This window comes from Odontesthes bonariensis, chromosome 12, assembly GCF_027942865.1.
Source record: "Odontesthes bonariensis isolate fOdoBon6 chromosome 12, fOdoBon6.hap1, whole genome shotgun sequence".
NCBI classification, from domain to species: domain Eukaryota; kingdom Metazoa; phylum Chordata; class Actinopteri; order Atheriniformes; family Atherinopsidae; genus Odontesthes; species Odontesthes bonariensis.
In genome coordinates, this window is record NC_134517.1 from 4016914 (window position 1) to 4089002 (window position 72089).

The 72089-nt window shown below is 42.2% G+C and overlaps 2 protein-coding genes across 2 annotated transcripts; both read right to left on the reverse strand.

The window, feature by feature from the left end:
* Window positions 1–13391: 13391 nt before the first annotated feature.
* On the reverse strand, window positions 13392–36882 carry efnb2a (ephrin-B2a). Its single transcript, XM_075478935.1, has 5 exons — window positions 36009–36882; window positions 27259–27542; window positions 20735–20827; window positions 19092–19202; window positions 13392–17279 (listed from the first exon to the last, which is right to left on the reverse strand). The coding sequence occupies exons 1-5, from the start codon at window positions 36119–36121 to the stop codon at window positions 16873–16875; spliced, it is 1008 nt and encodes a 335-aa protein (XP_075335050.1). The 5' UTR covers window positions 36122–36882; the 3' UTR covers window positions 13392–16872.
* A 2584-nt stretch (window positions 36883–39466) lies between these two features.
* Window positions 39467–47752, reverse strand: LOC142396335 (arginine and glutamate-rich protein 1-A-like). Its single transcript, XM_075478936.1, has 4 exons — window positions 47206–47752; window positions 44555–44780; window positions 41521–41604; window positions 39467–40956 (listed from the first exon to the last, which is right to left on the reverse strand). Exons 1-4 carry the CDS (start codon window positions 47535–47537, stop codon window positions 40792–40794), a joined length of 807 nt encoding a protein of 268 aa, XP_075335051.1. The 5' UTR covers window positions 47538–47752; the 3' UTR covers window positions 39467–40791.
* Window positions 47753–72089: the final 24337 nt, after the last annotated feature.

Sequence of the window (72089 nt, forward strand, 5' to 3'; positions counted from 1 at the left end):
ATTGTGGGCCATCACACCCGCTAACATTAAAAGACAGAAGCCAAACTGACGACACTGATCAGTGTACAATGGGCTTATCGCCTCCACCTATGTAAACCTCAAAATGTTGTGGGGCCCAAATTAGAGTCAAAGCATCTTTTTACAAAATGTCATTCTGAAAGAGTCCAAAGCCTCAGAATCTCTAAAATCATATAGTCTGTACCCTGGTCAGCAAACTGATCAAAATCAAATAGAACTGGTTTAGAGACGACTGAAACGGAAGAGAGCTTGGTGTGAAATTGCACTCCAGCAATAACCTCAGCTCTAGCGGTGCAAGATTAGACCGCTAGAGCAACAGCCAGAGCAGAATGATTCCCTTAATTAAGTTTACTCTTCACTTCAAACACAGGACATTCACTTTCTTTTCTCCTTTGCTTTTACTATATCTAGGTTTAGAGGATAGGTTGCCTCAGTTACCGATCCCCTATAGCAGCTAGAAATACCTTCTTTTTGTCTCTAAGTAATCAAATCTTTTGAGAGTCAGCTCAAACTCATCTGCCAAACTTTTACCTTGTGCTCATTCACACAGGTACCTATTTGTTCTGGAAGAGTAGACAGAAGCAAAAGAAGCTCTCATAGTTGTGAGAATGTCTGTACTCCAGAGGCAACCTATCATCGATAAACACAGTTGCTAGCTCACGAGCAAACTCAACTTCAGTTTGACTTAAGTTTGATCCTGTTTCCTGAATTTTCTAAGCTTTTGCTGATACGCCTCTGGCACCAGTTCATAAGTTTTTTTCAGACAGCAGCTTTTTCCCCCCCCGTTTCCTGTTTTCCCTGTCCAGTCAAAACAAATTGTAAAAAAAAAAGTTTGTTCAGAGTCAGGCATTGTCTCATTTTAGCCAGTCACACAAAGAACAGAACAAATTTCTCTGGATGCCCAGAGCCATCCACAACCGTCCACAACCGTCAAAAGAAGAGGCCATCTTGGCTTTTTGTTCATGGGAAGCTGGGTCTACAAAGGCCGTGCTGTCATGGGTACCTTCTTTAAGTAGCAACACTAGGGCTCTCGAGACACACGGATTTCAACAAGTTCACACGCTCTCACGCCACACATGGCATTTCTCACGCTGAGAAATGATTAACTTTGTTGCACAGAAATTCTAATGGCCTACACCAGTGGTCTCCAACCTTTTTAAGCCCAAGATCCCTGACCTCCACCTTGGTGAGAGGCAAGATCTATCTATTGAAGCCTTCAGAGAAAAAGACAGCCCAGATTGTACTTCCAACTTGACGCCTTTTATTCAGGCTAATTGTATTTGAATTACGTGAAATGCTGTGGTTCAACGTTCACGTTAATGCAACAAAGAAAACCAGGGCTCTCAAGTTTTCAAGTTTGCTTGGAGTGAGATTCGGGCGGGGCAGGGGCCGGGCCATGTGCGTGGGGGGGTTTCTTTCAGTTTTTTTTGGGGGGGGGTCCCTTGCAGTATCCCATCGCCATAAACTAGCTACTTAAAGAACAAAGAAATTGTTTTATTTATACCAAAATCACAAATATTCACTTTTACACTAAATTCTGCTATATTTTAAAATAAATTGTTTTAGGTATGCAAAGTCTTAACAAACAAAAAAACAGACAAATTAAATTAAGAAAAACAAACATAACCCCAAATGGGCCCCTTGAGCAGTCCCTCTCTGTGTGTGTTTGTTTATGAGTGTTGTAAGTGTCTGTGGCAGATTTTGATGCTTGATGACTGATATTGGGGGCTCCCATTTAAAGCACTGTGGCTCAATGTCAGCCATTTTCACAGTCATGATGGATGACAGAGTTCCATTCAGAAACAAAGTGTTCCTGGTCTTGGTTTTATTGAGCCCCACCATGGAAAAAACCCTCTCTGCATCAGCATTTCAGTGTGGCAGAACTAATACCAGTTTGGCAATTGTAGATAGCCTTATTGGGAATCTGCTCATACCAGTCACCTTTGAAAAAAATGAACCACGGAAGCCTAATTACACTCCTACATATTTTTCATTTTTCATTAAGTTGCTCATGTCAAAGGGTGTGTGCTGAATATTTAGGTCTACTACTCCAACGAACACTTTAATCAGCAGGTATTGGTCTTTTACAAGGAGTAGGAAAACTATAGTAACTAATAAAAGATTCAAATAAATGAAGATATGACCTGCTGATGATCCTGACGGTTCTCTTCCACCTCCAGCTCGTCTACAACTTCTGCACGCATTCAGAGCATAATAGGCTATGTCCGCTGTGCATTCATGGGACGCGTGCTTGCAGCTGAAAGCTATTTCACACCCGGCAACAAGAAATTCTGTTTTCTGATTGGCTGAGAAATTCTATTTTGTGATTTGCCGATGGGTTGCTAAATCAAGACAGCTGTACCAGAGCTATAGTTCTGAGCTGTACGAGCGCACAGTAACCTGCCATTGACTCGTTTATAGAATAGGCCATTAGAATTTCTGTGCGACGAAGTTGATCATTTCTCAGCGTGAGAAATGGCATGTGTGGCGTGTGAGCGTGTGAACTTGTTGAAATGCGTGTGTCTCACGCTCATTGCGTGAGACTTGAGAGCCCTGAGAAAACACCGTAACTAGCATATCAAACTGGCCTTAGCTTCACATCAACACATCAACTTCAATTCTAAGTTACTCAATTTCATTTCAACACAAAAAGAAAAGGATAGTATTTTGTTTATGGTAGACAAGCAGGTCAGATCAAGTGTTATGCTTATCCACTGAAGCTTCATTCACGTCACATTAATGTCAGCATTTTAGAAAATAGAACTGTAATGCTAACAAAATTCTCAATGCCATTAGGCCAAGTACAGCTTTATGTCCAACACAAAAAAATAAAGGTGTGGCCTATTTCCTTTTGTATGAGGTAATTAATTTGTTCATAGAAGGCACACACACACCTCCTTCAATAAATCGCCATCTGTAAAAGGCTTCTTGTGTTTAGCCCAAAGGTGTCTGATACGGAATGAAGCTTCAGTCGCAGCCTTATTTTGAGCAGGTTTTGTGAAAAGCGAGTGCTGGGCCTTCAACCCTGTTTTCAGCTCAATAACTGAACAGTGTTTGTCAATGTTTGTCGCTCCTTTTTGTGTAATAAATTATCTGAATATCATTAATTTGCTATTGGAGTGCATTTTGAAAATGACCACGGACTCATGACAATGTCAGGATCTGACGGTATCCGACACACCTACATGACAGCTGTTACACGCACACACCAGATTTATAGTGAAATAGTAACAACACAGCCCTTATGGATGGATCCTGAGTGCCATCATCTTTTAATTTTATTTTTAAAATCCGAAATTAGCCCACATTCACCCGATCCTCCCCTCTGACTGTAGATTTGACCCTTTAATTATCATTCAGTATTAATTTAATATCATTCAACATCACAACCTTTGAAGAATAACAGGCAGAGAGAGGGGAGAGGCTTTAATTACGCTTTTAAAGACTGTATCACATCTGTCTTACATGTACATGTAAAATGCATGAACAGAAATAAGGGACTCACCTGTTGAGTAACGCACATTCCTGATATGGAAAGCCTTGTCGGAATGGTGGGACGTTTGCATGTTGGAATAGCGGGATGTCAGAATGGCGGCTGCTGCCCGCTCTAACTGCGCACATAAAAAACAAACTTCAAAAAACATGTCCAGTTCTGCCCAGACCACATTTCATAAGCCTATTGAGAAAGATGGTCCCATCAAATCTGTTTATAGCTGTGGAGCTCACCAGCTCAAAAACAAGCTGCCAGAGCTGAACAAAACATGTGGACAAGCAAAACCTCTCACTTGGCAAACTTAATTTCTGTGGGATCTCCTCATTACTGGTGCTTTAGTGTTTCCCATAAACGTACCACTTCACAAGAGCTGAGATTTACTTACCAATGAAAAACAAACCATTAAACAGAAAAACACCAGCCGTAAGCTAAAAAGGATTCTGGTGTTTGAATCCTGGACGACTCCTTTTTTGTTACCAGGTCATTTTAGTTACAAGAAAGACCCCGATCTGAGTCAGAGTGGTGTTTTGTTATTGGACTTCTGTGCTCGTCACGGACTGTCCATAACGAACACCATGTTCAGGCATAAGGGGGTCCATATGTGCACTTGGCACCAGGACACCCTAGGCCGCAGCTCGATGATCGACTTTGTGGTTGTATCGTCGGACTTGCGGCCGTATGTCCTGGACACTCGGGTGAAGAGAGGGGCGGAGCTGTCAACTGATCACCACCTGGTGGTGAGTTGGCTCTGCTGGTGGGGGAGGAAGCCGGTCAGACCTGGCAGGCCCAAACGTAGTGTGAGGGTCTGTTGAGAACGCCTGGCGGAATCCCCTGTAAGGAGGAGTTTGAACTCCCACCTCCGGCAGAGCTTCAGCCATGTCCCGGGGGAGGTGGGGGACATTGAGCCCGAATGGGCTTCATGCCTCCGTGCCTCCATTGTTGAGGCGGCCGACCGGAGCTGTGGCCGTAAGGTGGTCGGTGCCTGTCGTGGCGGCAAACCCCGAACCCGCTGGTGGACAGCGGTGGTGAGGGAAGCCGTCAAGCTGAAGAAGGAGTCCTATCGGGCCTTTTTGGCCAGTGGGACTCTGGAAGCAGCTGATGGGTACCGACAGGCCAAGCGGAACGCGGCCTTGGCGGTTGCTGAGGCAAAAATTCGGGCTTGGGAGGAGTTCGGGGAGGCCATGGAGAACGACTTCCGGACGGCCTCGAAGAGATTCTGGTCCACCATCCGGCGGCTCAGGGGGGGAAGCAGTGCACCGTCAACACCGTGTATGCTGAGGGCGGGGCTCTGCTGACCTCAACTAGGGACGTCGTGAGTCGGTGGGGGGAATACTTCGAGGGCCTCCTCAATCCTACCGACACGCCTTCCGATGAGGAAGCAGAGTTGGGGAGCTCGGACGTGGGGCCTCCCATTTCTGGGGCTGAGGTTGCCGAGGTGGTTAAAAAACTCCTCGGTGGCAAGGCCCCGGGGGTGGATGAGGTCCGTCCTGAGTTCCTCAAGGCTCTGGATGTTGTAGGGCTGTCTTGGTTGACACGCCTCTGCAGCATCGCGTGGACATCGGGGGCAGTGCCTCTGGACTGGCAGATCGGGGTGGTGGTCCCCCTCTTTAAAAAGGGGGACCGGAGGGTGCGTTCCAACTATAGGGGGATCACACTCCTCAACCTCCCTGGTAAGGTCTATTCGGGGGTACTGGAGAGGAGGATCCGCCGGATAGTCGAATCTCGGATTCAGGAGGTGCAGTGTGGTTTTCGTCCTGGCCGTGGAACAGTGGACCAGCTCTATACCCTCGGCAGGATCCTGGAGGGTGCATGGGAGTTCGCCCAACCAGTCTATATGTGTTTTGTGGACTTGGAGAAGGCGTTCGACCGTGTCCCTCGGGGACTCTTGTGGGGGGTGCTCCGGGAGTATGGAGTGCCGGACTCCTTGATATGGGCTGTTCGGTCCCTGTATGACCGGTGTCAGAGTTTGGTCCGCATTGCCGGCAGTAAGTCGGACATGTTTCCTGTGAGGGTTGGACTCCGTCAGGGCTGCCCTTTGTCACCGATTCTGTTCATAATTTTTATGGACAGAATTTCTAGGCGCAGCCAGGGCGTTGAGGGGGTCTGTTTTGGCGACCTCAGAATCGGGTTTCTGCTTTTTGCGGACAATGCGGTTCTGTTGGCGTCGTCGGGCCGTGACCTTCAGCTCTCACTGGAGCGGTTCGCAGCCGAGTGTGAAGCGGCTGGGATGAGAATCAGCACCTCCAAATCTGAGACCATGGTCCTCGGCCGGAAAAGGGTGGAATGCTCTCTCCGGGTCGGGAATGAGATCCTTCCCCAAGTGGAGGAGTTCAAGTATCTCGGGGTCTTGTTCACGAGTGAGGGACGAAGGGAGCAGGAGAGTGACAGGCGGATCGGTGCGGCGTCTGCAGTGATGCGGGCTCTGCACCGGCCCGTCGTGGTGAAGAAGGAGCTGAGCCAGAAGGCGAAGCTCTTGATTTACCGGTCAATCTATGTTCCTATCCTCACCTATGGACACGAGCTGTGGGTAGTGACCGAAAGAACAAGATCGCGAATACAAGCAACTTTGAGTTTCCTCCGCAGGGTGTCTGGGCTCTCCCTTAGAGATAGGGTGAGAAGCTCGGTCATCCGGGAGGGGCTCGGAGTAGAACCGCTGCTCCTCCGCATCGAGAGGAGTCAGATGAGGTGGCTCGGGCATCTGGTGAGAATGCCTCCTGGACGTCTCCCTGGTGAGGTGTTCCGGGCCCGTCCCACTGGGAAGAGGCCCCGGGGAAGACCCAGGACACGTTGGAGAGACTATGTTTCTCGGCTGGCCTGGGAACGCCTCGGGGTCCCCCCAGAAAAGCTGGAAGAAGTGGCCGGGGACAGGGACGTCTGGGCTTCTCTGCTTAGGCTGCTGCCCCCGCGACCCGATCCCCGGAAAAGCGGAAGATAATGGATGGATGGATGGATGGGCATTCGTGAAATGATGATAGTGGACTTCTGTCTGTGCTCGTCCTGTTGGATTTCAGTGCAGCATTTTATAGCTCAATCAAATATCAATGAAAACATTTTGTTACACAGGCTTCAGCCGACATGCTGAAGTGTCCTTGTGTGAAACAACGCCCTATAGGAACCCTGCTTTGCTACAGATGCTGTATTGGGTTTAGAGGAACCACATTAGCTTGATTTTAGTCACATTTATCTGATAGACTCCAGCTTGTTCATTTAAATGAGGAGTCTTCCTTACAAATCAAACTAGTTATGAAAATCAGCATGGCTCTGTGCTTGGACCCATTATTTTTTTCTTCGTACATGCTTCCATTATGTAATGTTGTTGGACAGCATGGCATAAAATTCAATATCTATGCAGATGATGCTCGGCTATACTCGTTTTTTTTTTCCTCTCATACTTTTATTGTTTGGAACTTTGGTTAGCTGTTGTGTTTTTTTTTAAATGTTTTAGAAATTAAATGATATGGTAAGGTATTCATGAAACCAGATTAAACCAGTTTTAAATTAAGTTTGTTAGACAGCAAGGCCATCCATGCATCCATTTTCTATACCCATTTAATCCAATCTACGGTCAGCAATACCGGTGAGACCCGGATGCTGTGCGTCTCAGAACTCTGAGGTGTGTGAACAACAGGAAGGCTGCTGGCCCTGATGGCATCCCTGGGCTTGTACAAACTTGAGTTTGAATGAGTTCGTCAGTGCCCTGGTCTTTTGGCTGCCTGTGGTGATGGATGTGAATGAAAAAATCAGGACATGTGAACGGTAAGTCAAGAAGGCAACAAGCTGAAAGTAGAGATCCCAGTGAATGTAAAGACTGGTTTACAGCTGGCCTGGTGTTATGTTGCTTATCAACCCCTCTGTTCTTTCCTCTTACAGTTGAGGCAGATAGCCGCCCTGCCTTGGTCTGGTTCTGCTGGACGTTTTTTTCTTTATAGATAGATATATATATATATCACTGGGCTCCTGCTTCTAAATTCAAACTGGCCAATTTGGTCAAACTTCTAGTAAATTAATGGACAAAATCATAGGCAAATACATTACATTAAAATATTTAAAATATTTACACTGTCTCCTTAGCTGACACGTGCTCATACATTAACAATTCAGATGAAATTCAAAACTAACCAACTTCTCAGCATTTCTCTTAACAAATACATTTCAGATTGATAGTTGGATTGCAGTTAATTCTTAAATCATTTTCCCAAATGGAGGAGCCACTGCAGCCTTAAAATTGAAAAGAAAAGTTTGTTGTCTAGTTGTACAACATATATGATTTACATTAATTTGCTAGAAGACCTGAAACTTCACCAAAGATGATGCTTTAATGTAAAATTGTGCTACCCAATTTAAATGACAGGGAGTGTTGGAAACACAGAAAATAATAGCAGTGTTCATGTGAGAGCATTATTAAAATACTAATTCTAATCCCCTGCTCGGGCAATAGTGTTTTTGAAATTGAATGATACCACAGAGTTGAAGAAAAATTGGTTTGAAGCATAGAGAATTTGAGTTTTTCCCCATCACCCTGCATGGAAAAAAAGGAATTTTATTCAAGGAGCAGCCTGACTACTCAGCTCTCACTTACCTGCTTTCATTGGCCTCTTCTTCCCCTCATCTCTAAAGATGGATTGACCTTCGTATTTCAGATACTATACCAGAGTTAACCCCATTCTTCCATCAAAACCGAAAAACTCATTTCTTCAGGAAGTACCTATTGTATACCCTTTCCACACATAATCATATCCCTTCAGATACATCTTCTTCCTCTATTACTGTTAACAGAAGTGTGATTTAAGAAAGATTGTCAGCCCTTACGTCTTTCATTAATACTACATCCAATTCTTTTCTTATTACCTGTCTGAAAGCCTGGCGACTTTCCTTTACTTTTAAATCTTTATTCCTATGTATTGCTTTGTATACTTTTCTAAATTAAACTTACTATGATGTTGCACTCACTCACACAGTAATTTTAATCACCTCACTGTCTTCCTGCTATCAGATATGTTATCATCCTAATGAAAAGGCAGTTTCTCCACTGATAACTGGATCACATCTCTACTTGTATGCCTAGTCTTCAGGGTATATCTGCAGTCGGGGCCATGACCCAACCAAATCAGTTTGACATAAATCTGCTAGTATAGCAGAGACTTTATTGGCTGAACTGCTGACTCTTGCCTCAGTACTGGAGTAACCTCATGTTTCCTGCATAAACCTTTCAATGCAATTGTCCTCAGCACGAGAACCAAAATCAGGTCTATCTAGATCATGCAGATGCATACACCTCGAGAGATCATTTTCATCGGGGTTCTCCTCCCAGTACTATAATGGACATCTGAATATTAAGGTCAAAACTGGAAAAGGCTGCCAGCCAATGATGCCCTGCTGCTTTGAATTTTTGCAGATGTCAACACATAGGTAAGGGGAGTGCTGTCTGTCACCACTTTGAATTTCACCACATGAAAATAGTCAAAAAACCTCCTCTGTAATGGCCTGAGTAAAAGGCAGAAATTCAGATAGTGTATTGGGTATATCTGCTCAGAGGAGAAGAATCCCCTACTCACGTAGATAATGACTATTTCTTCATACTCATGGCTGGGTCTTTCTTTACCCCATTCACTGAAATAACATGACCAAAACGTCCGAGCATCGGAAGAATTAAAATTTCCCAGGCAAAAGCCAAACTTCTTCAGATTATGGAGACATACCATAGGTTTCACAAAGTCTGTTTTTACGCTTGTCTTCTTCCTTCACGTCCACCTGATAATAGTCAGATTTCAGACCCAAAACAGAGAAACGCTTGCATCATGGAAAAGGCTGAGAAGCTTTCTACCAATGTGTGTAAAGTATGTGCGTCTTTTACGGTTTGACTGTTCGACTGTTTTTCGATAGTCAGCAATAGACATCGGTAGGGAGCTTGGTGTTCAGTGTCTTGCCCAAGAACACTTGAACATGTGCTTCAGGGAAGCCTGGATCAAACCAGGACCGATTGGCTTCTCTTCCTCCTGAGCTACAACCGCATACTGTATTAATGGGAGTGAAAAATGAATGATTTGGCTTTAGGAGCAGGACTATGCCAGAGCACAGAAGCAGGTATGAGAGGCGCTCTAAGCAGGAGATTAAACAAACGTGCACATGTGGTCAGGCTACTCTCTAATTAGCTGAAGGTGTTGGCTGTATTCACACATCTCTGAGGCATGTCCGCTATGGCAACAACCAAAGGTTAACGTGTTGGAACTGTGTGTTTGTTTCTTGGCTTAGCACATTAGTCTGACACTGAAATTATTTTATAACTAAACTTCATAGTGATCCATATAGTGCATATAGAAAGTATTAAAAGCCTTACGGTTTTCCAGATTTTAGTTCATGTTTTTCATCAGTCCACACACAATACTTCCTGACAGTAAAGAAGTTTTTAGAGTGTTTACATAAATATATTAAAAATGAAAGACTGTAATATTTATTTTGTAGAAATATTTATAAACCTCACACCTCTGGCAGCTGATGGTCCTCTCTGTTTGCAAAAATGGTCAAGCTCAAAAGGCGGGATCAGGACTTTCTCTCTTGGATTCAAGTTGGAATCTGGCTGTGTCGCTCCATCAACTGAATAGTTTTCTCAAAGCCCCACTTGTCTCTATTGCTGGTATGCTTTAGGTAATTGTTTTCTTGAAATATAAATTTAGCCCCAGACTGAGAACTGTGCAGAAAATGTTTTCTCTTAGTGCTTGATGATGATTCTATATTTGTCTCTACTCATCTTCTGATGAAAATAAGCAGAACAGATCATTTTCCTACAATTTTAACTCCTCCTGTTTGGCTCCCTGTTAAATCCAGAATAAAATGTATAATTTTTATCTCCACTTGTAAAGACCTTAATTACCAAGCTCCATCATATTTCAAAGATCTCATAGTTTAGTATTCTCCCAAAAGTAGGGCATTAAACTCTTATACTGCAGGGTGAATTGTAGCTCCGAGAGTTTCTAAAGGTAAAAGTATGAGAGAATGGGAGGTACAGCCTTTAGTTATCAGGTTGTGGAAGTAGCTGCCTTTATGGGTCCAGGAGGCAGACACCTTCTCTACTTTTAAAGTTGGGTTAAAAGTTTTATTTTTGATAAAGCTTATAGTAAAATATACTTCAGGAGAGCCTGGACTTCTGAGTCCCTTTTTGTCTTTTTCAGCAGGTATCCCTGGCTCTGTGTTTTCTTCTCCATTGTAAATACGGATGATTGAATCAAAGAGAAGATTCATTGTGATCTGCTGGTTTAATTGGATTACAATAAATCGGATGCAGTTGGATTGCAATTGGATTGAACTGGATTTATCATTCAACCTTGAGCTTCTAAATACAATGTAAATGTTTCAAAGAAATTCAAGGCCGGGTGCAGTCTGAGGGCTGATCCCCATTGCAAACGGGCTCTTGGGATGTTGGCGGTAATCTTGCTGGCGGGGAAAGATCCTGAGCTGGTGTGAGAGCAGTACCAACTAGCGGCAGTAGCTGTGGTCAGTAGCTGTGCTGGTAACCGGAGGACCTGCTGGTGGAGGCCAGTGGTGAGGAAAGCCGTGGAGCTTAAGAACACTGATGAAACATAATTGGCCAAAGAAAACAGACCAACAGCTGTGTGACAAAATCAGGTTTGAGAGCACATCATCAGATAAAGTGATAGTTGTTGAAGGGCAAGACACAGGTGAGGAAAGGTACTGCAGTGGCTGTCTGTGACAAGGCCAAAACAAAAGTTCAACTAGCTTAGAAGATTCTCTTCTCTGGCTTTCTGCCGTGCAAATGAATCTGTTACATCCTTTACTGAGCTGCGGACCTCATTCGTTTTGTCAGGAGAGAGAGCTACGCTTACTTTACATTTGTCACTTACAATCTGTTTCCAGTTAATAATTTCCAAAACATGGAAATGCAGCTCGTGGATGAGCTTATTTGAAAGCATTCATGCCTAACTGTTGAGTTGTAAATTTTATGATAGTTACCCCATATATACTCTGTTTTTCTTATATTGATTAAGAGTTCTGAGCAAAGTTGTGCCTTGCTTATTTGTGTGAAGGTCGTAAATTCCACTGTTAGGAATGTGGTCTGGTCCGGCCTGAAACTGAATCCCCCTTCCCTTCTTTTGAGAGCTTTTTGTACACACCCGTTTCCGAATAAAATGGAGGAGGCGTGATGGAGAAGCTTCAGAGTGGTTAGGAGATTGTAAGAAGCTGTCTCCTCACTAGCTCTCCTCATGAGTAAAAATCCTTTACGTCTCTCTCTCTCTTCTTTATGAATTTCTAGGTATTTGAACCTGACACTAACACTGTTATTAAATATTAATCATGCCAAACACCTTACCTCATGATGCTTTTCAGATATGTAGAATACATCTAAATGTAAGACATAAAGATATCAAATAAGATTAGAAAGCAACATATTTTACTTAAAACTGTAGTGGCTTACAGTAGTTCCACAGTGCTGCTTTACATAAATCCTGTGTGTTGATGGTTGATAGTCCGCATTTATATCACATCATTTTAAGTGCTTTACGTGTTTCTCATTTACCCATTTACACATTCACACACTGATGATATTGGAGGTAATATGGGTAAGTAAGTAAGTACACTTACACACATCGAGTCATTAGGGATCAAACAGCATACCTTACACTTGAGCCAAAGCCACCCCAGGTTTAAACCAAAGAAATTAAACTTCCTTTCCACAAAAATAGTTTTTGATTTTTTTTTAACATCTCCAAGCATGTTGCAGGGTTTCATTCTTAAATCCATTACCTCTTCAACCTTTATAAGCAAATGTAGAGTCTTTGATCAAGTGTTTATATTAACATAAAGCCAAGAATCTGAGCATCCTAATCTACCAGACTTGACAAAGAAATGCTGGCTAGTTGGATGCTTGGCTGTCAGAGCTATAATCTTGCCTGTAGCTAGACAACCTGGTTTATAGACGCTTGGGCTGAACAGAAAGTTTTATAATTAGCACACGGGCTATATGAGCTGTTTTGCTGGCTGTTCATAGCTAGCCTGCAGTTGTGGAAGGGATACCTGTTTGTTCTGTTGTGTCACACCCTGGCTATGTTTTCACATGTTGTCCTCCTGACTAACAGGCAGCGTAGCTGTTTTATGCTGGCTGGGAATAGATATAGTGGCTAAAAAAAGAAAACAAAAAAACTTCATCGGCTTAGTGATCATTTGTCACAATATGTGCTGAATTCATCTCACCCAGGACGTATTTCTTTCATTAAAACTTGCCACCAATTTTAGATGACTTATATGAAGAGACTGTGAACACTTAGGGGACAAGGAGACTTGTGACGTCAGATTTGTACATTTATTATTGACTCGAGCTGATTTTGTTTTTATTTGGGGGAAAAATATTTCACAGCACAAAGGATTAATGTATATACAATATATGTTTGTTTGTTTTTTTTCCATAATTTGTTTGTCCTGTACACAACCACAATTTCAGCCCCATCCAGCACCTTAGGGGTGAACCGGAGCACCAAATATGAGCCAGGTTTTAATAGTGCTGGACCTCACTAATAGCTGTTGTGGCCACATGGGAGCCAGTACCTGTGATACATAATATTTTAAAGGACAAAAAATTTAATCTTCAGCAAATTACTGCAGTTATTTTTCCCAACTTGTGAATGTGTGTTAAAATACCTATTTAAATCTAAAACCTATATACTATACGACTATACTATGACTATACGATCAAAGTCAGATGTAAACTGTCCCCAAGAGTGATTCTGTGATTATACGGAGATTTTGAATAAGTATTAAAAATGGTAATAAACTCACTGTGATGCTGTATGAAACTGTAAAAAAAGTGACCTTATTTATTTGTGCAATAAGACAGCAGAAACATAAAGGTGCACTGACAGACAGAAAGTCCATAGGAAAAACATTTTATTGAAAAACATTTTCAGTTCGTAACAGACTGGTGGAATGTGTGTCGTTTAACTTAATTTAAATCTTTGAATTTTGAAACCTTTTTTCACACCCTGGCCATTTCATACTGCAAGGAATTGGGAAAAGAGGGCTACAGCTGCCCAGTAAAGATGACATGACTAAAGAAAACCAGGGGATGACATCTAACAATGTAAATATAATACTGTTACTTACAAACTGGACTGAAATAAAATCATTAACAGACCATAAAAGAAAGAAAAAACTAATTAAATAAATATTCATGGTACACACTTATGGCACAAATATGCAGCAGTTGGTTTGGCAACTTTTTTTAAACCAAATTACCATGGAAACAGTGCAAAACGGGATGGAATGGGGAGGATGTGGACTTCCCATTGAGCGCTAGCTAAAATACATAGCAAAAAAATTCAAATTTTATACAAAACATCTTACTTTAAGAATTTATAAAAAAAATGTTTTTATTGGGTTCCGGGCCATATTTACATAATCTATTTTCCAAAAAAGTAGTATGCTCTGCTTTACTGAAGTGTGTTCCATTTTATATGCAAGTATTTTTCTTTTCATTTCTATTTTTCTTTTCTTTTTTTTTTTTAGTTTGGTCTTTTTTTTCATTTACTTTCCTACAAAGATGAATAAGGCTATTGTGACAACCCAGGATCCATATACAATACAAACATGAATGTATTTACAGTTTCTTACCTACAGAAATACGGTGCAAAATTACTGAGGGCTGACCATATGAGCAAGGCATTTTACAGTAGCCTGAGGTGCTTCTCCTAGCCTGTGTGCTAAGACTCTCACATCATCGCTACAACATTTCCGAACAGGTGGAGCAAACCTGGTAAATGTTGGGAGAGCTTTAGTTGAGCAGCAGCTAAGAAAAGGACGCCAGATTAAAAAAAACTAAGATTGTCATATTCTGCCGCAGTTAGACAGCAACTACATAGCCATGTGTCTGTTGTATCTTTTATCACTTTAAATACCTGTAAATTTGTGTTACATATGCTTTTTAGTGTTTTTCACAGTTTACCTTTTTACTACGGCACATCGTCAAAAGAAAAAAGGTTCAAATACAGATAATGCAGGAAAAAGCTAACAGCAGACTGTGTGATATACTAGTTGTGTGTTGTTTGTTGTTACATCTTTCAGTGGTTAAGAACACTTTCCAGAGGTGTTTTTTTTTCTTTTTTCTCGCAATTGATTAAAAAAATAAATAAGAATTGCATATTTGCAGATTTTGTTGCCTCTCAGAGGCACAAACCTCAGATCAGACAAGGCTTGGCTTTTCGGTGAAAATTGATGAATGAATCTATGATTACGTCAACGGTGATGTCAACAATGGGCTAATATATGCTTCTGGTGAGGCATAAGTCACAAATAAGATCCGAAGCCAATGGTGTCAATGTAAGTGTAGTCACTTAAATGCTCACAGAAAAACATGCACAAAAACACAGTTCCACAGAGAACATGAAGGGTGTGTATGAGGAGAATTAGTGCACTGGGTTTTCATGTGAATTTTCCTTTGGGAGATGCTGTGCTGAGTGAGTGTGGGAGACACAACTAGTCTACCCTTGTTGACACTAATGCAAACTATCTTGAGTCAGAGAACTCTACTCCAGCCATAGCTGAAGCTCAATCTGGTCCTCCTTCCTGGGACTAAGCTCTGCAATGGTAAGTGAGCGCTCGTGAAAATACCAGACTCAGAGGGTTGAAAATATCAAATAATCAGAAACATATATTGCATAATGTGCAATTATACCATCATATATTAATATTACATATTCTTCTTCTCCATACCGCCTGACAACACCTGTACTCTACGTGTCTATTATAAATAGATTTAGCTTGTCATCTCATTTTTTATCTTTTTTTTATAGTTAAAGTCTTTTTAAAATGTGTATCTACAAATAAAGCAAAGAAGGAAATGCTAATGGAGAATCGGAAACCATGATAATATAACCAGACAAAAACAACAACAACAAAAAAAAGAATAGGAGAGCACCGACCACGCTGATTTTGGGCCCTTAGGGTACCCTCAATCATCACTGGACCCCCAAGGATAAACATTACAGTACCTAGAGCAGTTATAGCCAGTTACACTGGCCTCAAACCAGATCGTGGCCCTCTTATACAACAGGTGTGTATAAAACAGCAATAAGTTGAACTAGATTTATTACGGTCCCTAATGCTTTCCTATGTGAAAAACCCAGGTCCCAGAGTCAAGCCTTTGCTACTCTGAAGGGATGGAGCTGCTCTCCTATCTATGGATATCACTGTGGTGGAGGTACCAAATGAACAATGGGGATTAAAAGTGTCGCGCTATGTACTGTAAGATAGAGGTCCTCCACTCTCTAAAACTCACCTCCATCTTGTATGCACCCTAATGCTAAGGGGGTAGGGTTTTCACTCATCCTGCCACTTCTAGCCACAATGAGTGTCACTTGTGTCTGGATGAAACATTTAACTATTACACTACAGGAAAAGAAAACCTCAACTCCCACATGACCTATACCAGAATATAAATTAAAAAAAAAAAGATATGCTCAAAAACCTGACCAGGAGATGCTAAACAAAAAGGGAAATCAACTGTTTTCTTAGAACCTTTTGAGTCAAGTGATTTGAGAATGTGTAGATCTGGAAATGTGGAAAAATGGTGTGATCAACTTTTAAACCCAACCACTTTGTCCCGTAAGACTGTTTCTGTGTGTATGTGTGAATGTGTGTATGTGTGATGGTTAGCATATGGGTGGCAATGTTAATGGTGATCTCTGTCAGTCACTCAGGAAAAGTCCCAGAGAGGATCCATGTAAGAGTTCCGCTGCCTCTTCCGCCTTTAGCTGGTAAATCCACAAAGTCTCTCTGCATTAGTGGAGGGCTGCCATTTTGTGAGTTCATGTTTAGCCCATATCCTGCTTTGATTTGCCTCATCAACTCCTTTTGTGTCTCTGTTCATTCTCATTTTCAAGCAGTAGTCTCTCTTCAGGTGATGCCGACAATAATCTTTGCTCCTCTTGCCCCCTTAAAAGCAATCGCATCCGTATATCTGTCTGTCCATTCCAAAGAAAAAAAAATCCCACCGTGCATCTGTCCCATTAACACCATTATCCTAGAATGCTGGCTGCAGTGCACAAAATGAATCAGGGAGCAACACTTGGGAGAGAAGAGACATCCTCTCGACTTCCCAGAGCAGCAGTGACAGCCTTCTACCCGGCCCTGTGCTCGTCCCATCTGCATGGACTGTGACAGGACTGTATCAGCAAAACTTTGAAAACGGGTAAAAAAAAATAGTGACAAAACATCAGAGGAAAGGAGGAGTTAACAGAGCAAGACGGAGTGAAAAAGCAAGAGAGTTCCTTTGTGGGCGTACGGGGGGCACCTGCCCAAACAAAGCTCTCCTCTGCCCCTGGATTGATCCAGTTCCGGCATTTTATAATTCCATCTCAAACTTTGTAATAGATGTTGGCTGGGCTCTGGGGTGGCATCTCCTGAACTATATAGACAGGGTGTCCGTAGTCACCGCTGACCTTCTCATAATGCGGGCAGAAGACGCTGTCAGCAGTCCTGAGCGGGATGATGATGTCGCTGGGCTCTGAGCCATTATTGTTGCCACCACCTCCGCTCCGTTTGGGCGTTGCCAGGGTACTTAGAGACAATGTGGTTGCATGCTGCGGCGAGTGCTTGCGATGCCGCCTTCGATACTTTAGCAGCAGCAGAACCAGCATGATGATGATGATGATGAAGATAACGCTGCCTGAGGCAATGCCGACAAAGATAGCCACCTCAGAGCCAATGACACTGGAGGACTTTCCACCATTTCCGTTGTTTTCGTTGCTTTCTCTAGAAGCATCTTGGGGAACAGAGACATAGAAAAGTGAGTAAAGACAGAGCTGAAGCCTTTCACTTCAAGCACATATCAAACACAAGCTTGGGGGTCATTTTCCAAAGCTGTAACAATGAGGGGCAAAACAGTTTGCTAAAATGCATTCAGTCTTTTCTGAATGACATTTATTGTGGTTGCTGTCACATCTGCAGGTACCACAGCAATCATTTCGAAGAGAGGGCCTTATGATCAGCTTATCAGAAATAATTGGATTCAAACCAATTATTCTGATTTGATATAGTTGTCTTTGGTTTTTACTGATTACAAGCATAGAAAACAGTAGTAGCCTCAGATTGGTAACTTTTGTACTAACATTGCATTGACACTATTTAAGCTAATAAAAGGAAGGAAATACGATATTTAAAACGAAGCTCCTCGTCTCAGCCTTTGCCTGCATTTGTCTTTGAAGTTCTTTTTGTTGTTACTTATCAAAATCATGGAAAACAAGCCAGGACAGTAGGACAGTATCTTAAGAGTGAAACCTGCCCACAGAATGTCTTGGTAATAACAATGCATTTGATCCGTGGCTGTTATTTCAAACTCAGCCAGTGAGCATTACAGACTGGAAACCAGGGCAAGCACTGCCTGATAGAAGATACAGTGGCTTAGAGAGATGGAGGCAAACAGCACTTAGATAAATTACATTTTGAAGACATTAAAAGTAACTTCATTTTCCTGCAGCCCCACCAAAAAAAGAGAAGAGAAAAAAATTTATGTCATCATGATGCATCAATTATGGAAGCCAAGCTGTGCTCTGATGAAAACTGGTTTAAGTCCAACACTTAAGGGTGGGTGTGTTCTTCTCTTCCTATGACAACAATATATTCCCTGAGCAGGCAGGATTACTGTGTCCCGCTCTCTGTCGCTGCTTCCTTGAGGGTCGAAAAGTGCTCTCACTGTGGTAGAATGAGGGGTGGATATAGAATGGCAGGCTGCCCAAAGCAAGGACTCTTCCATTGTTTTACAAGGGGATTATGCTGCCTCAGGTGCTCTGCCCATAGCACCTTGAAGTCCATATGTTCTGTTAGCAGTCGGTATGAGACATAAAAAAGCATGACATTATATCTGGGCTCTATGTTGGACAAATTTAGAAGTGAAAACAAAAGTACAAGGCAAGGTCATGGCCTTGATGAACCAGGATACATAGAAAAGGTTGGAGGGCTGTTTATGTACCAGCTTGTTTTGGTTGTTGGGCTCTTCTCATCTATAATAATATAATTTCCTGTTGGGATAAATAAAGCATTTCTTTTATTTAACATAACGCTCTGTGGAAATAATTTGTCTTGATTTTGTTTCGTAAAGAATTTTTAACTGCAAAATATTAGCAGCAATAAAGGCAGAACAAAGTATCTGCATATCTGTTTAAGTTGGGATTTGGCAAAGAAATAGGTGTGTTTCTGTATTGGGAACTGGTCGCTCAAAGGATGGCAGTCAGCGATCGGATCACGTTCTAGAAAATATCACTAAAGTGGCAGGTTAAGGCTGAAATGGGACCAGCCTGCAGATACCACAGAAGTGCTCGAGGAGCCAGAGATGCCAATCTGTTTTATGGGCAACATTCAATTACTGGCTGAGGATTCACAAGCCTGTCTTTCTTTTACACACAAAACATGCAGATGCACACACACACACACACACACACACACATACATACACATACACCTTGGTGCCTTTCACTAACACGCACTGCTTAACATTGTCTCCTACTATCTGCCCAAATGCTAAAATGTTTCAATAAATCTACCATTTTCCCAGGATTCTGTAAAAAGTTGATCTCACCTGATTTTTCCAGTACTTCATTAGGGTTGTAAGAGTCTTTGCCATCTGAGTGCTTGGGAGGGTAAGGTACTCTGGTGGGGTAGTTTTTGGGTGAACTAGGGTCAGAGGGACCTGAAATGCACAGAAAAGATGTACAGGGGTCAACAAAGAATGCTTTTTTTCCTTGTGCTCATGTTAAAGGATAATTACAGACTTTTTCAAATCAACCATGTCGGCATCTTCCCGGTTATTATGAGAAGCTTAAATGTGTCTGTGTTTTGTTCGATTGTTTGTTTCAGTCAACAAACACATGACGTCTTGACCCCTACAGTGAGGGGACCTGGTGGTTCTATTATTCTGTTGGTATAGTTTAGGTTCATTGATCTCTTAGAGAGAGGGCTCAAATCTGTTTATAAGTAAACAAGAAATAAAAAAAAGTTCTGCAGATTCATCGCGCTGAACCTCTGATTAAACATTTCTGTGTTTGGTGAGTATAAATATGATGTGAATAATATTCTATCAAATCTTTTTCCAATTGAACAAAAATGTTCTTTTTTTCTCCCACGATCATCAAAACGCCACATGAAAGAACATCTTTGGAAGAATTTTCTTTACTCCTTGACAGTTAGAGTGGCTTCAGCAAAGCCTTTGCATGAATAAAATAAGTGCAATGGATTCTATCCACAATCAGTGTAGTCACTTTGTTTAAAAAAATATATAAATTTAAAAATTTAAATTGTGCAATACACCTAGCTACCAATATGTAGGAAAATGTTCCTTAAATTTGATTCTATGGGTTCTTTATAAAAGCAGAAACAGGCTTTAGAGAGAAACTAGACAAGCTGAAGCAGATACGACTGTAATCGTTCACGAGAATTGTGTGTTTGGTTGTTAAACAGATTAATATGGTTTTAAATGATGTGTTTGTGTGAGGGTTGTAGTTTTAAATGCAGACCAGAGTAAAAAAAAAAAAGATCAATCAATTTGCTGAGCATCTGCTGTTATAAGTGCTCTATTATCATGTTAAACAGAATATACTTAAAAGTAGATCTCTTTTAATAAATCAAATTTGTGAGCCGCTATCATGACACAGGAGAACCAATTTCCAGGCAAGTTCAGCTTCTGTTCACTTCTTCCTCGGAGAGCACAAGCTTCCATTTTTATTCAGCTGACTTTCTGTGATTCTAAGTACAGCCGAGGCTGCTGTTGACAAGTGGAACGACCCTAAGAAAATTACGACAGATAGGTGCCAGGCAACTGTCATAAAAAAATTACAGCAGCAATTAAAATTAGGATCCAGCAGGGTTTATGGGGCTGGGTGTGCATTCATCACAGGCAGAAACAAAATGCTCACATAGGCGTTGCACACGTTGGGTCATGGATCATGAAAATCATTCCTTCAAATTAGATTCGCATACGTATAAAGCAATCAAGCTGAAGAGTGTATGACAGCAGAAGCAACCACTGCACGCTGAAGTGTCACGCACAAATTTGGCTTTTGCTAGATTTCATTTCCGGCCCTCTTGCTGGCCCGGTGTTATGGAAATGATAGAGATGTACGCTGTGCCTTATTTTGGAACTCAATGCACAATTTTGTAGTTGCTGCATTGTTGACCACCTTTCTGTCTATGCTCACAACTGTAATCCAATGATATGATACTCACTTTGTCCCACTTTCATGGTTATCTTCATGGACTTGGTCTTGCACACTCCTCCCTCCTGGTTGTCGATGCCCTCCATGGTGCCATTAGATGTAGCTACAGATGGCAAGAGAGAGGAACACAAGGTTAGGATTAGCTGTCACAGTGAGGATGTGGAAGTACACGGATGTGTTGCTAAATATGGCTTAAGACTATCTTTAAAAAAATCTGCAAATTTCAAAAGACAATAGAACTACTGGGTGCCTTCTACTGAGGAAGGATATAACTCATCTCCCAAATAAAAGCCTCATTGGCCTGCTCATCACCACATATGCTCCTCTCTGGCTAAATATTTAGAATCCCTGAAGTAAATTAGCTTGAGTAATACTTGCTAAATTCACTGGTTAATTATGCCTTAGGACTAATGACACTCAAGAGGGTTGTAGTCTGTTTTTAAAGAACACATTTTAGAATTTCAAAAAGCCCTAAAAAAGCTCTGGTATGAAAACCAAACAAGTTGCCAAAACAAACTGGAGACCAAACTAGATTAAAGGAGATCAAAAGATAAAAGTTAAAAGAGAGGGATGATAATGGTCCTGAGTCAAAAAGATTCTAAATCATATTTTTTTTAAAAGCATTGAAATATAGAAGAAGACAAAAGAACACTGCTAAACACTGGACAACAGTAGAGGAAGTGGTGGTGCAAAATGTTCCACGTGTGACAGGAGGTACAAAACAGACCCTGAAAGCAGATACTTTAAGCAACTTTTAGAAAATAAAACTTGACCTTCTGCCAAACACAGATTTGCAAAGAACAGAGCAAACTACTGAAACTCAATCAGACAGGAGCCCATTCACCACTGATCTATAGTTGCATGCTTTTATCTTTGCTGCCTCTAGTGGTGAATGGACAGAAGTGCATGAAACTTACATAAAATGTGGGACTGGGAACAGGCATGCAGGGACGGAAGGGGTGAGGTGAAGGGCGGGGGGTGGGGGCAGTAGGACTTGTGGTCTATCAGGTCAGTAACACAGAGGCTAACGAGCTGCCAGGGCTTAGCGGCTTGGCTTCCCGCCAGTGCTCAGTGGCCCGCATTCATATCAGCCAAACACACCCCCCCACCCAAAACTCCACTCTGCTGCCTGCCTCTTCTCTTCTTTCTTTTCACTTGAACAAAACCCCATCACCCAGTTTCCTCCTCTTAAGGCCTGCTACGTTGCAACTTTCACCTTCCTCACTCCCACATTCCCAAATGTTCTCCGCTCACATGTCCTCCTCTGACAGCGTCTCCATCAGCTGCAGGGAAATTTAAACGCAGGGTGCTTCTACAATATTCTGATTAAATTACGGTGAAATATTATACACTGCATCGTCCTCCAGCTTCTCCTCCTCCACCTCCTTGTTACTTTTTTCTCGTGTTCCCCTTCCTCTCGCTCCCTCCCAACGACCAATCATTTTGATCTGAATCCTCCTGCTTCAATAAGACGGTGATGGGAGCGGACACAAAGAGCATGTTAACAAGGACTCCCTCCTTCCTGCCCCGCTCCTCTCCGGCTCTCTCCCCCTGTCTCCTTCTCTAGCTGACCTATGGCTTTCCAGTGGAGACCGAAAAGCACATTACAGACAAAGCTGCTTAGAGACTTGTGCTCCTGTTCTGCTGTGTGTTGGTGTGTGTGCACACGTGTGTGCATGTGTTCATTTCATAAACCTGTTAGCACAACACATGAATGTTACAATGCTGCAGAATGCCATTCAGATGCCAACATCTTCATGCTGTTTATTCTGCTAAATATTCAGCACATGCTGCAGTTGGTAGATGGGTTACGTGCGTGTTGAGATGCACACATTCTCAAAACCACGCGTTACTGAGCAGTCAGGTTCTCGTGGTGGGAAGGACGCTTTTCTACTATTTAGGCCTCATTTCACATGCTCTCCTCTTTGCCTGAAATAACTATTTAACAAACTAGCGCCTCTGTAAACTAGGGTATGACAAAAGAGAAGTCTCTGTTTTATCAAGCCTCTCAATACAAGTTTATTCTGGAGGAAAAATCCAACCTTTTGTCATTTTTAACTTTAAATTCTCCTTTCCCTTTAAATCCAGAGTAAAACACATTCTCTCTGTGCCAAGGCTGCAGTCCAAGCAAGCCTGACATGGATTTAAACAGAATGGGATTGTTGAATCGGCTAAGGCTGAATGAATGACTTGGCCCTCCTTGGCCCACTCAGAAGAAGGCCAAGCTGAACTGGCTGACAGACTAGTTGACTAGAGTTAACTAGCTAATCCATATGACTCGGGGCAGGAGGTGGAAACACAGTTTGTAGGAAAGGGGTCCAATACGAGACCCTCACAAATGGATTAATTTCCCAGCTCCTGCTGGCAGTCCAGCACCCAAAAACCTCTGAAGGAACAGAGGTGGAGCAGTGAAGGATGGAGGGGAAAAAAGGTCCTGTACATAAAGGCAGGGAGAGAAGGCAATCAAAGTACTGCCTGTTTAGAGGATCTGTAAAAATGTGCCAGTACACACATACCTTCAAACACACACCAGTCTCAAACAAATGGAGGGAGTGTTTCAATAAACATCCTCACTTTGAGAATCACCCAGCCTTTGTTAAAGTCAGCTACTAAATTAGAGCTAGCATGCAGCAGCACGCAGTGCTTAAACAGCAATCTGAATAGACACACACACACACACACACACACACACACACACACATCTGTCTTCACTGTCTTTAATTTCATTTTCTCCTGTTTATCAAATAAAGAGAGTGGAAAATCACCCCGTGTTTAACAAGACAATCAACTGTGAACTGCAATACTGATAAAGAGCAAGAAAAGCAGCTGAGAGCGTCAGCTGCTTTTCTTCCTTTCTCCTGATGTTCCCAGCATATGACCAGAAGAATCTCAGGTGTCACTGATTGCTGTGCTGTACATTCATTATGTGTAAACTGTTGTTTTATAGTCGTTTTCCATTGAGAAAGAGCACTTAATGATCATCAATCTACTTTTTAGAACATAGACAGAGCTTTTTTCCATATTTTTTAAAAAGTTGTCGTATAAAACTGACCTATCGTTAGTCGAGTTTACGGAGCATTGTTTAGCTGGAAAAACTACTCTTTGAAAGTTGCTTCACAAGCACTGCCAAATTTCCTCTATAATTAATACACAATGCAGTGCCTAAAGACATTGGAGGGCTGCTCATAAATACTGGCACAGAGCAAATGCAAGGCAAAAAGAGATTTAAGAGGCCTCTCTGACAGACAGATCAGATGGGAGAGAGAGGGAGAGCATTGCACAAACAGAGGGAATGGCCTGATAGACAGAATGAGGATGTAGTCAGGAAAGATAAACAGAGGCAAAAGAATTAGCGAGGCAAAGGCAGCTATGATCTAAACGATGGGCATAATTGTCATCCGTGGGGTTGCTGTGGAGCATGCAGGGGTTACAAGCTGGTTAATGCCCATCCAAGCTGTGTGCCCTAATCAGCCATGACAGGAGGCGCCTTCAGTCCCTTATGGGACCCCTGTGACCCTTTGAAACAGGGCACAGCAAAGCTGGGTCACCAGGAATGCTAATCGACACTGCGCTCTCACATAAAACTCATAAACATTTTAAATCTATTGTTTGCATCCACTTAAGCTATAAATTCAAAATTCAATAAGTACAGCGGTGAGAGCTGTTTTATTTCATAATAGGTACAAAACATCCCCAAATCAACAACAAGCTAAGGTAAGAAATCCCCTCGCTCTGGCCTATCAAATATTTCCTTTGTCGACACATCTTAGCATTAACTAAAGCTGGTTTATCAGGCCAGTCGTAGCGATGCAGTAAAAATACAGAAAACAATTAAATTATCTGAACCTCATACTGGGGTGATTCACAACAAGTCTGATAAAAACCAAAAAGCACATTTTGAATTCAAAAGAATTGAAAAAGAGGAATTTCCCATCACAGCTGACACTAGATTTGCAAAACTCGGTGTAACAGAGAAATGATTGGACTATAATCTTGTGGGACTGAAGTAAAACATGATTAAAGCCTTGATTATATTTCCCTGTGCATATCTGCTCTGACTGTAAATGCATCCTTGTCCTTCTGTCCTCACCGTGCACCTTCATTGTTTCGTTTTATCTCTCTTGTTGTATCTATTGGTTTGCATCCATTCCCCGTAGCACCACACTTCCTCCTTGCTTCTTTAGGTCTCTTTCCTTTTTTCCTCCTCCTCAGCCCCCCATGCTACCATTTCTCCCTCCCCTGTCTCCCTCGTTAGCTCTCTTTCGTCACTCTTCTGGCTCCTTTCCTCTCTCATTCATCTCTCTTCCCTGCTCTTCAGCTCATGTAATCATCTAGCTCACTAGGTTTTCGGCTGTAGGCCATGCTGCCGCAAACAATCACATCAGACTCATCTGCTCTTAACTGGAGCAACATTGTGCACGGGCACTTTAAACAAGGCAAACAAAAACACGCACACACACAAAAGCTTGGTGACAAATCTGCAGGTACACAGCAACTAACAACCAATGCAAACAGAGGACAGTTTGTGCACACACAACATGCACAGACAGGGCGATGGGGGTGCAGGGGAGGCCCACCCTGGACTGGCTGCCGGACCATCACAGGGCCCGACACAGACATAAGTCAGAATCACAAATTAACCCGACACGCAAACATGTCTTATCAGACATCTTATCAGTATGCATTGCAGCAAAGCACATTATGAGACATCCAATATCGAGGCATGATGTCAGAGTTACTTTGATGCAGGGGGGGGGGGGGGGGGGGGGCTAAAATACTCATCTAATCTAGGTCTAGCCTTGGCACAATACTCAACACAAAGCTACACTAATCCAATTGGTTGAGACTCAGATCCGTAGCATTGATGTGAGAGCCTGGGCAATTGTGAGAAGAAATTGGGGATTAAACGCTGGTTAATTAATTACGTATTGAGTGCTCACTCTAAAAGACTAATGAAATCCTCTCACTGAACTTTTCTGAGACAGTGTCACACTCAGATGGAGCTTTTACAGCACTACTGGGAGTGGAGGGGGAGTTGTCTAAGGAAACATACACACATACCGAGAAAACAAGGTGGTGATTCCTTCATACAGACCTGTAAGTCAAGTCCAGTGGCTTTCTGCAACGCTGCAAAGTAAATGCAACAAATACTCCAACCAGACGGGCCTTAGCAATTTTCTTTTCTCTCTCATGGCTTTTTATATGAATGTGCTTTACTCGTGCTGTTTGTGCAAAGTAGTAGGTTATTAAAGCTGCAGAAGTGGGATCAGAGGTCACAGGGCAGAGGCAAGTCACTGCAACAGCTGTCACTTCAAAAAAGAAACTGCTCCATCTCTCCTCTCTTTAGACTTTAGGTGGCAAAGAGGGGAGGGGAAATGGCAGCAGCAAAGGTGAAGGGGTGAGGATGTCAATGTGGGGGAATTTGCAAGAATTAAGATCTACATCAAAGTTTCTGTTCCAATTTGTTGATTCAGCAGGTGGATGAAGAGGAGAGTTTTTACAGAAACTGTACAAAATCTTTTAATGTTTGTCCATCAATCTACCTGCATCTCCAGACCACATGCACCCAGAGATGTGTACATGCTGCACTTCTTAACATTTCAGTGTTCTTCATCAACCTAAACCCTGTTTCAGAGATTCTGGTCGCCCACAAGTAGATCACATTAAGCAAGAGCTTTGGGCTTATCTATAATAAAGTGCAGCATTTGGTAGGGTGATGACCTGTGGACCTCTTCAGTCAGTAGACTTTGTAGTCCTTGGGCACACACCCACACTGTTACCCTGCAGGTGTGACACATTAGCATAAGCCCAACCATGTAACTTCCATAGAACAGAAGAAGTATTCTGTATTCGTGTGGATGTTGCGAAGTTTGTTGAATCTTTGTGGGACTTTTGAAAACAAAGAAGCTCAAACCAAGTTGTGTAAGATTTGGCTGTGTAGTTGCTATCAGTTGTTGCCTGAATATTTCAGCATAATTCGCCATACTCTATCACAATGCCTCATTTGGATCTGAAGCAGCATTTCCTGCTATTCTTTAATCTTCTCCTCACTCTCCTTTCTTTTCTTCCCTTCTATCCAGTCAGATATATGGCCTTCCCCACTGTGACAGCTCACAGATGGCTGTGGCACAGCCTCGCAGATGGTCCTATCTGCAGCACACCCCCCCATCGGCGCCACACAGATGGTTCAGTCCAACCCCCATGTTTCAAACCAGGGGGCCGTCGCAAAACTCCATCAGAGCTTGCTCCCAGGAAGGCTTTAATACATCACAGACAATCAGTAACGTGAAGTACCCACAACTGCACCATGGGAATACATGGCTAATCATAAAATCAACTGAGGAGGATTCTGAAGCATGTACAGGGTAAGGGGCTTCAAAAGTGAGAAAGCTGAATTCTTTGGTAATAACAATAATTAGTGTGAATAGTTTTCCTCGTACTGTCTCATTATTTAACAAAGCCAAAGGTTTACATATACTGAAGTCTGAAATATGAACTTGACCAGGATTAGGATTGATGTTGGCGTTTACTTACAGATGATGTAATAATCTTTTCCCTTGAAGAACTCCAGTCCCCACAGATTCGGGCTGAACTCCTGAAACTTGAGGGTGAACTTCACATCCTGGTCAGGCTTGACGCAGTTGAGCAGCGGTGTGTCAGCTTTAGTGATGGTGCAGCTCTCCAGCTGCTCTTTGGGCACCATGTACACCTTGTAATACTCCACACCATCGGCCACCCCGCCATCCACTCGGGGACACACAATGTCCAATTTATCCCCAATCTGGGGATATAATACCACACCTTGGCCTGGCACAAATCTGAAAAGAAATGAAAGAATTTAGGGAACAAGAAGCAGTCTTGCAAGAGAAATAGCTACAGCATCTGAACACATAAAATAAAATCAAAACAAAACCCAGCTCGGCCCGACAAATGCACAACTATAGAGACAGCAGTGGATATACACACATAAAAAAGGAACTTTTTAACTGGAATTAAGTTGAATATCCCAAAATCCCTCCAAAAATAAAATGTAGTTTAGAGTTTAGTACTGAGAGCCTTACAGCATTCCTGTAATTTCACACTTACACAGATTTTCAGTTGGAACTGGCTTAGAGGTGAATCCTTGGATTTAACTGCGAAATGAATTTGCTCCACTTGAATATATTTTAGTGTTAGAAATGCAGGGTCAGAAGGTTTTTAATAGCAAAAATAGACTGACAGGAATGCAATGCAAATCCAGACTAATGAGACTGGGAATTTAAGTTTATCAACAAATAATGGTTGATTATTTGATTAAATTTGTCCTCCCTCATGCATAGATGGAAGCATAGATAAAAAAGGAACTTTGACCCCTCTGTCTGAATGAGAAGCCTGGAGTTCAGTTTCTACTTACAACTCTTGACATTGTGAACTGTGATGTGCACAAATCCTGACGTTGTGATAGCTGCCGCACCTTGGTGTCGTTTTGGCCGGCAGAGCAACTCCTGATTTTTAGAACATGTGGTGCATTTGAAAGACAGGAACAGCTGCAGGGAGGAGTGTGCAAGCAGGTGTGTCTCTGCAGGCGTCTGAACAATTGTTTTGCTTGTTACAAAATCCTAAACATAAATGCTTAAAAGTAAAAAGTTGTAACTGTGTAGAGGAATTGAAACTTCTTCTGGAAGTGTTCCTGCAGTGTAGACGGCCACCGAGTCAGCAGTAACAGTTCCTGTTCAGGATGATGACGGCAGCAAGTCCACCGAGCTCCAGTAAATAGTTCCGGTCCTGTTTTGATTTTTTTTGCTGTCTTTTTTTCTGATCATAAAGACAACCACCACAGGGTGGCAAGGGGGGCTTTGCATAGGGGGGGAGAGCCAAAGCCCAGATGATTAATAAATTAAAGAGAGATTTCAATGACATGGTGTAAGGGAAATTGGAGCACAGTATATATACATAGACGGAGCATGAAATCAATTTTTCCTCTCTCTTTCTTTTCTTGTCTCCCCATCTCTGGCTCACACACAGTCTTTGCCTTTTAAACAGACAGATGCAAACAAATATATTGCCTCTTTTCCTCTAAAGTGTGGCTTAGATACAAACACACAGGAGTACACATGTGCACACATTGCAGCAGCTAACTAGGCCATGGCAATGTTTTTTATTCCTCTCCCTGCTCCAGCACCACCCCCAGGGATATTCTCAGTGGTGGTACAGTGTGTCCAGTGGCAGACAGAGGGACAGCGAGGCAAAGGACATGTACTGTATGTCTGTGCTGCGCCGCACTATCTGACGTCATCCTCTGCGAGTGTCGGGAGGAGAGAGGGAAGAAGGGAAAAACAGAGTGGCAAACAGAGAAAACAAGGTCCTTGGAAAGGCCGCAAGGGCTTAACTACTTCTGGAGCTGTGTGTGTGACCTAAGTCAGTGTGTGTGTGTGTGTGTGTGTGTGTGTGTGTGTGTGTGTGTGTGTGTGTGTGTGTGTGACTGGAGACATATTTAAGCATGTCTTCATACAGTGGGAAAGCATGAGTTTTTTGACATTGTCATGTTTGCGTGTGTGAGCACCAACGCTCCCCTCACATAATGACAAAGGAGTGAGAAGCAAACGACCATCCTGCAGCTCAGTGTTTGTGTTGTGCTTGGTCTGTCTGCACGTCCACGCGGTCTGTGCTGACTACGCTGGAAAGATGGGGCTCTGAGTTCCAGAAATACAGCGTTTTGAATGATCAATCTTTACATTTAAAGAAAGTCTGTCAATACTCCTGATAAATCCCTCTTATGAAATGTTAAATCAGGATTGATTGTGTTCCTTATTGCAGCAAATATCACAGTTCCTTTTCATGCTTTTCTGCTATCTTACAGACAAAACAAATGGGAAAAATAGTAAAACAGATCCCATGATAATAACATAAACAGCATTGACAATCATTGCTGGATATAGCCTTAAAAAAGGCTCCCAATTTAAAGAAAAAAATAACAAAATGAATGTCACCACCCATTCAGCCATTTGGCTATCACCATCGAGGTCAACTGGAAGCAGAAGCTATGAACATTGTGCTCTGTTATAAAATTATTAAAACTAGAGATTAAGCTCATGAACTCTTTAAAAAATGTTTACCAAGGTCACAAATCACATACTTTCTCAAAGACTTCCATCGTCTTTTTTTTGTTTGTTTTTTGCAACAACAGGAGCTCTTAGCTTTAAGTTCAGGGGGGGTCCAGCTTTGTAAATGCAACCTACAGTCTTGTGTTTGCGTGCTTAGTGTGCAGGTAAAGTAAGATCTTAAGGCACGCTTATTTCAGGTCTATCTGAAATAAAAGATAAATCAACAAAAAATACCAGTTACCTGTTGTATCTTGTTGTCTTATTTGCACAGTTTGTGGCAGAAACACAACAAAGTTGGATTAACTGTTGTTAAAATATCCTACCTACAAAATGTTGTGTTGGTACAGAATATTTCTACCAATGTATGAGACTAAGATGAGATAAAGTGTGTAAAATAATGTCTGCACGCGAGCTGAACTCAAAGCAGGTCAAGCACTCAAGTATTTATGTAGAGAGCGCATGAATCAAACTGCATGTGTGATATGCCAACATGAACACTAAATATATACACATACCGGTATATACAATATACAAGTGCACTGCTATCTGTAGTTACAGCTGTCTCACACACACACACACACACACGGTGTGTGTTCTTCCATGTATAATGTAAGATAATAGAAAAATGGCTTTTTGTTTTTAGAAAACCTTTTTATTTTACAAGCCAACTGATTTGCATCAAGTACGATATGATGAAAGCATTATAAATGCTGATAAAAAGGAGAAAACAGTTGGAACTTAAGCTTGAATATAAGTGGTCAAGGAGATAATTAAGGGCAAATATGAGCTATTCTGAAATATTTCATCAAAGAAAATAAAAAAAAAACGGACCGAGAAAAGATAGCTGTGGAAAAGATGTGAACAAAGTGGATGTAATGGGTAGGTCTGTTTCAGGTACCAGAGACCTGGCCCACCCTCAGAGAATCGAAGAAAAACCATGTGGGCAAAGCAAGGTCGCACAGACAAGCTCAGGAGGCTGATAGAGCTACTGCAAACTGAATGGATGAATACAGGCACAGAGATTAGAATGGAGAGGCAGCAACTTAAGAGCATGTCCTCCATCTCATGATTGTAAATGTATTCGACCCCCACCCTACATTCCCTACCTGCTCACCACCCTGCTTTAAGGCATACTTGGCCCTTCACCCCTCCTGTTTCCCCTTCCTCCTCAACTCTTCCTAAAACACCCTTATCAGTGAGACACTCCCTCCATCACACTCTTGTATATATTCCTTAACCAAAGATCCTCAGGCATTTTAACATAGGTTAGGCCTTGAAAGCATGAAAGGCATTTACGCTAAAATGTGATGGCTGACGTAAAAAAAAACATACAGCAAGACACACCTAAGTCAGTGTGGAAGCATTACGGAACACGTTTTTTTTTTCAGTTTGAATTCTTTTAATTGAACACTTCTACCAGCCACTGCTCGGGCTGCAAAACACTAAAGAGCGGGGACAGACTGCTGCCTCTGCTGTGGAAAGTTCCATGAATAGAAATATCTAACTACTGTTTTCTCTTCGGTCACATTGTATCTCTGTGATTTCATTCTGGATAGCTAGTCAGGTCCTCCACCCATCCTAATTAGTTGTGAAATATGTTTTAACCTAACTCATTTCCATTTTTAACAATACATTTTTCACAAATAGTCCCACTGGACATTAAAACATCTAAACATGGTGCCATTTTCAGATTGTTGTAAAAGCATAACAACACAAAAACATTTTAATTATCCCAAGTTAATTTACTAAAAAAATTGTTGTTTATAATCAGCTCGATCATATGAACTGCTGCTGTATTCATATTACATGGAACTGCATTTTAAATTGAAGCAAGAGAATAAAAATAGCCTCTAGTTCCAGAGCATCTTTTCTCTGTGAAGAGATCAAAGTTTCCTTCTCTTTTTTTCTAAGACAGCATGTGTTATTTATCCTTCCTCACATTAAGTGCACCGTTTATAAGCTGGTAGAATGCACAATCATGAAATCTTTCATACAGAAAAGAAAAGCCAATCTGCTCTGCGACATCTGTTTTTCTAACCGATTTTCTAATGGAGGAGAAAGGAATCGTTTTAAGCAAAAGTAAGAAATAAAGTTGGAGGATTGTACCCCTACTTTCTGAGGTGTATCTGTCTGTGGTGGAAAAAAAGTTAGATGTCTCGTCAATCTAATGTTGTCTTTTTTAACCTACTTTAGACCCATTTGCTTCCTCTCCCTTGCTGTCTCTCTTTAACAACTTTCTATTTATACATTGTTGGATCTGTCTATGAGCAAACAGAGCTGGGCTGGCCACCCTGATGTGATCCGTCCCTCTCCCTCCTCTGTTCTCATCCTGTGGCCCTAAACTTAAGAGAAAACAAAGTAAAACAAGTGGAAGGGAGATATTTACAGTAGACCGAGAGCAACTGTTCATGACTGAATCACAAATGTGGAGCAAGAATTCATCGAGGTGGCAAACAAAGAGGCTACGCCAAGGGTGAAGCAAGGGTTAATCCATCCACAGTTCTCTACAGAGCTCCGGCTTTGGCCCTCTGTCGGCTAAAGGGACAGGGGTCTTCATGGCAACCAACACCCTACAACCCCAGTTCACTTTGGCCCCTCTCTGGCTCTGCCTGCACGACATGCCTGTGGCCCCTACCTTCCATCCTGTAATCCAGGCCTTTGGGATCTGAGTGAGCCTACACATAATTACCCTCCTTACCCCATGGGACCACAGTGCTCTCATTCTTTGCTTTTTTTTTTTTCATTTTTAAAAACGCTCCATTTGTCTTTTATTACACAGTCTTAATCGTCAGATTTTCTCAGTAACCAAAGCTAAAGTTATCATCTGGATAACATAATCAATGATAGTTTCATCATGGATTTCACTTTCTCCATCAGTAATAATCTTAATTTTCAAAAACATTTTTATGTCAAATTTAAAGTGAAAAATATACTTTCCACCACAGCAAAGGGCATTTTAAGAAGTAGAGGGGCAGAGTGATGAAGGGGAAGAGATTTATTATGACATTCAGACATTTGGCCCCATCAGTCGTTTATGATGGTCTTGCATTTTCATGCCTCCTGCTTGCCTCTGTCCTTCCATCCTTCCACATACACAAAAGGACCTAAAGAGGTGCCCCGTCAATGCCCGGTCACAATGGACCTTTGGGGCTTCTATGTAATCTCTTAATGAACTGCAGTGGAGGAGAGAGAGCACTTCTTTTACATAAACCATGTAAAGCAGGGTTCTCCTTTGTTTCTCCCTCCCGACTACAAAATGGATTACCAGATGAAGGAGGTGTGTGTGGTGTGATGTGATGTTTCTATGTGTGGTGGGGGACACTGGAGTAAGGAGTAGGAGGAGTTGGTTGCGGGGTCATTCTCCCTTATTTTTCTAAAAAGGCTCATGCAAAGGGGCAGTAAAAAAGTAAAGCGCAAACAACAATGAGGTTTAATCGACACACCCTTGGGCCCCGTGGAGGGATTCTTTTTTCTCCTGCTGAATGATGCACACACAGTTAAGAGAGAGCTAGCCGTTTCTTTATCCTCTCCCCAGCCAAACGCACACACACACAACACTCACACAAAGATTAGAATGCCCTGGAGCTTTTGCATTTCTAACATTTATCCTTCCTTGAATGGCTAGAGGAAGGCCAACACTAACTAAAAGATAGACAGATGAAGAGAGAGAGAACACTTGGTCTGTTGAACATTATGCTAACCTGCTGCAGAAAGAATTCAGCTTTAGCTGTTCTGTTACAGAAAAGCCGGCACGAGGACTTTCACCAAGCTGCAAAAAGGGGAAAAAGATTGGTTGACTCTTATTCTGATCACACTCACAGAGAAAGTGAATTGTCAGAGTGGTAAAAATGAGATTATTGTACAAACTGGCCTGCTCTACTTAATGAACACGTTCTCTTTTTCATAGGCAAATTAAGAGAGATCCGAGCAAAAGTAAGGCTTTTTTTGATGGAGTTCTGATTTATTACAGCCACAGACGCTCCTGTAACTGTTTCTGCTCTCACACAGAAACTGAAAAAGGCAGACGGTGACCCGTCATGTCACTCTTTAGCCCTTTACCTCTGAACTTTCACAAGAAATGCACAAATTAATTTGCCAGAAAGCGCACTGTTTTTCTGACAGCCTGGCGACTTCTAGGGTGGTGGCTGCACTATGTTTTTTCACCCTTTTTAAATTAAAGGCGATACTAAATGGAAAGGAGAAATTACACACATCGAATAAGTTGCCTGCTGGCTGAACTCAGAGAAAATTAAGGTGTGGTTCCACACACACACACAAAATACATATATAAATATATATATATATATTTATATATAAATACATATATATATATAAATAGATAGATAGATACACACACACAATATACAACTGCATAACTTCACAGCCAACTGGAACTATAAAACCTAAAAATCTGATTGTCACTTTCAGCTCACTGCTTTAATTGTGAGGCAGCTCTATAAGGTATACGATGAGGGTGTCTTAAGTGCTTAAAATTGGGTAATGTAGTGCGCCACCGTCTAGACACGTGGAGTGACTCTAACAGCGAGAGACCAGAAGGCCGAGGATGTCGCGCAAAAGTATCCGAAACTCAGTCCCTTATGCAACACGGCAAATCCCATTAATCTCATGGTTATTAATGGGAAGGGAAGGGAACAGGACCAGGATGTGCACGGCTGCACCATGGTAAATGTTTACATTCATTTCCAGCAATTGCAGGAAGCTGCACGGTGCGCAACGATGGACACCTGATCCATTTCACTGAGAGAAGAGAGGAGAAATAAAATGCGGCCGCACAGGAAAGTGAAGCTGAGCTTTGGGCCGAGTTGGAAGTCTGGTCCTATACGACACGGCCACCACAACGAGAGGAGGCCGGCGGGCAGAGACCAAGGGGGGGTGGAGGGAGAGAAAGACGCATTATTTGGCAGCAGCAAAAGAGTTCAACCGCTTTTCTTTGCCAGGAAGTAAGGCCAGAGACTTGAGTAGCTTGGACTGCTGGGTGTGAGAGCAAGGATATGAAACCGAGAATTTAGGTCCTGCGGGGTCTGTTCGGTCACCTTACATCTGCAACTGGTAACAGCTCCTAGCCTGGAGTCTGGTGGCAGCACTGTCTGTGAACTGCTGCACAGCTCTGTCACAGCTTTATCTCATCGACCATATTTCCAGCTCAAATAACTCTAAAATCCGGTTCATTGTTCAGAGAAATGCTTCAGCACACCAACTACAGCAGAGCATTTGAGGCACAGTGGAGGCACAAAGTTTCCGCCCCGTCGGGTTGAGCATGAGCAGGGCATGATTCTCCTCTCCAGATCTCATTAACAATGTCTTTTTATATTAAGAGTAAAAAGAGCCGAATGCTGTTTTTGCATCATTTCCACGTAGAATCTCAGCTGCGGGGGTATAAACGGGCCTAACAGTCAGCCCTGCGCGGCCTCAGAGCTCTGCCATCTGGAACAGGGCTGAACGCGTATGGCCGAAGTTTGAGGGGACTCCAAGAAGCAGATACTGGCAGCAAAAAATAATCTGACCCCCAGGACAGAGTCCCAGATAGGCCACAGAAATATCCCCATAAAGCGCACAGTACATGGCACTGCTGAGCTGAGTCCATCCTCAGTAACTTCGTGTTGACGCGCACGGTCCTCACCGTGCGTAATTATTTTCTCGCGGCGAGACGACACAAGCAGTAAATCTATCAGCTCCGCAGATAAATGTGTTCCCAATTAAATTCACATATCTCTAAGGGTGATCAAATGACCGTGAGAAGAAGTGGTCTTCCATGATTCTGTTTGAAAAACACCCGAACTCTTCTACAGAGGTTGGTGATTAGGCTGCAGAACGGTGTGTGTGTGTGTGTGTGTGTGTGTGTGTGGAGGATTACATTTTAGGAATATTCAAGATTTCATACGTAGAGCGATAAATAAGCCAACTGCGTTTATTGTGACAGAACCAGAAAAAAAGCAAAACATTTTTTCCACGACAACAGCCGTGAAAAAGTGACCGTCAGGCGAGGGCCAATTCACACGTTCACATCCCGCTAATCTGGGAGCTCTTTGTTCTGGTCCCCCGGCTTTATTTCAGCCACCGCTGCAAGTTATTTTGCGATTATTTTCGGCATGTTTACTGTAAGGGGAGGAAGTAAGGCCGTTTTTTCTTTGCCGACTCTGGCATAAATTCCTTCAGCACAGGGGGATATATGGCGCTTACCTGGTGTTCGTTGTGTTCCAGTAGATGGACTCCAGGATGAGCGCCCGACACAAGTCCACTTTGAAGGCAATAAACAAAACTCCAATATAATATCTCCACATCGAGTCCCCCATGGTGAGCTCGCGCGCCTCCCAAATGGGTTCACAGTCCGTTTCAAAATAAACAAACGTGTGTGTCCACAAACACAACAAAAAAGAAAGAAAAAAACGAAGAAATCAGGAGACAAGCGCACCGAGAGGGCTGACCAAAAATGTCTTCAGCTTATTTCCCGATCCTGTGGGGTTGCATGCGGAGCACGAGCCCCAATTTAAGCATCTCCAAATGAAAGACCTGCTCCGAAAACCAAAGGCGCACGACAACAGTTCATTGAGTGGACAGTGCGTTAATATTCTCCTGCATTCAAAAGGCAAGACTTCAACCCAGTGAAATACATTCCTCAGAGAGAAAAGTGGTGGTAGTGTCCGCTGGTGGACCGGCTGGCAGACGGAAATTGCTACAAATACAAATCCCTCTGCGTTATTGTCAAAGGGCTCAAGCCCAAATCCTGAGCCACAACAGCAGAGCAAAGCAGAGTAGTGACTGGTGGTGGAATGGTGATGTAGTCCCTTCAGCTGGAGCTGGTGATGAGCAACAAACTGTGGCTGACAGCAGCAGAAAAATGAGCAGAGCCAAACAATGAAGTCGGATGGGAGAAATGAAGAAAATGATCAAATGTGTGAATGCAGGAAATCAAAAGAGCTGAAATGGAAGTTCTCATATAGAGGTTCCCTCCAAAAACGGCCGAATTACTGCGGCTCAATCCTGCGGCTCCGTCCCCCGAAAAAACAGCCCGCAGACAGACGCAGGGAGGCTGTGGGTTTAACGGCTGCTCCGAGACCTGGATGGGAAGTAACTGCAAGGGACAGCGACTGGGAATATTTGGTGGAGCTGCTTTAGCCCAGGCCCCGCCCCTCGGCGCAGCTGATTGGTCGCTCAGCGGGGAAGTCAATAGAAGTTCTGCTGTCAGTCAAGGAGGACAACTGGTTCAACGGGGCGACTATTGGAGGAGAAATTACTGTTAAATTCCTCTGATTTCAACAGGCGGTTGGATCCGTTTGTCTTTGAATTGTTTTGAATGTCAGTTTTGTCAATTTCTTATGCAAAATTGCCACATTTTAAGCAACATCAGACCTACAAGCACGGGGCTGCAATTACTGAACTGACAACCGAAAAACAAGGGTTCTGTCCACGACAAATGAACAGAATCCCCATCAGTAACACTCCTCCTGTCACCCCGCACAGCGCAGCCATTTTTAACTGAGCACATTTAAGGTTTTACACATTTAATTCCAGCTGTCAAACACCAGTAACTGAAGCACCGTAATGACAACAACGAGAAACTCTGCGCTCCCAGAAGGATCCCAGCGAGCCGCGCGCCGGGCGGCAGGACTCAGGACAGCTTTTCAGAAAGGCAAGAGTGCCCCCCAGCGGAAAGAGAGCGGCACATGCAGCAGAGGAGAGCAAGGAATTCCTCTCTTTTATCTCTGGCTCGCATTAAAAAAAAAAAAAGAGTTTGTGTGAATTAAAAGTAGAATGAAGCTGGGCATTGCAGCACATGAAACATGGTCGATTCTGTGAGTTTAAACGGATTTTCTTGGAAGTTTTAGAGGTTCGGATGATTTATTTTGTGGGCTACGTGATTATTTCTCTTTAATGAATAAAGTCACTGACTAATTTTACAAAGATTATCAGACCATGCGTTGATTTTTTTTTTAAATAAATTAACATTATCGCCTGTTAATTTAGTTTCTTAATTGGAAAAGAACGTATTCACACCTTGTGAAAACAGTAAGTAAATAGCCTCTAATTTAATGAGCGCGCGCATGCACACGCAGGCACAACTGTTGATTCCAGCTGTCTGATTGAAGTGTGTGAACTTGTGACACATTTTCTAGACTTAATTTGATCGAGTTTCTCTCTCACCTAACTGCCGCGGCGCGGCCGCTGCTGTGTGTGTGTGTGTGTGTGTGTGTGTGTGTGTGTGTGTGTGTGTGTGTGTGTTAGTTTATCTGATTATCACCCTGATCTAACAACCGGCAGATCGGCTCAGTGGATGCTTATTGCAGCCCGTATTCACCCGCATTCATTAATTGAAATGCAGGCAAATGAAAGGCCATCTAATGTGATTAGGAGGCGCGTAACACGCGGCCACACGTCTGAAAACTACCTGAAAAAAAATCCAAAATCATTTCTTTTATTTTTCAGCCTACATTTCCATGCACAGCATTTCAACCTGAAAGGAAAACGCCACGAAGCCTCTGAGTTTCTCTTTGACTCGAATGAAAAATTATGAATGTCTATTCTGATCACCATTTTAGAACTTTTATTGTCTCCTCGTTTCTTCATTTTATTTAGAAACCATTATGGCCCTCTTGCCTGTGGCTGCAGCGGGCCACGGAGTCGTCGGGCCACGGAGCCAGCAGACGCGCACGGTCTCGGCTCGCATTTAGAGTTTTGCGATGGATGTATCGATCACTGTTCAAAGACTAAGTTGACTTGTTTAAAATATATTGTTAAAGTAATGCATTTAGTTGTTTTCAAAGAGTGATGGAAGAGGTTTTTAGCTGAAAGCAGTGGCGCGAGTCCGCTTCGGTGCCCGCTGAGCGGAGCCAGGCCGCGGCGGAGCGAGCACAATGGCCGCGGCGGAGCGCAACGGGGCGGGCCACAGGCACGGCCGGGGTCGGTGGAGTGTGTCCCCCCCCGCTTTCAGCTTCTCTTCACGGGGTATCTCACGCATGTTGGCGTTTGGCCCGAGAAAAAAAATCTACAATGTTCGAAAATGGCTTCTAAAAATTTGGTGAAGAATAGCTTGGTCTCAGGAGACAGAAGGGTCAGGCAGCTTTAGCTTTTCTCTTTTTCCCTATTCTTTGATTTTTACGTTTACAATTTATTAATATGACGAAGTATTACACTTAACAGGACTTTGATTAATAAAAGAACCAGACAAGTTAAGTGGAGCTACAGGACTTTAATGATCCTTCAGTGCCACTCACAGCCGAGTCCGACACTTTCCAAATATGAGTCCGTGTGTTTGCAGCGGCTGGCCCTTAATTCAGAGCATCAGAGAATGGGGGAAAAAAAGCTGCTGGACATGACCTGAGCCTTTAGTTGCGTCTGCGTTCAAGGAAACAAACCAGAAGTTGCTGGAGGCTCTTATTGGTATTATGACAGACACTTTATCAACTTGAAGTTGATGGATAGGGTCCCCACGGATCAGGGGAAGGTGTGCTATAACCCGACATCTTACCCTAACATGGAGCCAGTAACAATGTCCCATTAAAATGAGCCCTCCGTCTGGCCACAGAGCGTGTTTGTGATGGTTAAGCATCTTTAGTTTGAACTGAGGAACCCAGAAAGTCGGTTTACAGTCAACTTTCTCCTTGATTTTAGTGAAAACCATATGAATGAAGACACACCAGTGTAGGCATTCAATGAATTTATTGATCTGTTCAGTCCCTTGACAATGGAGGGAAGGGGGGGAGGGGAAACTAATTGCACAACAAATTCAAGATTCCACAAAATAAAATTTGTATACCCACCTGAGGTCAGTCTGAGTCAGCCACACGCATACACACACGCATGCACATACACGCGCGCACACACACACACACACACACACGCGCTGACACTGACCTCAAACCTCATCTTACCTGAACTTGTGCATCCTCTTATGAATCAAGACTTACCAAGTGAGGGGCCTTTACCAAGTTAATTTACCACAACATAACTGAGGAGCAGGATGTGGACACGTGTCAGAGGCAGATAAAACGCTTACAGTGACCTGTTATCCAACTGTGGATCGGTTTTAGAACAATCTTAACTGGGAGGAGTGAGAGTCAGCACACCACAGCCTGCCTAATAACGTTTCATTATGCAGAAACTGCATTCAGTTACCCACAACACCCCATATCACAGATTCTACTGGAGCCATGTGGGCCAATCACAGGCAGCCTGGGAGTCTGGGCCGAGTTCACCCGTCATGCAGCGACTTTTCTCCAAAGGACAACATGATGGAAATATTTATACACATGGTCGACGGAACTAAAGCAAGTGGGAAATTAATCTGGAGATTGTTATGGTGAATATAGGATATGGCAAAATAATGTAAAGAAGGTGAAAGACACAAACCTTTCGGCTGAATCAGAAGTTAACTATGCTTATCAGGGCAGTGCTGCGATCACCATGGCGTCAGCCATTTTAGCAGTCTTACTTTAAAACATGTACAACAGGAGAACCACAGGCCGACTCCCAAGCTGCACCAGTTTTTACACTGAAATGAACACGTAAAAGTCACAGATGCTCATCTCTGTGCTGGAGACTGCCGACTATGAAGATGCTAAAGAAGAGTACAGGTGCACTGCTGCTCAATGTTACACAGTTAAGACTTATGGGCAAGGAACATATTAGAACAACTACATCAACATTTTAAATTCCCTAAAAATGAAAATAAAACCAAGAACCAAAAACAAAACCAGTCGTCTGTGCAGTTGAGAGGTGAAGAGGGATTGTAGGGAGCAGTTAAGTTCTTCAATGGCCAAGAGCTGCCTCATCTTCCAGACAACACGGGCCTTCACAGGGACGTAAGTTAACATCTTGAGTTGTGCCCCTTTCCTAAGCTTTCCTTTAGCACTTCCAAAATGAAGCGAGCGTTCCACATAGGATGACGAGGACTGGGGCTAAATCATGAGAAGAGCTGAATGGGCATGAAGGCAGGGCGTGACATATGGATGAAGGGGGAGCAGTGTCATTCTGTAGCCTTCAGGGAGAAGGAGAGCTTGGGTCTGGACTTGCCCTTTCCGAGGATGATTTTTTGCTCCTCCTTCTGCTGCCTCTGACGGTCCTGCTCAAGCTTCATGCGCTCCTCGTGGATCTTTCTCTGCTCTTCAACAATACGCAACTGCTCCTCAGCCTGTCAGATAACAGCAGAAACAGGGTCAGATAAGGGCAGAAAACAAGGTCCTGAAGACGTGGACCACCGACTGTGTCTGTGTTTGGCGTCCACCGTGGAGACGTCAACTATAGCGTGTGCCATCTCAGCCTACAGCAAATCATTTTATAGTTTTAGAAATGAGGCCAAAACACTGAACTCTGAACCACAGCTGATGAGCTGCTGATTCATGCTGCCTGCCCAGGGACTATTCATTTATTTGGTGAGTTACCTGTGATGTGGTATAAGTCTTGGAAACAATCAGTAAAGACCGTGATTAAATAAGCAGAAGTTAGATATAATTAAATATGGAATTTAGAGCAAATAAACAAGACGTATTTGCTTATCAAGTGCAGAGCGGAGTACATTCGTACAGTTCTACGTGAAATCGTGTATGAATGGGATGCAATCAAAGAAAATGAACAGTGCGAGATCAAAGCAACACAACAAAACCTCCGGAGGTTTGTGAATGTGAGAACGATGAGAGAAAAGCATGCGGTCAGAGGTGAAAAGCAGCGCTGTTGCTGCTCGCAGGGCAGGGCGTACCAGCTTGGCCTGAGCATCAGCGATCTTGCGGTTATTCTCCTCCAGGATTTTTTCCAGTTCCTCCCGCTTCGATTTTTCTTCCTCCTAGATGGGTGACACAGAGCCATGTTAGTGCATGAACAGCCTACTGCCACGAAGCACGTGTACACATATGCTTGACTTTTCTTTGTCACGTGCAGAAATACATTTGCCACCAGCAGGCGCACGCACGCACGCACGCACGCACGCACGCACGCACGCACACACACACACACACACACACACACACACACACACACACACACACACACACACACACACACACACACACACACACACACACACACACACACACACACACACACACACACACACACACACCTCAATCCACCACAGAATAGTTTCTTTAACCTCTCGCACATGAGCACTCTGGCACTCTCTGCAGTCACCCTGAATACAAAATGGGGGGCAAAAAACAAAGAAACTGGGCAGGGAAGTAAACCCGCTAAATTTGGCCCGTCCCTCTACTATTGGCAATACAAATGAAAGGCTAAGCCACACCTAGGGCACTCGCTGTATTATTGTGACAGACATTATAATTTAAACGAAAATTCGGAAAGGGGGAAACCCACTCATCACACTAATACAGGAAAGATGTACATGACAGACAGTACAGTCTAAGGAAAAATACAATTTCTGTTTTTTAACATCATTATATGCAAGAGAGAAAAAGAATACAAAAAAGGAGGTAATAGTTTTGGCTCACCAATGCACGTATACCTACGCATTTTCCTTGCCTGTGTACCTACACAATTGGTGAAAGCATTCGTCATTAAATGGTTGAATATTTACTGTCTCGTCCGGACTGTGTGGCCCCTGCAGAGACAGAGAGGTGCTCCTGGGGTGGGTGGGTAGGTAGGTTGGTAGGTAGGTGGGTATGGGGGGGTTCTGCCATACCACGACCACGGCATTCCTCTTTATAACTCTGATCTCTGCATTGCTTAGTCTGCGCCTGCAGCGTGCATTCATTTGTTTTGTTTTTCCTTGTCTTTACAGTAGGTCAGTCCCCTTTGAGACAACAGCATAGTGAAGAAAAGGACAACACAGAGCGGTCTCTGTGAGCTCGAGGAGGACCCAACCACGGTACACTTACAGTACAGGACACAGGTGAGCTGAAAGGCTGCAGGCCAGCTCAGGTCAAGAGCTAGTTCAGAGGGCGGGGAGTTGTGTTTCAGTAAAAAACTAAAAAAAACACAGGAGTTTACATCAACAGTGCAGCAGCCCTATAGGAAAAGCAAGTTAGGAGTACAAAGACAGGACATATGTTCGTCAAGGTAAAAAGCTTAACTGTGTAGAATACTAAAAAATGGAAATGATCAGATAAAGGTTAGACCACAGATAGTTAACCTTTTTTTTTTTTTAACATGAAATGTAGTTGTTCACGGGGAGACTTTCCACAAAAGCGGTTCCAGTGTGGTTCGGTTCTAGCTTCTGTTTCCTGCCTGAAAAGCTGGGGCCACAGAAGCACCGACCGTCTGCTGGGGCCGAGCTCAGGGCGGCGTTCTGCACAGGAAACCCAATTCAAGACTAACAATGGAAATCTGAGCTTCAACGGAGATGTGAAGTCCAAGCAGCAGTGGAAGAAAATGAGCTCAGTGTTCCTCTCATTTTCCTGCTGTTTAATGTACTCACAAAGAGCGGCATTCACACCTGCCGTCTTCAGCTGAAGTTAGAAACCGACTCTGCAGCTACATTTACCAGCTGGCTTTTACAAATCCCCCCGAGGAACAATGTGCAGAAATCCTATTTGCACCCATTCACAAGTAAAGCTTAGTGTTTAGAAGCAGCAGTTAGCATTGAGGAGCGCGTTCGTTAACTAACCTGTTATAAACTAACCTGTTATAAACTGGTCAGGTGCCATAGAAACTTTGGTGTGCAGTGAAAACGACAAACACTGCTCAGTAAGGATAAACCATCCTTTCAAGATATCATTGATTATAGGGTAGGTTGTTTCAAATGTAATGCAATGACATGGCTCTGTGGTGACTCCCTGCTGTGGGAACACAAACCAGAACCAACTTTGAAGTGGCTATAGCACCAGCCCTGAACCAGCACTGGAACCGCTCGGGCCAAAAGGGGCATTGATGTATCAGAACAGATACTGTCTAACTGGAGATTCTCATAACATGGACTGTTAACAGAGTAGTTAAGGGGGGGTTACATAAATCCTGTGCAGGACAAACTGTGAATAAAACAAATATGATTAACAATACCAAACATCAAATGTGGCTCAAAGTCGGGGCATCTCCTGCCAAAGAAAAGCCTGGACTTCGGATTAGCCTTGACCACTGTCCATGACCTTTTTTTTGGAGGAGTATTGCTAATCGTACCAGTGTTACGGGTAAACAATGTCTAAGACTGAGAAAGGAGATTTGGAAGAGCGGCATGGTAGCGACAGAGCAGAAGGTGTACTGCGTTGTTCTGCGTTGTTCATTATCATGGAGCCAATGGCTGGTCCCTGTGCACCTCAGAGTCGTCGGACTTTAGCAGTCACATTATTACGGTACCTTTCCTTAATGATGCATGGATAGTTGGGCAAAGGGTTTGCAGCTTTCTATTTTATTTCTTAAAAAGCACAGGAAGAACAGCCTAGGAGGTCCACCTGAACGTGTCATGATTATGACCGTTTCAGATGGGAGATCTGATCAGAAGCGGGAATAAAAGCCGTCTAACGCAGTATGCTGAACATTTGAAAAAGTTTTCTTAAAGAAACCTGTGGTGGGTTTTTTTTCTTTTTAATAGAATACAGATGCTTACAGTTATGAACTTACAAAACTTCAGTGGATCAAGAAGAAATGATGGAAAAAGACAATAAGGTTTATACAACTGCCATCATTAGAAAACAACCTTCAACTTGGCCTCTGCAGACCCATGTCTGTCGTCTAGCTCCTCAGTGGCAAAACTGATAGAAAATGTGCTATTTATATTTTAGTACCAGGGGTTGGTGAGGAGTGGAGGAAAGAGAGGGACTGCGTTCCAAACGACCGAGCGTTACCTCTCTGGCTTTCTGCGCCGCAAGCTCGGCCTGCCGTTGTCTTTCAAGCTCCTCCAGCAGCTGCCGCTCCATGATGCGCTTTGCTTCCTCAACACGCCGCAGCACCTCGCGCTCAATCTCATCCTTGCGCTTCTCTAGCTCCTCCTCCACCCGCTTGGCCACCAGCTCCTCCACTCGCCGAGCTGTCTCCTCCTCGATCAGCTTCTCCTCAATCTCCTGCTGCCGACTGGAGAGGCAGAGAGAAGATGTTTTAAGAAATGCTACTTCATTCACCATGAAGCTGATGGGACCTTCGACCATTCACACCAACGAGCGAGGACCAAAAAGAGGAACTCTAAGAACTTCGGACATTTATCGTGACTTAAAAAGAATCTGGTGCCTATAGGAACATTTAAAACGACTATGAAAAAAAAAAAAAATAATAATCAGTACTGACTTACCAAACATGGGATTTCTGATTGTTTTCTTAAGTCTGGAAACAGGATAATACTACCTGTCCATTTTGTTAACGAATGCAGGTGGCACACGGACATGCAGTTCTCAAAAGGAAAAAAAGTGGAGCTTTGACACATTTGTGCTTCATGTCAAAACTCAACAGACACAACATGAGTGACAGGACTTCATCTCTTTCCTCGTGGATAATATTAGAAACTACGAAAGGGAGGTGGTGATATGCTGACTTCTCCACTCTTGTACACACAGACAAACTAAACTTTCCAGTTTTATTCCCATATATCGTCTCAAGATTGGGGTTTAGTCTCAAGGCTTTGTCTTAGCCCGCTTTATAAAACAACATCATCTGAAAAACATGGACAAATGTAGTTTTTCAGGCTGTTGACATTACTTTTTCATTTGTGAAATGATAAATAGATAAAGACTCACTCTAATGTCCGGAAAAAAAAGCTGTTTTAACCTGGTAAATTTAGCACATTTAAGGCTATATAACGCATTTTCACATCAAAATGTCAGAATATTTGCTATAAAAGAATGGTCTTAATGTAAGTAATACACTGTGAAAGTTTCATGGTGATACCTGTCAGACAACATTTTTATCTGTAGTGTCAGACAGCCTCAGTTGATCATGACGAGGAACTGAGCTTTTCTAAAAGCTGACCACAATTTATAAAACAAGCGCACATAGTTTATTTATGCTATGTTGAGCAGAGTCAAAAGCAGAGTTCACACTAAGCTTGTCACATCACTGACAAATGTTGGAGGCAAAGGCATCAGATGAGCAGAAAATCTGTGGTTTGATCAGAAGACAACAATTGCCATGTGTGAGGAGTACAAAACCATCACTTAGAAGGCTCTCAGGGATGTCCGAGTCCCTGATTAAATATCTACAATACTGGATATTTTTAAAGAGGAGGGAGTGTTGATGAGCCATCTGCTAAGAGCTGCATACAATAAGACGGGACAACACAGCAGAGTGAGTCCTTAAAAAGAAAATGAACAGACATGATGGAGAAACTAGTCCACTCAGAAAACAAAACCTCGCATGTCTCAGGAAACCGAGGAGAGAAACTGCCAGTTTTGTTCTGCAGCCAGCTGAGCAAAACAGAGGGACTCACCAGAAGCCATTTGTGTTGTGCAGAATGTAACGTCAGTGATGAGAGAGAAATGTGTCTGCATAACAACTGGGTCTCATTAATAATGACAAGTTAGACAAGTCAGGGGCCAAGTCTGGCAAAAAAAAAAAAAAAATCTTGCATCATGGGAGCCCCTGTCACACATCTGTCATGGGATGTGAAAAAAAATTAAGACTTCAAAACTCCTGAACACGTGACAAACACACTGAAGTCTGAATGCTGCAACACTCTGATGACCGCTAAATCTAGTTGCCCAAACTTTGCTTATTAGATATGAGAACAACAAACAATGTTCAGAAATATAATGAACGGTTTTAAATGGCTGTTTGTGCAGCACACTGGAGACCATTCACAAAGTACTATTATCATTATTATTACTACATTTTATGATATTAAATCATTAAACTGCAAGGAAAACGATTGTTTTCCCGTGCCTTTAAGTAGTAACCATTTTCTACCAATGCACAAAAAATGCTCTCCCAAAGCTTCTCTTTAAGACCACTGTTGTCTGGTTAGTTAGATTTTGTTCTGTTTGGATACAAACAATCAGAGATGGAGTGGAGAAAGATGGAGCTTACTGGGAATTATAAAATAACACCACTGAATGCTAGATTTGTTAATAATCATCCAGTATTGTGCTGAAATCTGATTCCTTGCTAAACCTGACCCCCACTTTGGTTTATTTATTCAATTAAACAATTTCATGGTATCACGACCTTGTAACCGTATTACTAGATATGTAGCATTAGTTTATATTTTCAATATTCCACTTATTTATAAAAGCTAATTCACATAACTCCAATTTGAGGTGAAGTCCAGCTAAAAAGGTGGCCTTGTCACAGCGATGGAGCTACTTGCACTGACAGGTATAGTCTTCCTCTTACGGTCAGGGCCCTGAGCAGCCTGTGGGCTGACATTAGCACACATTAGCGGCTAGCTTGTTAGCCTTAGCTTTTAGCACGTTCAACTGAATGCATTGGCCTTGCGCTAAGTTTAGCATGAATGCAGTTTAACAGGCCACATTATGTAACTTTATTCACACAGTTTCTTAAATATACTCACATTTTCCTTTGTCTCTCCATTTCCACCTTTCTTTCCTCCTCTTCTTTTCTCTGTTTCTCGTCCAAAGCGTTTCGCTTGCTCAGTGTTCTGCCAAAAATGTCGATGCGCTCCGGCGGTGAGGCTGCTCTCTCTCTGCGGGACGGTGCTGTGGTTGACTGGGAACGCGAGCGTGACTCTCTCCGCCGATTCCTTTTCGATTCTCGGGACTTAGAACGCTTCTTGGACCTCTCCCTGTCTCGAGATCGGGACTGAGATCGGCTACGTTTCTTACTGTGCTTGCTGCTTTTTGAGTGTTTGGATCTGGACGAGCTTCGACTCCGTGATCGGCCCATGTTGACTACTTCAACTCCTCTATCTTATGGCTGTAATTTGTACAATATCAGGGACTCTGCCCCAACTGCTTCTCTTTAAACTTAATATCTACACAACCAATCAAGAGAATTTGCTTCAACAGCTCACCTTTGAGAGAAAGTAAACATTCGAAATTGGTTGTTATTTTTGCCCTACCAACTCGTTACAAAGAAAGATGGCGACCAGTCGGGTTTGTTGTTTCCCGACATGCATCACGGCATTCGGCATTTTCCGCCAGGATTCTTCGGAGATTGTCCAGTCGGTTAAAGGGATGCACATTGCAAGTCAATGACCTCATACCGTTCTGGCTAAAATGTTGCAGATTCCAAGTTTGCAAAAGGCAAATTAAGGCCACGTAAGGAACAGCTAAAAGTTCAATATTTGTACATCAACAGTATTTTTTAACTGTAGTCATTTTTGTTTGTTTGTTTTTATTTATTTTTTAATGACCATAAATTGGTGGTGAAATCTGTCATGTAGTCATGTGTATAGCCAAAATGGCATTCGGTCTTTAAACTATAGAAGCTTGTGTCTGTGTGGAGTAAAAAGTTGAAGTAACTGTTTGAGCAAGCCTGAGTGTTCACAATGATTTTAACATGATTTAAGGTGTTTCTAAACGTTTCAACCACACTTCATAACTATTTATAACTAGAAATGCACTCAGAGAGTACATACCTCCGCCAACCGCCAACCTACCTGTGGATAGCGAGCCATGTATGGACATACGTTCCTGATGTGGGCTAGTTGTTCTTTGGCGCTGTCAGCAGAAGAGGCATTCCCTTCCCCCTATTCATTATTGAACAGTGTTCGTCGTTATTAATTATTATTATTAATATTATTATTATTATAATGTTTTGTCGGGAAGCAGTGTTCGCCGTTATTATTACGCTATATGCAGTTATGCACACTGGCTTGCCGTGCAAGTAAATCCGCGCACTATGCATTCTGTCTGGCTTTGGGCACGCTATATGCAGTTATGCACACTGGCTTGCCGTTGCAATCTTTTGTCGTGCTAATTACAGCAAATCCGCGCAATATGCATTCAATCCGCGCACTATGCATTCTGTCTGGCTTCGGCTCTGTTTGGCTTTGGCACCTTGAGGTCGCGCCACTTTGTGGCAGGTCGCAAGATTGCAGCACGAACAGACGAACCAGCGCCGGCGCCACGGGGGGGCACTCGCGGGCATTGCCCCCCCATCCACGCCGGTGTGCCCCCCCTGGGTTCACTTTGATGTTTGACCGGAGATTGCCTCAAACACTGCAGTGCATGAGGGGACACGATCTAAAAGTCTTAAATAAAAAATACGTTTTTTAAGGTCTTAAAATGTCTTAAATTTCTCTGATTTTCGAAGAGTGCCATTAAATTTCATCTGGGCGGAATGAAAGAATGATATGTCTGGAGAGAGCTTTTGTGTGTGCGCCAGTCCTTCCGGTGAAAACTTCCGGTGATTTGACAGCTAAGCTAACGCGTCAGGTTAGGGCCAGTGGCCGTAAACAAAGGTTATAGCCGAGAAGAAAGATGATAATATGGTCCCGGGGAAAATTGCCAGGGCCGATTTTTTTTCCCAGTCCGACCCTGAACTACATGTTCAAATGCGTTCTGATGTCGGCTCAACGCCAGTCTAAATTCACTGTGGCCGTGCGTGGGCGTTGCTGTTGTTGTTGCGCTCCTGTTTGCTCGTTGTGTGTATTAGTATTAATGGCGACTAGAAAGGGGCAAACGTGATCTGGGCTTCGCGTTCAATTTATGCAACGATGATTATACAGAGTGGATGAAACTGTGCAGGCTATTCGAGATGTCTCCGAATGCCTACTTTAAAGGAAGCGTGATGTGTTTGCCAGGGCTGCCTAAACGAGTTGCCAACCGTCCCTTGAAATAATGAAATCGTCACGTATTTAGTAACAAAAGGACAGTTCCTTATTGGGCTGAAACGGGGCCCACAATTCGGTTAAAATGCAGAAAATTGCATCTAAGAAATACCAAATTTTCTGGGGGAGGACCCCCAGACCCCCCGCTAGGGCCCCCCCCCTACTCATTTAAATGCCCGTCCAATAGCTTGTCTCTGCCGCCGGGTCTGAGACGAACGAACATCCAGACAAACAGACAAACTCGGGGGATCACATAACCTCCTTGGCGGAGGTAATAATAATAATTCCCTGTTTGCAAAGTCATGGGTTGCTACACTCTAACTTACAGTAGCAGTAATGTTCAGCGTAGAAGGCGCACCTTAAAGTAGTGCTTCAGTTTAATCCACTTTATTTACTATTTTGAAGTGATATTGACAGATAGAACTTTTATTGTTTGAAATAATTGTCCCATTCATCCTCTAAAGTATGTTAAATGGATCTTGTTCGCCCCTTATATTTAAAAATGTGCCAAAGGAGTACATGGCACCCAGTGTTATGCTTACTAAAGTGGCACACTAGAAGATAACTGTATGTCAGTATCAACCTCATTACATTTACATTTAGTCATTTAGTTTAACGGATGTTTTTATCCAAAGGGATTTACAAGTGATGTTAGTTTACTGTATTTTATCTACGCGATGACGGAAAAACAGTGACTGCCATTTACTTTCATTCTTTTCTATATCACAGTAGTTTCAAATAATTTTTCCAGTTGACCTGCATTGAACTGTTATAAATGGCTTTGTTCTTAGACATTATTTATTCATATTCTGTATTTTACTAAATAATCTATGTTTCCCCTCTGCTCATACAAACGCAATGTATTGTACTCGGTCGTGTGTAAGTCCAACCTCTGAGATAAAGGTGAACATAAATATGAAATGTTTCAGGATATCGGGGCTCGGGCTAACAGATTTCCTGAGTGAGCTCTGTCACTCCGAGTCCAGCGCTGCCCTATGTGACCACTAATAAATACTTTGTTTAACTTAAGATTTCTCCAGCTTGTTCTTGGGCTTCCAATGAAATAATCGGGCTAACAGAACTTTGCTTTTGTACATTTCTTAAATGTAGTTGTCATGCTCTGTCAGGGGCTAAACAAATGCTTTTATCTGAGGTTGTAAATAGAGTGACAAAAATAAGATAGAATAAAACTGTCAATGAAGTTAAAAAAGGAAATGCTAAACGAACATGCTGCAACTAATAAGGTTGACTCTTGTAGGTGGAAAGGAAAATAATTCCAATGGAGAAAAAAAAGGTCAAAGTCAAGAAGCAACAGTGAAAGAATTTGCCAGTTGGTCTGTTTTGCTTTTGGGTGGTTTAGGTTTTGCAGTGGTTTGAGCACTGATTCCTATTTGCAGGGATGCACAGGTTATATCAGGAAGACAATTTAAATGTATCACCAACAATCCTGAGTCATGTAGTTTTAAACAAGTATGTGCTGTAGGAGTGCCATCTATACTTATTTAGAGTAAAACATTTATCCAAAACATTAACTGACTTGGCGACAGAATACTTTATTTGTGAAAATCTTAGAAGTCTGAGATGTTAAAATCAGAAATAAGTGCTAAAATTGTGGTCCACAGATACCCCCGGGCTGCAACACTTTAATGCAAAATGAATCATTGAATTAAGAAAATACTTAGCAATAAATAATAAAATGGTGTTGATATGTACACCTCAATAAAATTAAACATTGTATGCTCGGTCTCGTGCTAGCTTTGAACCCATGGGCATTTTGATGTGTTGGAAGCATGTGATCATAGAATCAGATCATACATTGGACCCAAAGATGGCACATACATATTTGCTTTATAATCAAAAAGGATTTTCTGACACCAATTGTGACTAAGATGCAGACTGCAACCAACTGATTGCAGCCCACCTTAGCATCTCCTTACTACATGATAAGGGTTAGTCAAACATCAAGGCCCATCCTAATACAGATCCTCTTATAGCAGCTTTTGAAAGTTAGAAATTTCTTGTATAAGACATGTACGTGGTAAAGATATCAGAGAAACCACCAGATAAAATATATTCCTTTGAAAGAAAGGGAAGGTGGCACATTAAAACAATTTGTAACATCAACTGTGACATTATAAATCAAGATAGGAACTGACACCGAAGGACACCCTCTGCCAACCTCAGACATGCAGGCGCAACAGTATTTGATGCCCTTGGAATGAGAACAGGGAACTGGGGAGCAACCATGACATAGGTTCATAAGCAAGACCTGCAAGAGACTCTGTCATTAAAGCATGACACAACAGAAAGAAGCCAAAGTACTTTAAACTCAACATGTTCAGCAAAAACTCAAAATCTCCAGCAATATTATTATGAGATGAATGGTTGTCAAGGCTAGCAAAAGAGTATGTACCTATTCAGACAGAAAATGAAGTGTATACTAACTATGCCGTATGCAACCTGAAAAAGAAACCCAGCTCTTCCAGTTTAAGTTAATCAAAAAGTCCATCTCTCATATTGTGTGGTGAAAGTTGGCCCCCTTCTTTGACAAGTGCCTTTCAGGTCCCTGATCCCTGCCCCTTAGTTGCACTTCAGGGGGGAAAACACTTAACAAACACAGGATGTCTTTTGAAAATCCCTGCCGCATCGTCACATTGTCATGTTGATGGCCCAGGGGTCCTGGTATAAAGAGCCATTGACAAGGGAAACCTGAAAGCAAGCCTCCCCCTCCTCCCTCCAAAGCCTTCAATTCTCTCACCCCAGGCCAAATATGGGAGAGGTGAGGAGCAAAGGGAGACACATGGGTAAGATCGGGGAGATAGAGATTTTAGGAGAGGGGGGGGTAATTGAAGTAAAGAGTTGCAAGTCATACCAAGAAACACACACCAAACATTATGCCCTCATTAAGGCTTTACTCTAAGCTTTACTTTTCTACTAATTCTGATGTATCTTGTTCATTTACTCAACCCAAACTCATTAACCCTGAAAAGAACTCTCCATTAGTTACACCATATGCCTGATGTCTTCGTCAGAACAGTTTGTTTGTGTCAGAGTTGGTGAGGACTTCATGTGCATTTTGAATGTGACAGGTATATCACCTTTTTCTAAAAAAGGTCATTGTTAGAGGAGCTTTAAACCTGATTTCTGAACAAAAGACTTTTCTGTCACCACTACACACTTGACAAGCTGTTGTCACTGCAGTAGATCCTTTTCCTCAAGAGGGCTGAATAAGAGCAGGCAGAGAAGGTAACTCTGACAGGTTAGATAGAGAGATCAAGGGTCAGGTCTAAAGTATTAACCAGTGGGGAATCTGATCTGCTTGTTCTTGTCACAATCTTCATCTGAGATGGGCAATTGGCTATTTTCTCATCCTGGTGCAGCACCCCAGAGATCCCCTCCCATCCCTCTCATCGAGCACCAAAATGAGCAAGGGTTAGCTATTGGGCCAAATGTCAGTTCGAATTAAATTTTGAGTGAACCCAAATGATTAGGTACCTCTTTGCTCAAAAGAAATTATGAATGAAAAGGCAAAAGATTGTTAGGAACACGAGCCTAAGTGCAGAAGAACAACATCCACTGTGGAGGCTGTAGTTTTATGGCAAAGCAGGGAATAGAGAATTTGAAAGGCTCCCTGGCCATCCTGAGTATGTACTAGATAAATCTTCTGGTCCGAGGGGAATGAGACTTACTCCTATAATTCTTTCATCTCAATCCACTCTTTATTCTTGTGCCCACTTTTTTTCCCACATCGTGCACAGTGAAAGTATGGCGCAAGTACATGTGAGTGATTGTGTGAGTGTGTATGCAATTCACAGCATGGGAAAAGAGCACTCCTGAGAAACTACAAACAGGAAGAAAGACACATTCATCACAATCGTCCCCACCTCCTTGCCTCCTCCGGCTACCAAACAAACAGTTCACAATTCACACTCCTTGCTTGCCACCATTCCCCACTGTAACAATGGCTGTTTCCTGAAGACAAAGGTCATAGCGATGTTGTGAGCAGTGAGTCAATAGTGTGTGAAAGCTCAAGATCTGGCAAATAGGAAGAAGCCAAGGTCTTACTCAACATACAACCATCACTCAAAGGTTTCTTCTGGAGAAGTGCAGACGACAAGAGTACTGCTTTCATATTCATACACCCAGCTGCACAACAGCACTCATCATCTCAGCCTAAGGTGCTGTTTACACATACCCGGGTATTTTGATAAACGCATATTTTCCAACCTTTGTTTTAAAAAAAAACTTGGTGCACACAGCCCCGTTTTCAAAAAAAACCACGTCTACATTGATACGCTATCAGGAGCTGTTAAATTACGCCAAGCCTGACGGTGGCAGTGTTAGAACAATGAGAATTCCACACAAGCCAATCAGAAGCCTAATAGAGAACCGCAGACAGGAAGAACTTCCGGATCCTTTTCAAGAAGAAAATATGGCGCCAGGCTCATGTGTGTGGACTAATAGCGAGACTGAGCTACTTTTACACGTTGTGCTGGACTATAAAACTGGTAAAGCCGTGAAAAATGTCTTTATTGTTCAATACATTGTATGACTGTAATTTTCAAAATCACACAAGCGAGTATAGCTCTCAACAACAGAAATGCTGCTAGTACCTCCATGCTTGCCAGATAAACAATGAATGGCGTTATCACGCTAGCATCCTGCCAATATGGCGGATAGGGGCGGGGCTCTGTACTATGACGACAACTCCGCATTCCATTCTGAAAACTCCGTTTTCGTCTCTTTCAACCAGTTTACACACAAACGCTAAACAGAGTTTTTCCAAAATCTCCACTTTTGCCGGAGTTTTTTTTTAGCTTTGTTTTCAGAGGAAAAAACTCTGTTTGTGTATAAACGAAAGGCACAAACGAAGGGAAAGGTCTTCGTTTTTCAAAATACCCAGGTATGTGTAAACAGCACCTAACTCTGAGAGAAGGGAAAATGCAGGTGATTGGTTTGATGCTTCATCACACAGCATAATTTAGTTTAACCATTAGATTACAAATATGCAGCATAGGTTTCTATCAATGGAACAACTTCCCCTCTCAGATGGGACTTTTTATTTTGTTGTTACTGACCGACTTGAGGAGCAAACTGTAAAAAAAACAACTTTAAACATGCTAATATTCCATACTGTAAACGAATGGAAAAAAACCCAGAAGTTTTTCATAATAAGATCACGTGTGTTAACACATGTGATAACAATTACACTACCTCTGAATGCGGTCAAGTTACGCGAGCATACAAAAAAATTAGGCTTGAAAATGAAGAGATTTTAATGTTGCTAATTGAGTTTATTTAATCTTATTCAATTTAATTCACTGATCGCCTTGATCAGGGTCCTGTCATTTACAGATGTCATCTTCTAATGTAAAATAGGCAGAAGATGTCAGGATAATAGTTACTCCATAAGTCTCCAACATTTAAACATTATTTTGAAATTCAGTTGAGTGCTGTTTTTGCTTACTCGCCTTTCGGAAATGTTATGTGTTACCTATGAAGCTTATTTTTGAAGCTTATTTTTATCTAGAAAATAATCTTTTTTAAATATTTCGGATTAACATGATCATTCTTGCGTTTGCATATAACCAGGATAACCAGCAAAATGCCGTATATGAGAGTGGTGTTTAAAAAAGAATCCCACTCCCCATCAAGGAAACAAATGACATAAACCTGCAGTCAGAGAGCACTTCCTTCTCAAGCTGCAGGTTTACTTGAGGTTCCCAGAGTTTCTAAAAGTAGAATGGAGAACCAGCTGCCAGTTTGGCTTCAGGAAGCAGACACCCTCTCCTTTAAAAGGCTTATTAGGGATGGCTCAGGGTGACCCTGAAACATCCCATAGTTCTGCTGCTATAGACTTAAAGTGCTGGGGGAGCTCCCATGATGCACCTCTCCTCCCTCTGCACTCTGTACTCTCCATGTATATATGACATCATTGTGGTCATTAACTTGTGTTTCTCTCTCTCAGCAGGTGTCCCTGGCCTGGTGTTACGGTGCTTGTTGTCCCCTCTTTTCTGTCCTCTCAGCCCCAGCTGATTCTGGTTGTGCCAGAGGTTTCTTCACGTCAAAAGGGAGTCTTTTCTTTCCACAGTCAGGGCGGGGGATTAGGTCGAAGAGCAGTGTCAGTGTAATCATTTTTTCTTGAATTGGCTCTGTATGAATTGGACCAAATTTGAATTTAATTAATTTGATTTGAGTGGATTAGATTGTATTACAATCAATTGGACTTGAAATTATTATATTATATTACTTATTATTTGGAGTTGAATTGAACTACAGTAAACAAAGAAATCCTAAATGAGAAAAAAATGTTTGGTATCCTTTAAAACACACTTGTACAGAGATTTCAATGGATCTCATAGGTTAGGTTTCCCCCAGTAACTAGTATAATTTACTATATATCTTCTGTGATGTAAAGCAGCCTCTGTATTTGATGTTTTTCTGTATAATCCAAGACTGACTCCATGACAGATTATTTTGTGCTTGTGGTCATGCATTGTCATCTTATATCTATGTCTATATCTGTTATATATATCGTATATATCTAGAACTGCAAATGGTGTTTCTGATGAAAAGCCGAATGTGGCTCTGCCATTTTCTAATTGATTTATATCTCCATATAAAGCACTCATTCCTGATATGACATTATCACTTGACCAGCAGATATCCACTCTGTACTCCGTGATGACAGAGTGAAGGTACTCTGCAGAATCATGAAATCCTTTCTCAAGACTCAAAGGCAGAATAAAGAAAATGATTCAAAGGAAAAAATATGGTATTGATTAACAAACTTGATTTTTTTTTTAATGAAAAACTGTTTACATCATTTCAAAAGCTTACATTGCTGTGCAGCTCCCAGGACAAGTTCAGTGTTTATGTGTTTTTAAGTGACAAAGAATGTTTCTTGATGGAATTTTTTTAGCCTTCATCAGTGCTTTTGTGTGGTACAGTATGTCACATTATATTTGTTAGGTTTGGTGAAGAGTGTGCTGGGATGGAAAATCAAGAACTGACATAATATCTTTGCACCTCAGACACTGATTTGCTTACCCAGTGCTTTTAATGAATCGGGGTACGTGGTGAAACGGTGGTGTGGTGGTCAGCACCGTCGCCTCACAGCGAAAGGGGTCCAGGCTTAACTCCCGGCTGGGGCCTTTTTGTGTGGAGTTTGCATGTTCTCCCGTGTATGTGTGGGTTTCCTCCGGGTACTCTGGCTTCCTCCCACTGTCCCACTGCTGAGATAGGCTCCAGGCCCCCCACAACCCGACTGACGGATTAAGCGGGTATAGAAAATGGATGGATATTGGTCAAGCATATTGGTACAAGGTGAGCATAAATGATGAGACAGCCATTGCCTCCCATTTATTAGTGGTAGTTCAGGGAAGTATGATTAACATCTCTGGCTTACCATATTATTTGGCACATAAAGTATATTTATTGTCTTCATCACCTTTTCTTTGTAAACAAGAAAAATATACAAAAGTTGGGACACTATGCAAAACATGATTAAAAACAAAATGCAATGATCTATTTTATTCACAATGGAACTCAAAACATTTTGTGTTCCCCATTCCATCCACTGGCATGGGGAACACAAAAGGTTGAAAAAAGTCTGTGGTACAAGAAAGAAACAGCTGGAAGAATATGGTGTAATGAGTTAGGTTAACAAGCAACAGGTCAGAGAGGCGAAGTGTCTGAGCAGTAAAGATGGACAGAAGTTCAGCAATCAACAAAAAAAAAGGCAGGGTTCATCCTGGACAGGTCACGAGTCCATCACAGGGCCACACAGAGACAAACAACCATTCACGCTCATCTCTGACAGTATTGGATGCACTATGGCCTATGTTGCCAGCAACTTGCACATCTGGAAAGGCTCCATCAATGCTGAAATGTATATAGGCTTAAGGGCAACATTTGCTCCCTTCCAGATGACATCTTTCCAGAGAAGGTCTTGCACATTTCAGAAAAACAATGCCAAACCACATAGTGCATCTATTAAAACAGCATGGAGTCCAGGTGCTATAGCTAGAATAGATAGCTGTAGAATCCTATATCAGATAGGACAGGTACAACATTATGCTCCAAAATGTGTAGCAACTGGTTTCCTGACTTTCCAGATGTGTACAGTATCTTACTGTTATTGTGTAATGTTTTGCATGTGCTACAGTTAAAGAAGATGTTTTCTTTGTTTGTTTTAGAGCTGTTTATATAGGCTGGGTGATGTCATCATAAGATGACACATGGTCAATCACTCGTGGCATGATGTGGAAACAATCCCCTCATCTGGAACACAAGCAAAACAGAAGAGATGACTGTGGATTTTAGGAAGACCAAACACTGTCTCCGTCCTCGGTGAAGAAGTGGAGGTGGAGCGTGAGGCTTCTTCATCTCCACTTTAACACGGAGAAATACAGGAAGCCTTTCTGCCAGCAGCAAGAACTCTTCATGATGAAAGCATTTGATGGTTGTTTTAAAAAAAAGAAGAAAAGAATACTGCAGCAATGTTTTGGGTTAAATAAATGAAACTTTTTTTGATTTCAAAACGAGTTGCTTTGGCTTGAATGAAGAAGGGAGGTAGTTCTTCAGAAATGTCTTTGAGTTACTTTGTGATACATTCTTTCATGGCAGTTAATATTTCCCATTTTCTTTCTGAAAACAGTTTATTGTTCATATGATCATGAGCAATCTGGCCTACTTTGCAATTCTTTTGAAAAAGTTTCAGACTTTATCAGCTGCTTTTATTTTTCAAAAAAGCAACTAGTGACAAAACCGGATTTTTAGCACAAACATCCCGAGGCCTGCCCCGCAAGTTTCTCCTTTGCTGCAAGAACGCTACTCTGTGCTTCTAATTCGCTCAGGCAGCAGCAGCAGAGCTGTGTGCACATACAGCGTTGTCCTTGTGCTGTGCCATGAGGCTCTGGACTTTGCATGAAAACATCCAAAATATTCTCTTGCCTGTCTGAAAGGTTATTTTGCATGTGAATACAGCCAAAAGCACAGCAATGACAGCAATAACTTATATTTAAGGTGACTTTGTCTGATGATATTGCAGTTATAAAATCAGGATTTTATAAGAGTGATGCTGTACCTCTATACCATTAACAAAGCTAATGCACAGCTACTATATAGTGCATTTCTACTCTAGTTGACCAGTCAAAACCTTTGTACTACAAGCCACATTCACCCATTCACAAGCATTGAGTCGTATATGCAAGTCTCTCCAGTTAGTGTCGTGTAACTATTGCAAGAATTTGGCTAAATCATTCAATTCCACAAAGATTGGAGAGTGTTGGTGGGAAGAGGAATGTCTGGGTTTCTTTCCTGGACCTGTTGCCTCCACAGCCTGAACTCAGGTATGCGGGTGAAGATGGATGGATGGATGGATGGATGGATTGACGTTCTGATAGTTACAACATTAGGATTGAAGCAGCAGGGAATGCTTTCTTTTTTATATGACTGTATGTGAAACTCTTTTGTGATCACAATGCAGCTTGTTGATGTGATCTCTTATGTTTGACAGATGAAGAAGGTTTCAGAAGCTGTTCAACCGTTTTACAAGTTGTTCAGACAAACTGGCCAACAAGCATTACGGTATCCTGTAAGAGGAGAATTTCTAGGTTCTGCATGTTCTATTGTCAGTTTGCAAAACAGTTTAACAGAATTCTCTATTGTTTAGCTTCAGTTTAATTACTAACAAAGCTAATGTTTAAGTGTTTAGGTAAATTTTCAGACGATACAAACACATTTATGTTTCACAATAGGAAATAGAAGATATACAAAATGTATGAAGTGATTCATTTTACTATTTCATAAAGAATATTAGGTTATCTTGAACTTGACCGCTGTCACAAACGGGGAGAACACACACTTTTAAAGTAACTTTAAACTGAAAATGTATTTATAAAACAACACAATAAAGAAGTCTGTAATCTGTAAAGTCAGTAATTTATGCTAGGATGTACGTAATTGAGGTGTGGTGATGATAAAACAAAGAAACACAAACCAAACAGGCAGCGAGTGGTCAGAGAGGGAGAGAGAAAGTGTGAATGAGCAGCCAGCTAATAACCTTCATCAGCTCCACCCATCTACGTGAAATGAGCCCGTAAGAAAAACCAACAAAGGGCGACCAGAAGAGAGGGTCTGATCCAAGATCTAAAAATCTAAAAAAGTTAAAATAGGGCTGCCTTGGTTTGTGGGTTTTTGGGTTCAGGTTTTGACTTTGTCTTTTGGTTTCTTAGTTTCTAATGTCATGTTTTGTTCATACCTTCTAGATAACTTAGGTTATATCCGGGCATTATTATTATTACCAATGCGTTTTTGTTTTACTTCGTTATGGCATTTATTTAATTTCACGTCACTGTGTGGTCAGGTTCTGGAACTTCCCTTTTTATTTTGTAGCACCTGATCTTTTGTTCACTTCAGTTAGTTTCACCTGTTCATTGGTCATAGTAGCTCAGTACGTAGTTTTTTATAGGTTTTTTAGTTCTCTGCCAGTTCTTTGTGTTCATTGTGTCATCCAAGTTCCTGTTTTTTATTGTATGACCTACTTGTTTATTTCTGGGTTTCAGTTTTGTGTACAGGCTTGATTTTTTTCCTACAGCATCCCTTCGCTTCCCCTGTGCAGTCATCATTAAAGTGTACTTTTTGACCTTTGGCCGGCCTCTTCCTGAGTTCCTGTAATTGTGTCCTTTTCTACCTTACATCTTGACAAGAGCCATGTTTACTACTGCATATCATTCGCTCTTCTTTTCAGAACAGTCTGTAAATGTTTGGGAACTGAGGATACCCCTGGGAGAGAAATGCTGTACTACGTTTGTATATCTTGATGTGCCAAATGTTTTCAAGTGGTGAAAGGTTTGGACTGCAGGCAAGCCAGTCCAGGACCCAGATTCTTCTATTATGAAGCCATAATGTTGTCATATATGAAGTCCTAAATAACACATTAACTGGATGGGAGCCCGTGTTACTCTGAAAGCTGTAAATAGGTATTGATGGTGTCTTTTCAGATCTGAAGGTTGCTAATTCCATCTGCACCAATGTCATACCATCAGAAATGAGAATTGTGAACTTAGTGTTGATAACAAGAAAAATTATCCTTGTCCTCTTTAGTCTTGAGAATGTGGTGTCCAGAAAGAATTTCAAATTTTCATTTGTCTGACCATAGATCAGCTAGTTTTCCTTTGTCCATTTTAAATGAGGTTTGGCCCAGACAAGACAACATTGTTTGTCATGGCATGGCAGAGCTTGAACCTGCATCTGTGGGTGTACAGTGAACTGTGTTCACAGACAATGATTTTCAGAAGTTTCCTGAATCTGTGGAGTGATTTTGATGATAGAATCATGCCTGTTGCCTGAGGGCCTGAAGATCAAGAGCATCAAATACTGATTCGCTGTTGATATTTGAAATGTTTTCTGTGTTCTGTTGTGAGTAAAATATATATTTAAGAGCTTTACATTTGACACAGCATCTAAAGTTGTAAAACAGTGAAATGTGCTTTTACTGATTCTCTTAAATGTGCTTTTACTGAGCCCCTAGCTATTTCTCACATTGTCATTCTCACCCAACCAAGCTGTTTATCATCATCAAATCAAGCCCTGTGACTGATGCCTCAATTAAATAGACAGGGTGATTGATCCATCATATCCATCACCATGCCTGTCTGTAGCACAGTATGGTTTCATCTTTTTGTTCTCTTGTGCAGAATTTCAGCCTTTGTACAGCACACATGTGGTTCTGTATCTGAGGACACTCGTATGTCCCCTGCTTTGTGTGAATCATCTTCAGCAGCAGTTTAATTTCTTTCACAGATGTGTTCAGTGGTTTGGGGTTGCCACATACTGACTGTGGGAGCGAGAAAGTGAAGTTAAGGGGGATGTTTGATATTGTGCTCAGGTGTCAACACAGTCTAAGATGTTCCTAAGCCTCAGCTAGCTCCCCCTTTTCCTGTGTTTTCCCCATCATCCATCTCACTGACAGTAGCAGAAACAGTAGCCTCCCCAAGAGCTCCTAGAGGGGCCTCAGCTAACAGTAGGAGGCCCTGCTCCCTATGTGTGGTTGCCTTGTCTGCAGGAGAAAGACTGTTCACAGGCTGGTTAACTTGCTGAGGACACCCCACTGTCACTGGGCTGACCTTTGCATGGACCTGCCTTGAGCTGCTAAGTCCCAAATCCATTTATCTCCTGGACAGTTTAACGCCTATTCTTGGCCCTCACACTTGATCAAACTGTAAAGGACCAAAGCTTTTTAAAACCAGGCTTTTTGTATTATTTCTATTTCTTCAAAACAATGAATAATTCTATCCAACAGAGAATTCATCTTGTCTTAAAGAAACCTTGCAACGTGCAATCTCTCTTGCTTTGTTTCTTTTTTTTTTTACTGCAACTCTTTTTTTCATTTACAAAACTTATATAAAGCATATATTTTAGGATAAGCATGTTGTCTATAATTAGATGTATGCACGTGAAAAGCATGATGTGTGACTTGGACATGAACGGATATAAAGTGTAAGCTGTTCTATAGGCTCAAATTACACCCAGAAATATTATCCCAGTCTGTGAATCAATGTTCACAAATGATGGCAGAAGTTGTAGTTGTAAATGAAGCTTGGTCACACCATAAAATACAACTATATGAGAAATGTTTTGTGTTCAAAAGCATTTAATTTACTAAAGAAATTTGTGAAGTCACACAAAGACGCTAAGAAAATGGAAGTACGTTTGTGAGCACTGTAGTGTGTTAATGACTTAGATCTGCTTTGTGGTGTTTAGATGATTCCTCACCATGCTCACCTCAGGATAAAGAACTACAACATTCTTACAATGATCCTTTTCACAGTCACGAGCATCTTTACCTTGGCCATAGAAACAGCAATAGTATATTTTGAAGCCCTTTTGTGACCAGTCCTGCCACTGCAGCTCTGTGTTCTTGGTCTCGAAAGATGCTTGTTATCTGACAAAACGTTGAGTTGCACATATATTCTTTCCGGCACTATTAATGGCACATCAGTGTCAATGCTGTCTTTAAAATTATTAATATTCAAATGAGCATAACTCTTCGTCCTGCATTATCTATTCGCACTTAACTGGATTCATGTTGCTATCTTGTTCTTTTTTCAGTTCTTCATCTTGTTCAGGAGCAGGTCTTTTGACTTAATATTGTGGCTATCTCTTCAGAGTTGTCATCTTCATTCTAACAAGCTCCTATCAATAGCCACTGTCTGTGGACAACAAGAGACTGTTCAAGTTTCATCCATCTTCTGTTCCTGCTCAATCCAATTCAGGGTCTTAGGGGGGCAGCAGCTTATCACAGCTGTCATTGGGAGAGGTGGGGTACACCCTGGATAGGTCGCCAGTTCATCCCAGGGTCACACAGAGACAAACAACCATGCACAATCACACTCACTTCTGAGGTCAGTTTAGGATCTGCAATTAACCTAACATGCATTTTTTTGGACGGTGCCAGGACACCAGAGTACCCAGACGGAGCCAATGCACGCATGGGAGGAACATGCAAACGCCTCAAAGAAAGGCCCCAGCCAGGATTCAAACCAGGAATCTTCTTGCTGTGTTTTGGGTCTCACGTCTCTTCAGTTTTACTCATACAGTTGCTTGCAAAATCATTCACACCCCTATGAGTTTTTCTATGGAGCTTAAATAGAGAAAGAGGTTTTGTCCAGTTATCTGTGAGCAATATGGTCGACTGATGAAATACAGCTCTGAGATCCAGTAACACTATGTTGCCATTGTTCAATTGGATGGCTTTTTTTTTTACGTGTAGACAGAATCTGGACTAGATATCCATCCATCCATCCATCCATTATCTTCCGCTGGTCCGGGGATCGGGTCGCGGGGACAGCAGCTTGAGCAGAGAGACCCAGACGTCCCTGTCCCCGGCCACTTCCTCCAGCTCTTCCGGGGGGACCCCTAGGCGTTCCTAGGCCAGCCGAGAAACATAGTCTCTCCAACGTGTCCTGGGTCTTCCCCGGGGCCTCCTCCCAGTGGGACGGACCCGGAACACCTCACCAGGGAGGCGTCCAGGAGGCATCCTAACCAGATGCCCGAGCCACCTCATCTGACTCCTCTCGATGCGGAGGAGCAGCGGTTCTACTCCGAGCCCCTCCCGGATGACCGAGCTTCTCATCCTATCTCTAAGGGAGAGCCCAGACACCCTGCGGAGGAAACTCATTTCGGCCGCTTGTATTCGCGATCTCGTTCTTTCGGTCACTACCCACAGCTCGTGACCATAGGTGAGGGTAGGAACATAGATTGAGCGGTAAAGCGAGAGCTTCGCCTTCTGGCTCAGCTCCTTCTTCACCACGACAGGCCGGTGAGCCCGCATCACTGCAGACGCCGCACCAATCCGTCTGTCAATCTCCTGTTCCATTAGTTCCTCACTAGTGAACGAGACCCCGAGATACTTGAACTCCTCCACTTCACGTTAAGTATAAAGTTCCACGTCCCAAGAGCCAGCTTCAGTAGCCGAGGATCAGACTGCCAAGGTCTCTGCCTTCGGCTGCCGCCCAGCTCACACTGCACCCGACCCCCATGGCCCCTCCCACGGGTGGTGAGCCCGTCAGAAGGGGGACCCGTGTAGTTTCTTCGGGCTGTGCCCGACCGAGCCCCACGGGCACAGACCCGGTCACCAGGCGCTCGCCGGCGGGCCCCACCCCTTGGCCTGGCTCCAGGGGGAGGCCCCGGTGACCCGCGTCCGGGCAAGGGTACACGGTGTCCAATACTTTCTATCATCATAGGGGTTTTATGAGCTGTTCTTTGTCTGGTCCCTCATCTAGGATCTGTTTGCCATGGGTGACCCTACCAGGGGCTTAAAGCCCCGGACAACATAGCTCCCAGACTCATTGGGGCACGCAAACCCCCCCACCACGGTAAGGTGACAGCTCATGGGGGGGGACTAGATATCGTGAAAAACAATTGTTCTGTGCCAAGAATTGGCTTCACTAATGATTTTACCTTAAAAGGAACTGTGTTATATCGTCCTGTAATTATTAATTTGTGAGTTGTCCAAATTGTTCTTTTTAATAGTTTGTAGTTAGAGTGGGTCATCCAATAACTGGAAGGTTGGCGGTTTGATTCCCACTATCGCCACTCCAAAGGATTGGTGAAACTGACAGCTGGAGGGGTGTCAGGTTAAAATATTCAACAATAACTATACACAGTCAAGGCAAATTACTGCCGGAAGCTCAGCAAATTCATGAAGAAAAACTGCACTAGATTTTGGTGACCTATGCATAACTAATATGGCAAGAATGGGTGGTTTTGACTGAAGAACCACATATTCAATGGATGTGAAGTTTCCATAAAAGGCACTTTTACAGCAGAGGGAATCTTTAAGCAAAAGAGCAACTCTGCCTCTTCTCTCATGAACACAAGTTTCTTTAATCAAACTGAAGTTTGGTTTGATAAAAACAGCTGCACTGTTAAATCATAAATCAGGATTATGTTTAAGAATAAAATACCTAATTAAGAATCAATACCTAGTAATGCAGAAATTGGCAAACCAATTTGCACATGGGACCCCAGCTTTTCCAGGAGAGCAACCTGCCAGGTACCAGCCTTAAAGCCAGGACCCAGTAGATATCAATTTGAGCTTTCTGCATTTTGCACACATAAACCTGAAAGAACTAGACTTTTGTCCAGTTGGAACAATGCAGGACGTTTCTATTGTTGTGGAGGTGGGGTGGAGGCAGGCCAATGTTTCTCTGAAGCTTGTTTTGCAGACTTATGCAGTTGGTGGGCGTTCATAGTGAGGGGGGCTGCTGGGAGCAGGGAAAGGGAAAGGGGCGTGGGGGTAATTTTGTCCCAGTAGAGACAAACTCTTTCATCTCTCCCGTGAACTCCATGACGGCGGAGGAATGAGAGAAGGAGTCTGAGAGAAATGGTGACCTGGGTTGCAGTTGGCGGGGACAAGAATGTGATTCCTGGAAGGTGGCATGTGGTGGGGATGGCGGAAGATCTTCCTTGCAGGTTTTAGGCTGAGGCTAGACAGCTCTTCTCTAAGGTTTCTGTTGCGTTGTTTTATCTGCCTTGTGCTGTAAATCAGCTTTTATCTTGGTCTTGTCTGAGTAAGCAGATGATTGATGTAGGTAGTAAAACAAGCTTAAGGTGAAAGGTTTTATTCCCAACTTGTTCAGGCTTCACATTGCTCCCTACATGCAGTAATTTACACTTTACAATTGGATGAGCAGCCACGATATCCAAAATTCTGTGTGATAAGTGGTAAAGTAGATCACTTGCGTGCTCCTGCTACACATGCTCCTTACATCTTTTACAACTAAATCCCCATAATCAGAGTCTGAGGCCCAGCTTGTAGCTTTGCTTGTAGCATTTTGGGGTCCGATTTCCTCTCACACCTTACCCTGTTGTATGAGGAACACTTGTTTAGGGTTAACACTCTAAAGACATGTGAAGCCACAATTCTCCAAGAAAAAATCTGTTTGAAGAGTTTCAGTCAGAATTCAGAGTGCATCATAGCACAGAAACTGCACTTCTGAAAGTTACCAATGATCTCCTCTTAGCCTCTGATAGCGGACTTGTGTCTGTGCTTGTCCTGTTGGATCTCAGTGCTGCATTTGATACGGTCAATCACAGTATTTTATTACAGAGATGTGAACATGTTATTGGGATTAAAGGAACTGCATTAATTCAATTCAATTCAATTCATTTTTATTTATATTAGGCTTTATATTATTACATTAGGCTGTTTAAGTCATATTTATCTGATAGATTTCAGTTTGTTCTTGTAAATGAGGAATGTTCCTCACACACCAGAGTAAGTCATGGAGTTCCTCAGGGTTCTGTGCTTGGACCAATTCTTATCACTTTATACATGCTTCCATTAGGTAACATTATTAGACAGCAGAACTGTCTGCTTCTAAATTCAGACAAAACTGAAGTCGTTATCTTTGGACCTGAGCGCTTCAGGGAGAAATTGTCTAGTTATTTAATTACTCTAGATAATATTTCCTTGGCTTCTTGTACTACAGTGAGGAACCTTGGAGTTATTTTTGACCAGATTTTATCATTTGACTCACATATAAAACAGGTTTCTAGGACTACCTTTTTTCACCTTCATAATGTTGTTAAAATCAGGAACATCCTGTCTCAGAGTGATGCAGAAAAACTGCTCCAAGCATTTGTTCCACATGTGGAAGGAGAGAGAAGGACTGAGAGAATTTCCAGAAGACGTTGCCATCATCATAGAGTTAGTACTGCATGACTAAAACACCAGTTACCTCATAGGGTTGAAATATGTACTCATCCTAGTTTATCCAAAGACTTCCCATTTGAAATGTTCCAGAAGATATTCATGCAACACCACAAGATAAAGTACAGAACTTGTATGGGCGACTTCAGAGTTCACAGTAAAATCATAATATATAGGACCAATGGGCAGAAACATTACATTCATGTTTCAAAATCCAGTCTTGACCCTGACAATTTTAACAGTTTCAACCTAATTCTAAACCACCCCTTGCTGCTTAAGTGTCTGATAAAGTAGTTTATTCATATTAGCTGGAATCCTTTAAGAATGACCCCTCACTTTTTTCAAGTTTCAGTTTGGTTTATAAGTCTTCATAGAATAGACACTGAGAGTTCACAAACAATGATTTCTGGAAGTGTTCCTGATCCCGTGCAGTGATTTCCATGACAGAATCTTGCCTGTTTTTCATGTAGTACACATGGGCCTTGCGCATAGAGATTTCTTTAGATTGTCAGAATCTATTAAGAATCATAAAATAATGCACAGTATGTGATGGAATATTCAGTCTTTGGAATTTTACATTGAGAAGCATTGTTCAGAAATTTGTAGACATTTTTTTTTTTGCAGATTTCCAAATCTCTTCCCATCTTTACTTTTGAGAGAAACTGCTTCTCCAAGGTGCTCTTTATACATCCATTCATGTTAATGGACTTTCACAAATTAGCCTAAATAGTTGTAACATGTTCCTCAAGCTGTGAGCATGCATGCCTGTTTGTTTCATTTGTCTCTATGTTGGCCATGCAATAGACTGGTGACCTGTCCAGGGAGTACCCCACCTCTGGCCCAGTGATCCTATTTGGCTCTGATAAATTATATGTAACTGATCTGCTACATCATCTGAAAAATAGGCTGTAGAATGTGCCAAGACTATGTGTGCAGTGATTTTGGCGATATTTTAATTTACTATGATGTCCCACAGAGCGAGAATTAGAATGTAGCATGCAGCATAACGCCCCCTGCTGTGAAACATGTGAACAGCAACTGTGAAAAAAAGACCAGAACTAATTTCCTGCATTTTTTCCTGAACATGTTGTCTCACCCTCTGATGTTGCAGAGATATTATTAGAGGGCTGGGTGAAAAATGTGCACAAGAAGTCTAAAGTAAATGCTGCAGACATTTATCTTTGTACATGTTACCATGCTGGAACATCTGGGGAACATTTCAGGACTCCAGTGCAAGTGTGAGGACGGCTTATGATGGTCTGAAGTGGGATACAGTGAGAATTTGACAGCATTATTTGCAAAAAGCAAAAGACTAAGAAAGAAAGTTATTGTTGTCATCTTCAACCACTGCAGTCATTCTTTGGTCAAGATGTTATTTTGATTACTGGACTTTGGCCAGCTGGCCAGTTGCAGAGTCCAACAGACAGCACTCGGACATATATAGACAGTGGACACACGTGTGTAGACAGCGGGGAGCTCCAAGTCCAAAACAATAGACATAAATATAGCAGCCCCTGGGAAAGAATACAAATGCTGCATCCATCCCTGAACTAAGGAGCAACACCCAGTCTTGTGTTTCCTGTTCTCTGACCCGTAGGCAGAGAATTGTGTAGTGAGGGACCGAACACCCCTCCCATTATCATTTAGACAAATCAGCCATTTATTGTCAGAGTCATAAGCTGGTCCCTTTTTCTTTTTGTCTCATTGCTAACTTAAAATGTTGCAGATGAAACAAAAAGAAAAATGAAATTAAACAGATATCTTTCTTTTAATTCAAATCTTTTAATTAATTTAATTAAATTGAATTAATTTTAATTTAATCAAAATAAAAAAGTAGGTCCCACATTTTGTCATAGCATTTCAGGCCTTCAGTTAAACCTGGATGTGCATTTCCCTTTTAACTGAAACCGTTAAGTTTTCATTAAGCAATTTGATAGCTTAATGACTCCCCCCAAAAAACATATTGGGCTTTGATAGTAACAGTGTGTATTATTAGACCTGTAGACAGAACTTAACATTATTGTATTAGATGAGGTTTTTTTTTTATGCCGTCTGTTTCACCTTTAGCTCTTATTTATGTACATTGTGGGCTGATAGACAGATAAATTCACAAATGGTCAACAGATTAATACAAATTGAATTGTAATGTATCACATAGTTGAAAGGTAATAGTTGAAATGGCTAACAGCTCCTCAAGTAGTTGACTAAATTATGGTTATGGTTAAATAAATGACTGTACCGTCCAGATTCTGTATGAAGTATTTAACAATTTTCTAATCAATTTTCTGTAATATAAGATCTTGTCATTTAGTTTTTAATAGGGCTGGGCGGGTTAACTCGTTATTGTCGCGTTAACTCGTTAATTATCTAACGCCAATAAATATTTTATTGCGCATTAACGCAGTTTTTTTATTTTTTATTATTATTTTTGGGGGCTTTTGTGCCTTTAATGGATAGGAAAGTTCAGAGAGACAGGAAGCAGGGGGCAGAGAGAGGGGAAACGACACGCAGCACAGGGCTGTCTGATGCGGGACTCGGGCCAACTGCAGCGAGGACTATAGCCTCTTGTACATGGGGCGCCTGCTGTACCCACTACGCCACAGACCACCCCTGTTTAATTATATGTTTTATTGTTGTAAAAGTCTGTTGCTCACAGGCTTTTATTTTGTAAAAGTCTGTTGCTGTCTGCAGCGGAACAGGAAAAGAAAGTAATCGGCGGATCCACCAAACATGGAGAAGGGTACGGAACTTTTACTTGGCCATTTTCATTTTAAAGTTCTTCCAGACGGCAGAGTCGACAGAACCAAAGTCATCTGTAAACACTGCCAAGTTGAATTGTCTTCTCAGCGTAGTAGTTCCAGTCTAAAATATCACTTAAAGGCAAAACACACAACTGATAGCAGCAAGTCATTCAAGGAAACAGACAGTGGAGCGAGGCTTCTACATAAAAACTACATAAAAATGCTGAAGTGTGTTTGCACAACAAATGTTATGGCACTTTCATTCATATGGCAGCACATTTAAAATAAAACTAAATGCTAAAAGCTATACACGACTTTTGAATTAAGTTTTGTGGATTTTGAGTACAAATGTAATCGCGATTAATCAGGGAAATCATGTGATTAATTAGATTAAAAATTTTAATCGTTGCCCAGCCCTACTTTTTAACCAGCCATGCCTAACTGTGAAGGTAGTAAGTAGGCCCAGTGGGCTTTGACCTCTGCCTCAGTATGTCATAGGATCAAGGAGCTAAAAGAAAGAAGAAATGTGCCTCGACATATGTGAGCTGCAAGGTCAGCAGCCTCAAGATAGACACATTCAAAGTTCAATAATAAAGTCAGACCAAAGCAGATTCAGAGATTTGAATGAAAACATCTTAGATGCATTTGGGTTGTCAAACAACATTGATAGTCAGACACTAATGGATACTAAAATGTGATTTTGAATCCACATTTCGACATTTCGAAATTAATGCATACAGCTGATGAGCTGATTTTGGGTCAGTTTTACATTTCTAACTAACGCAGTAATGGTCGTACTGAGGCGTGCCTCATCTGCGTGCTGCATAATTCATTCCAACCTTTAGCTGAGGATATTCGAAAAAGGGTTTATGGTGACACAAAACAGATATTTTCAGTTAAAGTTTTTTGCTTTCACAATAATTCATCTCTAAAGAAATTTCGACTTTCCTTCGTTCAAAGAAATCTGTCTTAGGCCAAACAGCAATTTAGTAACCAGTTGGTCAAAGTAATAAAGTAAACAGCTTGGTAGAGGCCAAAATAGAACTAATATGAGTGAAAACTTGACTAACCCTCAGCAGGTGGACAAAGATCTAAATTAATCTTAATGTTCCATTTTAACACTATGCTGTGATTAGACTAGACAGCTCTGTGTCCTTTCACATTGCTGCTGCAGTATGAAAATAGCTGCAGCTATAAAAATGAATGAATTAGAAAAAAGTTTTTTCCAAGTCACCTTTATTCTCGTCTTCCATACCACCTTGTATTGTCTGATCTTTGTGCATGTCTACATCAATGAAATGTGTTTTGCATGAGTGCCTAAGATGGCTGTTGGTTTGAGGAGCATGAACCTGACATAATTGCACTTTGACTTGTGTACTTTTTGTTTTTCGGACTGTCTGTGTCACTGTCAAAGGAAGATCATTGTTGTCAAAAATAGTTCTTTTGTTGGCTTGGAGGAAGTGATACTGTGGCTAAGAGGAGTGAGGTCATGTGAAGGAGAAAAGTCCTTGGAGACCATCACACACTGAGGTTCCCACCAGCATGGTCACACACACACTCACACAATCACAGACAGGTTTTCACTGCATACGCAACGTATCACAAGGGTCACATCTGATATTTAGAGAAAACCCAAGCAGATTTTGTCACGTATTTAAAGATTTAAAGACCGCCTTGATGAGGTCTGAGAACTACAAGACTGGAAATGAATAAAAGCTATGGAGTTTTACACACCTTGCCAGATCACTGTGAAGATGAGCTCATCTCACAGCAGATATATGAAAAGAGAAACCACAGACTTAACTGAAATGTCTTCAAAAACTGGGATCTAGCAGTTTATCCCATTCTTGGTGTCTTACCCCATTTCTTCTGTTGTTTCCTGTTTATTTTCCCCTATCTGTGTTTCCTCATCGGCAAGGGTGGTGGCGTGCTTATTATTCACTTGACTCACCTATTGTTCATCATCCTACTAGCATGGCTTACTCTATGCTCTCTGCCAATTCTTAATTCTACCTGCATAGTACACAGCGTTACTTGCCTTCTGTCTCTCCCAGGAAACACCGGTTTGATAAGGCTGATTCATAAGGCTGATTCATACTCGGCGCAACCTCGCTCATACTAGCTGGTCGCAAATGGCGCAAACGGTCACGTGTCCCAAAATTCCGCCACGCCCCCCTTCGCAAGCTAGAAAATCCTCGCGCGGCGCAAGGGCGCGCACACAACTTTTTTTCTGACTTCGCGCGCGCTCAACCGGAAACAGCTGACCAAGAAAAAGAAAAAATGAACACTGCAGAGACCGCGGTGACCGAGAGGATGCGCCTCTACAAACATCTGTACGACACGTCTATGAAGTTACACTGGGACAACGTTTGAGAAAGTTCGTCTTGTTGCAAAGGACGAACATTCCACCTTCTCTTCTGTTTTTGCCGCAGCCGCTTAGCTCTGAGATACATATACAGTTCTACACCCAGAGTAAATTCATTCCGCATCAGATGTGCCAGCCTCTGCTGACGTGACACCACAGGTGGCATTGTGTATGCTTTCTTCGTCTGGTTCTTCAGCTTGTTTCCTCAACAGTGACGCTCGCTGGTCTGGAGAGAACTGCAAATGTGACGCATTCTCGGCGCAAACTGCGCTTATGAGCTGAAGGAACTGTGAAGGGGCTGGCGCTTTCGATGACGTCATTAATGGTTCTCGAGCCA

Bases quoted from the DNA above. Each gene is read 5' to 3' on its own strand.
- efnb2a (XM_075478935.1), bottom strand. From the start codon at position 36,121: ATGGGGGACTCGATGTGGAGATATTATATTGGAGTTTTGTTTATTGCC. The intron at 27,543-36,008 runs GTAAGCGCCATA...ATTTCTTTTCAG, and splicing joins TGGAACACAACGAACACCAG to ATTTGTGCCAGGCCAAGGTG. The intron at 19,203-20,734 runs GTGAGTATCATA...TGTGCATTTCAG, and splicing joins AACCATGAAAGTGGGACAAA to GTCCCTCTGACCCTAGTTCA.
- LOC142396335 (XM_075478936.1), bottom strand. From the start codon at position 47,537: ATGGGCCGATCACGGAGTCGAAGCTCGTCCAGATCCAAACACTCAAAA. The intron at 44,781-47,205 runs GTGAGTATATTT...CTGCCTCTCCAG, and splicing joins ATGGAGAGACAAAGGAAAAT to TCGGCAGCAGGAGATTGAGG. The intron at 40,957-41,520 runs GTACGCCCTGCC...GTTATCTGACAG, and splicing joins CTGATGCTCAGGCCAAGCTG to GCTGAGGAGCAGTTGCGTAT.